The 72,089-nt window shown below is 45.5% G+C and overlaps 1 protein-coding gene across 6 annotated transcripts; it reads left to right on the top strand.

Moving 5' to 3' along the window:
- Positions 1-36,464: 36,464 nt before the first annotated feature.
- On the top strand, positions 36,465-63,526 carry PAQR5 (progestin and adipoQ receptor family member 5). 6 transcript variants are annotated; one of them, XM_077263218.1, is made up of 9 exons: positions 36,465-36,581; positions 37,638-37,749; positions 37,832-37,959; positions 46,313-46,518; positions 47,423-47,549; positions 49,986-50,030; positions 55,326-55,422; positions 59,949-60,093; positions 62,696-63,085. In XM_077263218.1, exons 2-9 carry the CDS (start codon positions 37,699-37,701, stop codon positions 62,935-62,937), a joined length of 1,041 nt encoding a protein of 346 aa, XP_077119333.1. In that variant the 5' UTR covers positions 36,465-36,581; positions 37,638-37,698; the 3' UTR covers positions 62,938-63,085. The 6 variants fall into 6 exon arrangements, with proteins under 6 accessions (XP_077119333.1, XP_077119336.1, XP_077119331.1 ...); XM_077263216.1 differs by having other exon boundaries at positions 36,555-36,585; XM_077263219.1 differs by lacking the exon at positions 36,465-36,581 and adding an exon at positions 36,963-37,112 and having other exon boundaries at positions 62,696-63,526.
- The last annotated feature ends 8,563 nt before the right edge of the window (positions 63,527-72,089 follow it).

The following is a 72,089-nucleotide window of genomic DNA, read 5'->3' as shown; positions in this document are numbered from 1 at the left end:
TTCCATCTTCTTATTCCATGTTCATCAACTGGGAGGATGGATGAGAAGACAACCTGTGCTCCTAGTTCCTTTTACTTTGTCATTTGTTCCTACATGTATTGGTAGACATGGGTCTAGAAGACATGGCTTTAGATGTTGCCTAAAAATCCATAACAAATTCTGACTATATTCTGAATTTCTGTTTTACTTTGCAATGCATGAAATTTTGCTAAACTCCAGTGCAAGGTTCTCATGTTCTACATTACTAATAATCATTATTTCTGCTGCTGTCATTTGGTCTTTAACAAGATGCCCTGTGTCAAGAAAGCAGTCATTCAGATGATTGACCCAGGTGTCCGCTGTTACTGGCACCCTGACAACTGCTATAAAATCAGCAGTGGTCTAAATTATGTATGTAGTGTTTTGACCAGAAGTGCCTGGTTGTCAGAACAGTAATCCCTGTGGACGGATACATGTAATACTATGTGATTGTAAAATATATAGCAGGTTACTTTCTGTTTATATCAATATCCCTGCACAGTATTTTACTGCAGAGCGGCCATTCTTATGTTAGATCTTATGTATATGGGGTTATGTGGTTTCTCTATGGCACTGTCCTATGGAATTCTCCATGTGCTAATGTATGATGCGCCATTCAGTGCCACATTATGACGGTATAATTCTGGACCACTAAGGGTATGTGCATACATTGCAGATTTGCCTGTGGAATTTTCTGTGCAGATTCTTCCTCTCTTGGCAGAAAATGCAGGTGCAGATTTGACTTTTTTGATGCGGATTTTCATCCTTTTTTTCATGCAGTTTTGGATGCGTTTTTGAAAGCTAAATAAAGATCTATTATTGAACAAAAAAAAAATTGTGATGTCATTTCTTGTCCAACCTCTTCATTTACATATTCCATTGAAGAATAATGTTTACACACAGCTAGATAATCTATAGATACAGTGGCGTAACTACAAAGTTATGGGCCCCGATGTGAACTTCCAAATGGGCCCCCCCCCCCCCTGCAGCCCTGCCATACATCTCAATGTAACCCCCATAGAATACAACGCAGCCCCCCTCATAGTATAAGGCAGCCCCTCCATACAGGGGCAGTGAGAAAGACACGAGCAAATGGTGACGAGGGGGCAGGGGAGACAGGCACAAGGGTAACATAGGGGGGCTAGGGAGCAAGGAAGACAGGCACAAGGGGACACATGGGGGCTAGGAGGCAGGGGAGAAGGTTACAAGGGGACTAGTGGGCAAGGGAGACTGACACAAGGGGACAAGGGAGACTGACACAAGGGGACTAGTGGGCAAGGGAGCCTGACACAAGGGGCACACGGGGACAAGTGGGCAAGGGAGACTGACACAAGGGGCGCACGGGGACTAGTGGACAAGGGATATAAGCACAAGGGGACACAGGGACAAGTGGGAAAGGGAGACTAACACACAGGGACTAGTGGGCAAGGGAGACTGACACAAGCACAAGGGGACAAAGGAGACAGGCACATGGGGACACACAGGGACTAATGGGCAAGGGAGACTGGCACACGGGGACAAGGGACACAAGCATAAGGGAGACAGGCTCAAGGGGACACACGGGCCCCTGACCTGCCAGAGCCGCTTGCAGCGGCGACCGCTGCGACTGTGGTAATTATGCCCCTGCCTCACACACACACTACGATATCACACAAACACACACACTACAGATATCACACACACACTACGATATCACACACACACACACTACAGATATCACACACACACACTACAGATATCACACACACACACACACACTACGATATCACACACACACACACTACAGATATCACACACACACACACTACGATATCACACACACACACTACAGATATCACACACACACACACATACTACAGATATCACACACACATACTACAGATATCCCACACACACACACTACGATATCACACACACACACACACTACAGATATCACACACACACACACTACGATATCACACACACACACTACAGATATCACACACACACACACACACTACAGATATCACACACACATACTACAGATATCACACACACATACTACAGATATCACACACACACACACACACACACACACACACCAGCTCATATACACAACTCACAATCTCCTCTCTGGTACAGGGGTGGCTGATGTAAGTCAGCTGCAGCTCCTCAGCTTCTCCTGACTATCGGCTCTGTCCCGCACCTCCCCCCTGCTCTCACCTTCTGTCCCGGGGCTGCAGAGCAGAAGCTGACAGTCTCACCATGCTGACTGGAGCTGCTTCCTGTCTCTCACGTGCTCCGGCTGCCCCCTCCCCCTAGATACACCTCGGACTGTTGCCGTGCAGGAGGAACCTCCTGCACTGCAACATGGTGTTGGGTGCCTCTGACCTGCCGGGCCCAGGGCCGGACTGGCCATCGGGCAGTTCTGGCAAATGCCAGAAGGGCCGGTGGCAGTAGTGGGCCGCTCGAGTGTGCCGCTGTCGGCACACTCTCCCCGCTGTCGGCCCACTCCCGGCCCCGCATTCAACTATACCAGCATCATAGATGCCGGTACAGTTGAATGCAATGATGGAGGAGAGAGCGTCTGCTGACGCTTCCTCTCCCATCATTCCCCGCTCTGCCTGCCGCTGACACTGCGGGTGCGCGATGACGTCATATCATCGCGCACCTGCTGTGTGACCGGGCGGGCAGACTGCGACTGCTGAGACCAGAGCCAGAGCAGCGCGGGGCAGGAGGAAAGGTGAGTAGAGTGTTTTTTGTTTGTTTTTTATCAATGAGTGATGACTGGATTGTAGAGCTATTGGGGGGGGGGGCTGTGCTGCATTATATTCTATGGGCCTGTGCTGCATTATATTCTATGGAGCTGTGCTGCATTCCATTCTATGGGCCTCTGCTGCATTATATTCTATGGGCCTGTGCTGCATTATATTCTATGGGCCTGTGCTGCATTATATTCTATGGGGCTGTGCTGCATTCCATTCTATGGGGCTGTGCTGCATTATATTCTATGGGGCTGTGCTGCATTCCATTCTATGGGCCTGTGCTGCATTCCATTCTATGGGCCTTTGCTGCATTATATTCTATGGGCCTGTGCTGCATTGTTTTCTATGGGCCTGTGCTGCATTCCATTCTATGGGCCTCTGCTGCATTATATTCTATGGGGCTGTGCTGCATTCCATTCTATGGGCCTCTGCTGCATTATATTCTATGGGGCTGGCTGCATTCCATTCTATGGGCCTCTGCTGCATTATATTCTATGGGGCTGGCTGCATTGTATTCTATGGGCCTCTGCTGCATTATATTCTATGGGCCTGTGCTGCATTCCATTCTATGGGCCTCTGCTGCATTATATTCTATGGGGCTGGCTGCATTCCATTCTATGGGCCTCTGCTGCATTATATTCTATGGGGCTGGCTACATTCCATTCTATGGGCCTCTGCTGCATTATATTCTATGGGGCTGGCTGCATTCCATTCTATGGGCCTGTGCTGCATTATATTCTATGGGCCTGTGCTGCATTGTATTCTATGGGCCTGTGCTGCATTCCATTCTATGGGCCTCTGCTGCATTATATTCTATGGGGCTGGCTGCATTCCATTCTATGGGCCTGTGCTGCATTATATTCTATGGGCCTGTGCTGCATTATATTCTATGGGCCTGTGCTGCATTATATTCTATGGGGCTGTGCTGCATTATATTCTATGGGCCTGTGCTGCATTCCATTCTATGGGCCTGTGCTGCATTATATTCTATGGGCCTGTGCTGCATTATATTCTATGGGGCTGTGCTGCATTATATTCTATGGGGCTGTGCTGCATTCCATTCTATGGGCCTGTGCTGCATTATATTCTATGGGCCTGTGCTGCATTGTATTCTATGGGCCTGTGCTGCATTATATTCTATGGGCCTGTGCTGCATTATATTTCTATGGGGCTGTGCTGCATTCCATTCTATGGGCCTGTGCTGCATTATATTGTATGGGGGCTGTGCTGCATTACATTCTGTGGGGCTGTGCTGCATTATATTCTATGGGCCTGTGCTGCATTCCATTCTATGGGCCTGTGCTGCATTATATTCTATGGGGCTGTGCTGTATTATAGTCTATGGGGGCTGGCTGTATTACATTCTATGGGCCTGTGCTGCATTATATTGTATGGGGGCTGTGCTGCATTACATTCTATGGGGGCTGTGCTGCATTACATTCTATGGGGCTGTGCTGTATTACATTCTATGGGGGCTGAGCTGTAATGCTGGATACAGCTGTAATTATATGTTATATAGTCGTGTTACACTCCCCTCACTTCTTGTAGCCTACAAGTGTACAAAGATATTATACAGTCACCATGTGACAAGTGGGCCTGTGTGACTTCAAATGCCAGGGCTGAATTTTAGTCCCAGTCCGGCCCTGCCCGGGCCCCTGACCTGCCGGGTCCAGTCACACTGGCGACCGCGGTAGTTACGCCCCTGTATAGATAGATGATCGATCGATAGGTAGATGATAGATATAGATAGATAGAAGATAGCTCGATAGATGGATAAAACCAAGCCCGATGTTTATTAATAAACATAATAAAAATGTACATAAAGAGTTAAATAAAGACACACACAAAATCTGCGTTGGCCGGGGTCACACTTGCGAGAAACTCGCACGAGTCTCGAACCTCAATACCCGGCACTGATGCCGGCATTCAGACCGGAGCATTCCACTACAGTACACAGAAATACATGCAGCTGCACATTCCGGTCCCGAGTGCCGGTGTATTGATGTTAGAGACTCCTGCGAGTTTCTCACAAGTGTGACCCCGGCCTTAAACGCAAAATCTGTTTAATTTATCAAAAAAAAATTTTAAAATGGTGTGGGCTCCCGCGCAATTTTCTAAGCCAGAAAGGGAAAGCCAGTGACTAAGGGCCGATGTTTATAGCCTGGGAAGGGGTTAAAACCCTTGAATCTTCTCAGGCTATGAATATCAGCCCCCAGCTGTATATTTAGCCTTTACTAGCTAATAAAATAGGGGTACCCCCCCAAAAAAAAACGATGTAGGGTCCCCCTATAATTTATATCCAGAAAAGGCTATGCAGACACCTGCAGGCTGATATTCATAGCCCAGGAAGAGACCATGAATATTGCCCCCCCGGCTACAAATATCAGCTCCCAGCCGCCCCAGAAATGGTGCATCTGTAAGATGCGCCAATTCCAGCACTTAACCCCTCTCTTCCCACTGCCCTGTAGTGGTGGCATATGGGGTAATAAGGGGTTAATATCACCCTTGATTGTAAGCGGACATTAAGCCGGCTTAGTAATGGAGAGGTGTCAATAAGACACCTATCCATTAATAATCCTATAGTTATTAATGAGTATGTGCACACGTTGCAGATTTTGATGCGGATCCGCAGCGTTTTTTACGTGCAATAAAAAATTATGGCAGAATTGCAGCTTTTTTGCCATTCAAAAACACTTGGTTTTTTAATCACGGTTTTCTTTTTTCATTATACTATGAGAGGTGTCATTCAAAATTGCAACTAAGCCTTTGAAAAACAAGCCCTATATTGATGGAAATGTATTTAAAAAGTTAACTCTTGAAATAAATAGAGGAAAAAGCAAAAGTGCAAAAATTAAAATTGACTGCGATGGGAAGGGGACTCTGGTAATAAAAATACCGATACAAAAGTTGTATGACTTGGTGTTTACTGCCACCTAATGTTTGGTTGCTGAAATGCATCTTATTTCTGATTTACTTATTTATCAGTAAATAACTTTATATGAAATCAGCAGCATTCTCTGGGTTCGTTTACACTGGCAGACAGTTTTGCACCAGTTGATTGTCCGCCTGTTTACACTGCCCAATTATCAGGAAACAAGCTTTGCTAGGAACAGTTGTTCCCTATAATTCTGTATTGTAAGTGCACCCTAAGAATACTGTCACACAGTGGCACTTTGATCGCTACGACGGTACGATCCGTGACGTTCCAGCGATATCCATACGATATCGCTGTGTCTGACACGCAGCAGCGATCAGGGACTCTGCTGAGAATCGTACGTCGTAGCAGATCGTTTGGAACTTTCTTTCGTCGCTGGATCTCCCGCTGTCATCGCTGGATCGTTGTGTGTGACAGCGATCCAGCGATGCGTTCGCTTGTAACCAGGGTAAACATCGGGTTACTAAGCGCAGGGCCGCGCTTAGTAACCCGATGTTTACCCTGGTTACCAGCGTAAAAGTAAAAAAAAAAAAAAACGTACATACTCACATTCCGATGTCCTTCAGGTCCCTTGCCGTCTGCTAAGGACAGGCAACAAGCAGACTTCTTTGGGCTAAAGAACACAAGAAATGGACATTAGGCCAGTGGAAATTTGTGCTTTGGTCTGATGAGTCCAAATTTGAGATCTTTGGTTCCAACCACCGTGTCTTTGTGCGACGCAGAAAACGGATGGACTCTACATCCCTGGTTCCCACCGTGAAGCATGAAGGAGGAGGTGTGATGGTGTGGGGGTGCTTTGCTGGTGACACTGTTGGGGATTTATTCAAAATTGAAGGCATACTGAACCAGCATGGCTACCACAGCATCTTGTAGCGGCATGCTATTCCATCCGGTTTGCGTTTAGTTGGACCATCATTTATTTTTCAATAGGACAGTGACCCCAAACACACCTCCAGGCTATTTGACCAAGAAACCAAGAAGGAGAGTGATGGGATGCTACGCCAGATGACCTGGCCTCTACAGTCACCAGACCTGAACCCAATCGAGATGGTTTGGGGTGAGCTGGACCGCAGAGTGAAGGCAAAAGGGCCAACAAGTGCTAAGCATCTATGGGAACTCCTTCAAGATTGTTGGAAGACCATTCCCGGTGACTACCTCTTGAAGCTCATCAAGTGAATGCCCAGAGTGTGCAAAGCAGTCATCAAAGCAAAAGGTGGCTACTTTGAAGAAGCTAGAATATAAGACATAATTTCAGTTGTTTCACACTTTTTTGTTAACTATATAATTCCACATGTGTTAATTCATAGTTTTGATGCCTTCAGTGTGAATGTACAATTTTCATAGTCATGAAAATACAGAAAAATCTTTAAATGAGAAGGTGTGTCCAAACTTTTGGTCTGTACTGTATGTGATGCAGGTGGTCAGGGCACGCTAATGCAGACACCTATGTGGGCCATGACTACGGCCCTGGCTGCTGCTCACAATACATGCTTTATTCATATCCGTGGATTGTCAGTTACTGCAGGGTATGACAGCCGTCCGGAGGCAAAAGAAAGACATGTAATCTGTAACCACACTGACCACGAGGATTACGGACAAAGGACACCCCTATATTCCTTAGTATTCTTGGAGATACCATATCAAAATGTTTTGTGTTTTTTTTGTGCACTTTTTTCTTAGCTGGACAATCTCATAATTTAAACCACAAATTCTCTCCCACTAACAGCAGACTTGTCTCTCATTTCCTGTCTCACAATCCGTGAAATTACCCTCTATGGCTATGTTTCTACGATGAGTATTTGGTGAGATTTTGACACTGTAGATTTCCTGCAGAATTTCATTCTTCAACTTGCCAGATTAGGTTATTTGTGTTTCTTCTTTGGCTTTTGAGGGTTTTTTTGTACATGTTTTTATTGCATTTTTTTTCAGTTTCGCTCTTGCTTCTTTTTGAATATAATTTTTAATTAAAATTACTTTGTTTTGTAAACTTCCTGTTTGCTGTGAACTTTGACAATGTTTTATTGATAATGTTGTGTGCGCATGTGGATTACATCCATTTTTTTGCTGCTGAAATGTAATAAAAACGCATATGAATTTTTTATATGCGAATATTCGGCATCTCATTAAAATGTATGGGGAAATCCTGCAAATAAAACACATATAATTCACAAGATTTCAAAAATTAAACACACCTCAATTTTTGTAGTAAACAAGTCCAAGAACAGTAAAGGATCCAGCTTCCAGAATATGATTTTTTAATTTAATCCATTAAAAAAGTGAAAAAATATACAAACTTTGCAAAAGATTGAAGTGAACAGTTTCTATAAGAACCAACGCATTTCAAACGTTATAACGTTCTTAGTCCTGGGTCGAAATGCGTCGGTTTTTATGAAGGATATTCCGAAACTGAAATCTCTGTTCCCCTGCACTTTACACACTCTCCCCTGCTCCAGGGCTGAATCTCTGGTGTCCCCCATGGTATCTGTTGTCTGCAGCGTTGACTTCACATCGACATCTCAAGCAGAGTCACTGAGCTAAGTTACTGACTGCAGCGCTGTCATCGATGTAATGATGAAGTCAGTAAGGATTTACAGCACTTTTACATGGCGATATTTTGCATCAGTATTTGTTAACAGACTCCAGGAGTGGATCTAAAACACTGAAGAGGTGAAAGTCATTCAGTTATTATTTTTCTCAGTGTTTGCTCCTGTATGTTTTTTTAGCTGACAAATACTGATGTAAAATACTGGCCAAAATACTCACTGTGTGAATGAGGCGAGGAAGCTGCTTGTAATCCTGCTGTAATATAAGTACTTATTCCAATGATGAGTGCACACTTGCTTGTCTTCTCTGCTCCATGATATTCAGCAGAGCAGGAGCAACACCTGGGGCAAATCTGTGGCCGGCAGATGTCCGGCCCTATGACACAGTGACATGTGATGAACCCCGACTCCCAAACAAAATGAATCACAGACGCACACAAAATAAATACACGTAGCATTGTTATTAGGTGTCAAACGTTGTCAATTTTATTTACATTCACATGACACAAAAAATGGCACAACCCCCGACTCACGAAGAGTCACCCTCCAGCACTCAGGAGAGGAAAAACCCCATGGTGGAAACCTCTAGGAAACCATGGCTGGAGGATCGCCCTTCCCTTGGGCTTAGAGAGTTAGTGCCGATATGTAATAGATGTAACCAGATTTAACATTTGTACATTTTACCAGATTTACAGAGAACGACATAACAAATATAGACTATAAATGTGATAAACCGGATGTGGGAGAGATCTGGCTGCGATATCACCACATTGGTTGTTAGACCCAATTTAGTTGATCTAATTACCCAGATGGATGAACCATTTCTTCCTTACAGATCCAGGCCCACCTCTCATAAATTTAGACTTTTGGTTACAGGGATTGTTCATAACCCCTAGGGATAACCCCTAATAGGAGAAATACCCCCTCCCCCTTCTCCCATCCCAATTTATCACCCATTAAAGTCATAGGTGCTTCCATGAACTCCCAAAGGAGAGCAGCTTTTTGTAGAGTGTAACAGAAGGGGATCCTGTGCTGGCGACCCCCTCGGTTCCCTTCCCATGCCCTGGGGTGTCTAAAGCAGACAACCCCATTTCCCTGCTAGAACCTCCAAATTTCACCAAGGTCGGCACATTACGTGGGGTGGTCAAGCTCAACGTCCTCAGGCGCATCAGTAATGGCACTGATCGTGGCAGCGCGGCCTTCTATTATGGAATCTTCCTTATCACACTTGTTTATGACCTCATAACAGTTGTCATGGTTACTGCAGGGGCTATTACTGATGCAGGACCCAAGTATTAACCCTTTCATCATTGGTAATTCACGTCATTATAGAGGCAAATAACTGGACTTGTTACTTGGCGCCTATCATTATGGCTTCCCTTAGGCACCATAAGAAATACAGATTAAACGTGCAAGTGATTCAGGAGTATTTTGCATTTTTTAAATCCAGAGATTGGATTTATAGCTAGCACTTTACACAGAAAAAAATAAGGGGAAATTACTTGTAAAATAATATTATAGGGAATTACATTTCAAGCATTTTCCTAATGTACAGTTCACATAATTACATAGGTTGAAAAAAGACCTAGGACCATCAAGTTCAACCTATCTTCAAAGTTATATATTTTATATTGCTAGATTATTTATAACTCACAATGTCATGTTTTGTTAAAAAAAGCATCCGGACCTTTTTTAAATGTTGTTATAGTAACTGCCATCACTAGCTCTTGTGGTCGGCATTCCAGTCTGACTGCTCTTACTGTAAAGAACCCTTTCCTATTTAGCTGCCATAATTGTCTTTCCTCCACGTGTAACAAACAGGCTCGGACTGGCCCACAGTGTAACTGGGTAATCCCCCGGTGGGCCCCTGTATAGATCTGGGCCCCCAACCCCACTGTATGAGCAGTATTTGGCATAATTCACTTGATTCACGCTGTACAGAAAAAAGCAGCATCTCATCATTCATTAACCAAACTACCCAGTTTATTATTATATAGAGATATAGGTAAATTTGTGAACGAAGGTAGTATAATATTTGCATGCAGCTTAAAAAAATATTTTGCCCAAACCAAAAGCTGCTGGCTATGGATGTGGTGATGGGAACTGTAAATGTGTGATTGGTGAGGACGTGGTGCAGAAGTGGAGTTTTTCCAAGTGAGTGTGGTGGGACTGTGGACGGTTTGAAGGGTGGAGCCTGGGCAGACTCTCAATAGAGCCCCGAAAATGTTGCAGTATGGGGTCCCAATATTCCTAGTGGCAGCCCTGCTGAACACATTGACGTCTGAGAGGCTTTAGGCATTCTGCAGTGACACATCAGCTTTTATTATTTCCCTAACCTTGCTCAGTCAGTTATATGCAAATTATTCACAATTGCTCTGAGTGAAATTCCATTAGTGTTCTCACACATACCCGTTTCACGACCCATTTCATGACCTTTACAGTGCCCACCACACACACTAATAGGCCCCCACAGTATGATTCCCACAGTCCCCCCTCCCACCATCCACAGTATAATTCCATCACAATCCCCCACACACAGTATAATGCCACCCATTATAAAAAACCTTTAAAATTGTCCCCCCCCACATCATGATGACCCCACACAGTATAAAGCCAGTATGAATTCCCCACAGACCTCCACAGAAGCATCCCCCTTGCCTGTGTGTCCTTTCACAGCTCCTGCACCTCAGAATATCACATGACCAAAAGGTTCTTCAGTCTGTACCCAGACAGAATGATGCAGCACGGATCTGGCGGTTCCCTGCTCCACAATCATCCCTATGTCCTGAAGACCACAAATACAGCTGAAATCAGGATATACCCCTGAACTCTGGGGACAGTATCACAAATTCTTGACTGTCCCACAGGATTTTGTGCAATGCAGGTGATCTTAATGCAACAGCGGAGACAACAGGCAGGATCAACGATCTACTACTTTATTCACTTAACAGGGTTAAATGTGGAAAAGATTATTATCACAGATAAATGCTCAAGAACAATTTTCATAGTATCAATTGCAAGCAACAGACTATTATATGCATAGAGATATATTGGTTAGTACATTACGAGAGATGTCTGAGATCAGCTCGGGGTCTACAGTCCAATCTTGGTTGAACCGGAAAGGGGGCAAACGTTGTATTTAGCAGGAACACTCTCTAGGGCACCCTTGCAGCTTTCCAGAACCTGACAAACACCCTAAGGGCTGTCCCACACGTCCAGATAATTCCGGTACCGGAATAAATCGGTACCGGAGTTATCCGTGTCCGTGTGCCTGGGAACTCACGGAGGCCATACGTGCGGCACACGTGTGCCGCCCGTATGGCGAGTGGGTACCACACGGAGCGTGTGGTACCCACTCTGCATGGTGCTGAAGCTGCGATTCATATCATCCCTGCAGCAACGTTTGCTGTAGAGAAAATATGAAGAATAGTGTTTAAAATAAAGATCTATGTGTCCGCCGCCCCCCCACCCCCTGTGCGCCCCCCCGCTGGTCAGAAAATACTTACCCGGGTCCCCCGTCGGCTGTCGCTCCTTCCTGGTCTGGCCGCGGCTTCTCCTGCATGCGGTCACGTGGGCCCGATCATTTACAGTCATGAATATGTGGCTCCACCTCCCATAGGGGCGGAGCCGACTATTCATGATTGTAAATGATCGGCCCCACGTGACCGCATACAGTAGGAGGCGCGGCCAGACCAGGAAGGAGCGAGTAAGTATTTTCTGACCAGCGGGGGGGCGCACAGGGGGTGGGGGGGCGGCGGACACATGGATCTTTATTTTTAACACTATTCTTCATATTTTCTCTATAGCAAACGCTGCTACAGGGAAGATATGAATACCGGCTTCAGCACCATGTGGGGGGGACAGCGCTTACTGTAGCGCTGTCTCCGGCACGCACACGGACCCCAGACGGAGAATGTCCGTGTGAGGTCCGTGTTTTACGCGGACCCATTGACTCTATTGGGTCCGTGTAAAACGTGCGCTCCCACGAACACTGACATGTCTCCGTGTTTGGCACACGGAGACACGGTCCGCAAAAAATCAATGACATCTGAACAGATGCATTGATTTTTATGGGTCTACGTGTGTCAGTGTCTCCGGTACGTGAGGAAACTGTCACCTCACGTACCGGAGCCACTGACGTGTGAAACCGGCCTAATAACACTTTCTAAGGCCCTGTCTCATCTGCAGTCACCCCGTGCCCACACCCAGTACCGTTTTTCTTGCATTTTTTTTTTTTGCAAGGGTTTTGGCATGCTAGATTTGTCTCTTGTGTGTGCTGATAAAGTTTAGTGTTGAAAAAAAGTCCTATTCCATAGAATTAGGTTTTGGCACAAAAAAAACAGCAAAACATGATACTTGTGTTTTTCGTGAGTTTTTTCAGCATTTTATCACAACCCATTCAAGTCAATGGGTGAAAATTACCATTAAAAAATGAAGCAAAAACGCCTAGTGTGAATGTACCCATATGGTCATCAAGTTCAACTGAATGATGGGTACGTTCACACAGTTTTTTTATGTGGATTTTGAAGCAAGTGCCGTTCTAGGTCCACATCAGAGAGTGCGTGCTTGAAGCTTTTCTTTATATATATTCTTTATATACTGTATGGATTTTGGAGAGGGTTTGTTTCAAAATCCACATAGAAATATTGAATATACAGGATATAAGCAGATGCAAAAATTAGGGTATTATTGGCTGATCAGACCAGGTGTGGGGTCACAACCCTGCAGTTATATCTGAGGTCACTACCTGAACAAATCTGAGTGTGCAGAATATATGATCCTATGTATGTTGTGTAATTACATAGTAACATAGTTATTAAGGTTGAAGGAAGACTTTAAGTCCATCTAGTTCAACCCATAGCCTAACCTAACATGCCGATCCAGAGGAAGGCAAAAAAAACCATGTGGTCCAATATTATTATTATTATTAGTCCAATATGTGGGAATACGATCTGGCATATGCACCGTGTTGAGGAATTATTTATCAAGAGCTGTAAGACATTTATGCTGCAGACATTGCATATGGTAATGGAATAGTTAATTGAAGTCACTGTGGCTAAATGAATTAACTGCTGCAAGTGGAATTTTAACCTCAGTTAACTACTTAAAAAAAAAATGTTCTCAGAAGACTTTATGCAAACAGGGCAGCAGCATTTGACCTGCACATAAATACCTACATAATACAGAATAGTCCCGTAGACTTCTATGGTTGCCATATTTAGCCCCACACAACTTGGAGGCTGCACATAGCTGTATTCCTCCTACGTGCACATGTTCATGCATTGGAGCAGTACCCTCTTCAAGTTCAGTGATTAGTCGGGACGCCTTCTTATCTGCATCACTTTATTGGGATTCTTACTTTTTATGCAAAATATTTCTATTAAATGGGGATAAAATAGGGAATAAAATGCTGAAACAAAATGGAGGTGTTGGGGCATGCGGCAGACTGGAAAAAAAGGTGTGCCATAAAAACTATGGGATCTTAACTGAGCGATGTGATCACAAGTTAGAATCATTATTTGCCACTACATGAAAGCAAATCCACACAGGATGTATCAATTGTGGAATTTCCACAGTATCCACAGTATTTCCACAGTGGAAAATGTTGCTCTAATCTGTGATGATTTGGCTGCTGATTTTGCTATGGGAATGCAACAGCTTTACTGAGATCATCCTTTGTATTATAAATGGTGGTAGACACTGTGGATATCCGCAGCAGGCTGTGATAGGCTGCAGGTATCAAATCCACAGCCATGCTTTTTTTCCCGCAACCTGTGGATGAGTTTTTCTATATATGAAAAAATCTATTATGCTAATACTGTAATATGCAGCAGGTATTCAAATGTGTACTCAACCCATATGAAAGTACAATAATTATATTACATATAAATATTATAATAATAATAATGGCCAAGGGCCACCACATGGTGCACAGAGCTGCGCTGTTCTCCTCCGTACACAGTTTACATCTCGCTGCCATTGAAAAGTATAACAACTGATCAGTGGGGGTGTCTGACCCCCAGTGGACTGATATTGATGGCCTAAGGATAAGCCATTAGTAAAAAGTAGTGGACAACCCCTTTAAATAAGCCGCACTCATCCTTAAATATTTTTCCAGGTGCTCTACTATTTAGTCCTCCCACATTGCGCTTATTCTACATCATGAAATCACTTCCATTAGGACTTTTGGACGAGACACCTCTAAGGAGGGATGTGAAGAAGATATGCTTGTCTGTGAAGAACCGCATAACATTGGCTAAAGCAAAGAGGTATGATACATTAGATTTTATTTCTCAACCCTCTTATTTCTGCTGATTTGCATTCCAAGGTCAGGAGGATATGCATCGCTATGGCGCCATGCCACTTCTGATCAGGGTTGTGACCTGACTGTAACATAACTCTAATCAAGATAATATGAGACTCTTTTGAAGTTTCTGTACAACCAAGGTTAAAGGGAACCTGTCACCCCCAAAATCGAAGGTGAGCTAAGCCCACCAGCATCAGGGGCTTATCTACAGCATTCTGGAATGCTGTAGATAAGCCCCCGATGTATCCTGAAAGATGAGAAAAAGAGGTTAGATTATACTCACCCAGGGGCGGTCCCGATGCGATGGGCGTTGCGGTTCAGGGCCTCCTATCTTCTTACAATGACGTCCTCTTCTTGTCTTCACGCTGTGGCTCTGGCGCAGGCGTACTTTGTCTGCCCTGTTGAGGGCAAAGTACTGCAGTGCGATGGCGCCGGGAAAGGTCAGAAAGGCCCAGCACCTGCACACTGCAGTACTTTGCTCTGCCCTCAACAGGGCAGACAAAGTATGCCTGCGCCGGAGCCACGGCGTGAAGACAAGAAGAGGACATCATCTGATGAAGATGGGAGGCCCCGGACCGGACCGCAACACCCATTGGACCTGGATCGCAGCGGGACCGCCCCTGGGTGAGTATAATCTAACCTCTTTTTCTCAACTTTTAGGATACATTGGGGGCTTATCTACAGCATTCCAGAATGCTTTAGATAAGCCCCTGATGCTGGTGGGCTTAGCTCACCTTCGATTTTGGGGGTGACAGGTTCCCTTTAAGAGTAGGTCTATGTAAGAAAAATACTAATGGGTAACAGCATTGTTGTCCCCTTCTTATGACACCATGGATTCCCAGAGTGTGGACCATTGTGGCATGCCCATATCATGCCTTTGTAAAGCAAACTGTGTTCCGTTGTTATTGCCCAGGAAGCTCCATATTTCCCCTATGGTGATACTACAACCCCGGGCAAAAATTATGGAATCACCGGCCTTGGAGGATGTTCATTCAGTTGTTTAATTTTGTAGAAAAAAAAAAGCAGATCACAGACATGGCACATGGATTTATTACTTAGCTGCTCAGGGCCAACAGATGAGGGGGTGGAGGGATGTGTCTGGGGCTGGTTCAATACAAAGGGTCTTGGTCCAGCTGATCGTGAGGGATCCCTTGGTTCAGGGGTTGGAGGCAGGACGTTTTAGGAAGATGGGTTTGGTGTATCCTACTTTAGCGCTGAAACATAAATGCTGGGAGGCAATTAAAAAGATTAGGGGTTTGGAACACTTGACAAATTTTTCCCCAATATGGCAAAACAAGACTCTACCGGAATTTGTTAAAATGGGAGAATTTAAAAATTGGAAGACACTGGGAATACAGTACTTGGTTCAGGTGCAGGACGCACAGGGACTGGTGCCCTTTGGAAAGTTGATGGGAGATTATGGGCTACAGAGTTTAGACATGCATATGTTATGCAGAGTAGGACAATGAATATGGAGATTCACAAGGATATATTGATTGATTATGTCTGCGCAGAGGGGGGAACAAAAGGGGTAGTGTCGGGCATTTATAAGGATCTAATGCATAATAATTATCCTATTAGAGCACAGGGGAAATGGGAGGAGGAATTGGGTAGGATAGAGGAAGATAAATGGGAAGTGATTATGGAATACTAGATGGCAGCCCGATTCTAAAGAATCGGGAGTCTAGAATCCATATATACTTTATTTATTCAAATGTAAGAATAATACAATTAATAAATAATAGTAAGAAAGAACAAAAAATGGCTGCACTCACCAGCTCTTGACAATTCTTGACAGTACGGCACATTTCTGATTGGTCGCTCGCGGCAGGCGGCAACCAATCAGAAAAGTGCCGCGCACCACGAAGGCATATATCTTTGTCCACCCTGAGCGGGTGTAGGACGCTGGTGACGTCACTTATCTCCGGACATTATCTCCGGACAAAGCCACGGAAGTTGGCACAAATTGCCGGAAGTAGTATTCTAGGCAATTATATATTAGATTTTAATGTTATCAGTGTTTACCTTTGAACGCTTATATTGTATTGTCCTGTCACCAGCCATGTGTACGATTATCGGCCGAAAGCCTCTCTGGAACCAATAATCACCCCATGTAAAGGTATCTTTATAAGTTAAAGATTCAGAATACTATGACTTTTATCCTATCCTGAACAGTCAAGTTTTTTATGAACCGTTAAGGTTTTCTGGTTGAAGTAAAAAAAACTCTGAGTGTTTACAGTTTGAAACCATAAAATGTTGAAAAATTATGTCATTCTTGAGTATATCACTCAATGGTGCTCATAAACGTGTCAAATTTGATCTATAATATACTTTAATATACGTTACTTTAATCTTTAATATACTTAAGAACAGGGCCCCAGACATCACACAGGGGGTCTGAAACACCGCACAGTGGTCCAAAATATCGCTGTGCTCTGCCTGGGGCCCCATATGCTGCCTGGGGCCCCTGTGCTCTGCCTGGGGCCCCATATGCTGCCTGGGGCCCCTGTGCTCTGCCTGGGGCCCCATGTTCTGCCTGGGGCCCCTGTGCTCTGCCTGGGGCCACTGTGCTCTGCCTGGGGCCCCATATGCTGCCTGGGGCCCCTGTGCTCTGCCTGGGGCCCCATATGCTGCCTGGGGCCCCTGTGCTCTGCCTGGGGCCCCTGTGCTCTACCTGGGACCACTGTGCTCTACCTGGGACCACTGTGCTCTGCCTGGGACCACTGTGCTCTGCCTGGGGCCCCATATGCTGCCTGGGGCCCCTGTGCTCTGCCTGGGGCCCCTGTTCTCTGCCTGGGGCCCCATGTTCTTCCTGGGGCCACTGTGCTCTGCCTGGGGCCCTATAGGCTGCCTGGGGCCCCTGTGCTCTGCCTGGGGCCCCATATGCTGACTGGGGCCCCTGTGCTCTGCCTGGGGCCACTGTGCTCTGCCTGGGGCCCCATATGCTGCCTGGGGCCCCTGTGCTCTGCCTGGGGCCCCATATGCTGCCTGGGGCCCCTGTGCTCTGCCTGAGGCCCCTGTGCTCTGCCTGGGGCCCCATGTTCTGCCTGGGGCCCCTGTGCTCTGCCTGGGGACACTGTGCTCTGCCTGGGGCCCCATGTTCTGCCTGGGGCCACTGTGCTCTGCCTGGGGCCCCATAAGCTGCCTGGGGCCCCTGTGCTCTGCCTGGGACCACTGTGCTCTGCCTGGGGCCCCATATGCTGCCTGGGGCCCCTGTGCTCTGCCTGGGGCCCCATATGCTGCCTGGGGCCACTGTGCTCTGCCTGGGGCCCCATATGCTGCCTGGGGCCCCTGTGCTCTGCCTGGGGCCCCATATGCTGCCTGGGGCCCCTGTGCTCTGCCTGGGGCCCCTGTGCTCTGCCTGGGGCCCCATGTTCTGCCTGGGGCCCCTGTGCTCTGCCTGGGGCCCCATGTTCTGCCTGGGGCCCCTGTGCTCTGCCTGAGGCCCCTGTGCTCTGCCTGGGGCCCCATATGCTGCCTGGGGCCCCTGTGCTCTGCCTGGGGCCCCATATGCTGCCTGGGGCCCCTGTGCTCTGCCTGGGACCCCTGTGCTCTGCCTGGGGCCCCATATGCTGCCTGGGGCCCCTGTGCTCTGCCTGGGGCCCCTGTGCTCTGCCTGGGGCCCCTGTGCTCTGCCTGGGGCCCCATGTTCTGCCTGGGGCCCCTGTGCTCTGCCTGGGGCCACTGTGCTCTGCCTGGGGCCCCATATGCTGCCTGGGGCCCCTGTGCTCTGCCTGGGTGTAGGACACTTGTGACGTCACTTATCTCCGGACATTAGCTCCGGACATTAGCTCCGGACATTAGCTCCGGACATTAGCTCCGGACAAAGCCACGGAAGTTGGCACAAATTGCAGGAAGTAGTATTCTAGGCAATTATATATTAGATATACCCCAATTATCGCTGAGTGAACCGGGCAGACTCTCGCAGATATATGTACTCCATAGAGTATATAGGACTCCTGAATGGCTGTATAGAGCAGGTCCAAGACAGACTTCTGAGTGTCCTCAGTGCCGAATGGGGCTGGAATTCTCCATATGTTATGGCAGTGTCCAAATCTGGACCCATATTGGACAGCAGTGCTTAATGCCATAGGAGGAGCATATGCTTGTAGGATTGAGAGGCATCCTGTGGTGTGTATACTGGGATATGTGGAGGAGGTCCAGGTACATAATAAATATAAGGTGGCAATAGCTAGATTATTATACATTGTGCAAAAACTGATCACCAGATACTGGATAAATGAAGATCCGCCGAAGTTGAGGGAATTTTTCAGACAGTCTGACTCTATTGTGAATATGGAAAAAAAACATTTACGTTAAGAGAAAAGGCATAAGAGCATTTGAGACACTGTGGAAACCTTCGGTGGAGAGAAGATGACCCTGAACTTAGGTTATATCATGCATTATTCGCTGCTCTTGTATGCAATGGGGGGGGGGAGGGAAAGGGAGGGAATTTCTGAAACTAATGACCATTGTTAATGTTGTTCTCATTGCGATTTTTGTTCTATTGCTTTGTACCTGAATTTGGTTAAATAAAAATGTATCTGATTTTAAAAAAAGTGAACCAGTCAGCAGGATTGTGCACAGTAACCTATAGACACTGTCAGGTTCCCTGGGCCAAGGGCCCACCAGTAATCAATTCCAGGGCCCCACTTTTTGGCTACATGCAAATGTGACATTATCCTCAATCACAAATTTACATAACCATGAACTGGGTAGATTGATAAATGAATAAGATGCTGCCTTTATCTGTACATAGTGATTTAAGTATATAGTGCCAAGTGCTGCTCATATAAGAGGGGGGGTGGCCCACTCATGCATAGGGGCCCACCGGAGGATTCTCCTGTTCTTGTAACGCGCAGTGTGGGAAGACTAAGTGCAACATGAAGGGATGAGGGGAAGGAAGCCCACACCATAGGGAAAGGGTGAGTGGAGACCCCAAGGCAGATCTGACAACACCCTACCTGCCCAACCATCCCTAAATTGGTTCCTCACCAATCGCCGAGCGTCAGCAGACTCAGAGAGGTAACACCAAACGTCCTCAAACAGCTCCAGAGAGGAAGTTAGCCCACTGCTTTAGCTCCAAGCCTTCACAAGTGAAAACTGTGAATTTCACCAGCGATACTCTGCAGTAGACTGGGGATATATAAATCCCACCGATCCAGGTGTGTCAACTAGAGCCGGAGGGAGGTTGCTGCTGGGTCCAAGAGTCAGAAGGATTAATAAGGCGTCTGCAAAGCCAAACGCAGAGACCTTCTGCAGCCAGATGCAGAGCGACAGTCTGTTGCATCTGACACACCCGTGACAGTTCTTCTGTGGGCCAGTCCAAGCCTGAGTTCCTTCCAGACACACGAATACCTGGTTCATCCGAGCGTGCATGTGTTCTCTGAAATAAAGAAACTAAGCTGCAGCCGGACGCCTCTTGTAGCGATTTACAGCCATAATTAAATCTAACTTGCTCAACTTTCTTTTCCTCTGCCTTCTTCAGTGGACTTGAAAGGCTGGAGGACCCTGATATTAGGTCGGTTTCACATGTCAGTGGCTCCGTTACGTGTGGTTACAGTTTCCTCATGTACCGGAGACACTGACACACGTAGACAGTCATTAAAATGAATGTGTCTCTGCACATGTCAGCGTTTTTTCACGGACCATGTGTCCGTGTGCAAAACATGGAGACATGTCAGTGTTCATGGGAGCGCACGGATCACATGGACCCATTAAAGTCAATGGGTGCGTGTAAACACGTACCGCACACGGATGCCGTCCGTGTGCTTTTTTAAAGTCATAGGGTTAAAATTTAAACAAATTGTTTCAATACACGGACAGCCCACGGACGCTAAACACGGACACATGGACATCACACGGATCCCACACGGATGTACCGCGTGAGCGCATGGACACACGGACACGGATAACTCCGGTACTGTGTTCTTCATGACAAAATATTTGGGTTTGGCCAGTTTGTGCTAATATGTATGGTCACTTTAAGATTTTACCTGGTGAAGAGTAATCATTATAATTCCTTTGAGAGATCTAACTAGAGATGCATATTTAACACTCGTTGGTTCCAGATGAATTTGCCCAATTACCGTTTAATATATATTGTTACTCTTTGAAATCTGACCATTGAGTTAACCACTAACTGCAATTAACGCTACTGTTCTAGTCCAATAATGCATTTGGAGCACCCCCAGTAGGGCTATGGGGTACTCGGAGCCGGGCCCTTCGGTTCTCGATGGGGATGTCACTGTGGCTGACCCGGTCCATGGCCCTAGGGACGTCCGTTGATAAATGGGGGAAAGGTCTTTATAGGGATAATGTTCGTGACGCCACCTGTGGTATTCGGTCAGGGTGACCGACGCTGCTTAGGGGTCCGCTGGGGTGATGTGATGGCAGCTAGATGGTATACCTTCCCACAGGTGAAGTGTATCCCCAGGGCTTCCCAGAGTGTAGATGGTGGATGGTGTGAGGCGCAGTGAAGAACGAGCACACAAGGTTGCAGTCTCTTTACCTTTTTACTGAAGGCTTCAGCATCCACAGTCCAGGGTACAGACCACAGGGTAGGCAGAGTCCAGCTGGTTTGAAGGCAAATCCAGAGTCCCCTTTATCCAGGTGGAATTCAATAGCCTTCCCCTAGCGCCTGAGTGTTGTAGTCCCTTCCTGCTGAGCTTCTCGGTAAGGTCCTCACAACTGATGTAGATGTAATGTCTCTTTCTCTCTGTCCCCCTGATGGATAGGATAGGACAAACCCATATGACTGATGGCCTGAGGCTTTTTACAGGGACTCTATCACGCCCCGGCCTCCACAGTTGCCACCGTGCCTCCTGGGCATATGGTCGGGCAGCTAACGTGGAATTAACTGTCCTGCCGGTCTCTGAAGTAAAGCGTAGAGATCCTTACTCCCTCGGTGTTCCGGCTACCGGATTCTGCGCCTCAGAAAGGAGGCAGCCTATTACAGGGCAGAACTCCTTCTGGTTTCCTCTCCTTTTGCTATGACTTTGTTTCTCACTACCTGCAATGCAAATCCCTTCAATTTCTCTTCCTTAGGATGCTGCCGCACGTGGGGCAGGCGCAGCTCCGTGGACCCTCGTCCTCCTCAGACCGCAGTCTGGATCTGACTGGAACTCGCTCCAACCAGCTTCTGTCTGCTGGGGCTGACTGGGTGAAACCCAGCTCGCTTCTCCCTAACTTTCTATCCAAACCACCAGTTTTACCTAACTGTGAGGAGTGCCCTAATAGATAGAAGCATGGCTCCCCCTGACGGCCTGGAATGTGAAGTGTGTTGTGTGGTTTGTGATACCTGGTAAGAAGATCTCCTTTATTGACTTCAGATGTAAGATCACTCCCCCTGGTGGAAGAATAACATTACTGCAACGACCAGGACTCTGGGGCGCTGCACATTTCACATACAGGTAAGTCCATGAAGCAAGAATTTGGGAAATCTTCATTCTGTTTGCCATTGTTTTTCTGAATAGGATGTGTATGCCTGGGGAAGACATGTCAGTCACTGGCAAATCAGTGGTGCCAAACCACAATCTTGAGGTGCCCATACTGTAGATATTTTGTGCTGCAGAAATTTCTGCATGAAACACAGCAGTTTACAGTACCAGCAAACTGAACAATATTTCTAAAATCTTCACACGCACGCTACTTCTAGTTTTCCCTTGCAAATTTAAAGCGGTTTCAAATCTCCAACATGTCCATCCTTTCAGTGCTTTTGCAGTATTTTTCATCCATTCAAATGATTGGGGGAAAAAATGCATAAAAAACTCATGTAAAAAAAAAAAAATGTTACTGAACGTTTTTGGTGCAAAAATTTTTTGTGGAAATGTTCAATGTGTGCACATACCGTAGTGTCTACAGAGACAAGTAAAATGTATTTTTTAATTTCTCATCTCCATTACTGAGATATTAGCTTGTAACTTTTAAGTTATAATTAGTGATTAGCGAATATACTCGTTACTCAAGATTTCCCGAGCACGCTCGGGGGTCCTCCGAGTATTTATTAGTGCTCAGAGATTTAGTTTTCTTGCCACAGCTGAATGATTTACAGCTATAAGCCAGCAAAAGTACATGTGGGGGTTGCCTGGTTGCTGGGGAATCCCCACATGTAATCAAGCTGGCTAACAGATGTAAATCATCCAGCTGCAGCGAAGAAAACTAAATCTCCGAGCACTAAAAAATACTCGGAGGTCACCCGAGCGTGCTCGGGAAACCTCGAGTAATGAGTATATTCGCTCATCACTAGTTATAATTTATGTTCTAGTTCAGGTGGACCTTGCTAGATTTGTCTGATGGTGTGTACTTACTTCTTCCCCTGCAGGATGTTGACTTATCATAAGTAGGCAGCATCATGCATCGGAGAAAAGAACACACCCTCCTCTCTTCACAGATCTCTACAGCTACTATATAGAGATATAGCAGAGCTAATTTATGTATCACCATAAAGAAGAAAGCGGATTGGCACATACCGTCCCGTGCAACAAAATCATTTATTGTGGTATCATCATACCAACAGCAGGCAGATGAAACAGTGGAGCAAATACAGACGACGATCGTTTCACACTTACATTGCACTTCAACAGGTCATATGTAAGACAGAGCTCACAGAATATTTATAAGCTGCCATTGCCCTTGTCCTACCCACCATCAGGAGAAAGCATATCATTAATTGTGAACAAGTGAAAAGCAGATACATGCAATACAAAAAATACTGTTAAAACAAATAAATATAAACAAGTCACAAAAACAGAGCCATGTCGCGGTTGTCATTAAGGCTGCCATCACACTATCAGTATTTGGTCAGTATGTCAGTATTTGTAAGCCAAAACCAGGAGTGGGTGATAAATGCAGAAGTGGTGCATATGTTTCTATTATACTTTTCCTCTAATTGTTCCACTCCTGGTTTTGGCTTACAAATACTGATGTAAAATACTGACCAAATACGGATAGTGTGACGGCAGCCTAAAGCCTGATGGACCTTGAGCACAAATAATCCATCTAGCCGCCTTTCTTAATAATAATTTATTGAGGTCACCTCCTTGCGCAGGCATTTTAATGGCTTCAATCCCTGCCAACCGCAAAACTGTAGGATTGCCTGTATGTTTTTTCCTTATATGTTCAATTAGTCTAGGGACCTCTTTATCTGAGGTGATGGAATTAAAGTGCTCACGGAAACGTACAAATAAGGGACAAATAGTCTTTCCAATATAATGAAAACCGCATGGGCAAAAAACAACGTATACAACATAATTTGTGCGGCATGATATAAAATCTTAGACCTTATGTGAAATACCTCCCATCTCTAAATATTTGGTGGTAAGATGGAAGGAACAGAAAGAACAATTTATTTATGATTGCCTACAGGTATATTTTTTTGCTGCCAGTTATTAGATTCGATTTTAACACGATTCTTTTGTCCTCCGGTATGTAACCAGCGGACCCCCGGACACTGTATCCGCAATTTCTTTTTCTCCCTCTAGCAAATGCCAATTCTCTGACTGTCCATAGGACCAAATCTAAAATTAAAAATTAATATTTTTTCCTTTTTGTTCTGTTGTACCCAGCGTTTCTTTTCATATCAAACAGGAGGACTTTCCTCAACCCTCTTTAACGCGGTGTATCATTAGAAACATTTCCAGATCTCATCTCACAGTGCTGTCAGTGCTCACCCTCTCCCACACTGACTGTCATGAGAAGAGATCTGGTAGGGTTTGTAATAATACATAACTCAGCTCTGCTACAGGCTAACACTCTATTAACTTCTACATAGCCGTTATTCAGCTGGGACCCCCCTGCTGCAAACAGGTAATTAAAGTGGGTTATCTTATGGATCACAGACACGAATTAGCTTGTAGAAGAATGTGGATGGCCACGGTTTTATGGCCCTTGCATCCCTATAACAAAGAACTGCAAACAGACTGCTGTGAGTTCTATTGTTCCCCTTATTATGAATATTATTTTTTTAATGAACAGCAAGGGTCCTACAGTTATGGCAGACATATTTATGACAAAGTGGCGAACGGAACGCATTGACTTACATCATTTGGCTGTCGCCACATCAAGTCCCAAATTGAAATCTGACAGATGGATGACAATATACAGTATATGCCATGTTTCCTATTTTATATTACAGGAGGATTTATGTAAATTAGAAGCTTGGGCTGATAAATTGCAAATAAGCTTTAATGGGGATAAATGTAAGGTCATGCACTTGGGTAGAAGTAATAAGATGTATAACTATGTGCTTAATTGTAAAACACTGGGCAAAACTGTCAATGAAAAAGACCTCGGTGTATGGGTGGACGACAAACTCACATTTAGTGGCCAGTGTCAGGCAGCTGCTACAAAGGCAAATAAAATAATGGGATGCATTAAAAGAGGCATAGATGCCCATGAGGAGAACATAATTTTACCTCTATGCAAGTCACTAGTTCGACCACACTTAAAATACTGTGCACAGTTCTGGTCTCCGGTGTATAAGAAAGACATAGCTGAACTAGAGCGGGTGCAGAGAAGAGCGACCAAGGTTATTAGAGGACCGGGGGGTCTGCAATACCAAGATAGGTTATTACACTTGGGGCTATTTAGTTTGGAAACACGAAGACTAAGGGGTGATCTTATTTTAATGTATAAATATATGAGGGGACAGTACAAAGACCATTCTGATGATCTTTTTAATCATAGACCTGAGACAGGGACAAGGGGGCATCCTCTACGTCTGGAGGAAAGAAGGTTTAAGCATAATAACAGACGCGGATTCTTTACTGTAAGAGCAGTGAGACTATGGAACTCTCTGCCGTATGATGTTGTAATAAGTGATTGATTACTTAAATTTAAGAGGGTACTGGATGCCTTTCTTGAAAAGTATAATGTTACAGGTTATATACACTAGATTCCTTGATAGGGCGTTGATCCAGGGAACTAGTCTGATTGCCGTATGTGGAGTCGGGAAGGAATTTTTTTCCCCAATGTGGAGCTTACTCTGTGCCACATGTTTTTTTTTTACCTTCCTCTAGATCAACATGTTAGTGCATGTTAGGTTAGGCTATGGGTTGAACAAGATGGACTTAAAGTCTTCCTTCAACCTTAATAACTATTTTACTATGTATCGATGGAAATATAAAATCATAATAGGAAATATGGCATTAATATTTCCCTCCTGGGCCCTCCAGGTGCAAAGATATCCTGAAAGTTGCAGATGTCTTAATTTGTGGACTCTAGCCACATCCCATTTTCGGCCTCCATATGAGCTCATCGAAGAGCGTTATGTGGACGTGGTATCCCTGGAGCCATACGCTATCAGTAACAGGTCTCCAATCGACCTTTATAAATGATTGGCGGTGGAAGACGGTAGTTCCTTTTGTGATTGTGGACTTGGGCAGTGACTGTACCAGGGTATGTGTAATTTATATATTGCATGTGTTAGAATTAGATATGTATATACTACACTCACCGGCCACTTTATTAGGTACACCATGCTAGTAACGGGTTGGACCCCCTTTTGCCTTCAGAACTGCCTCAATTCTTCGTGGCATAGATTCAACAAGGTGCTGGAAGCATTCCTCAGAGATTTTGGTCCATATTGACATGATGGCATCACACAGTTGCCGCAGATTTGTCGGCTGCACATCCCAAAGATGCTCCATACAAGGCAGGATGGATCCATGCTTTCATGTTGTTTACGCCAAATTCTGACCCTACCATCCGAATGTCGCAGCAGAAATCGAGACTCATCAGACCAAGCAACGTTTTTCCAATCTTCTACTGTCCAATTTCGATGAGCTTGTACAAATTGTAGCCTCAGTTTCCTGTTCTTAGCTGAAAGGAGTGGTACCCGGTGTGGTCTTCTGCTGCTGTAGCCCATCTGCCTCAAAGTTCGACGCACTGTGCGTTCAGAGATGCTCTTAGGCCTACCTTGGTTGTAACGGGTGGCGATTTGAGTCACTGTTGCCTTTCTATCAGCTCGAACCAGTCTGCCCATTCTCCTCTGACCTCTGGCATCAACAAGGCATTTCCGCCCACAGAACTGCCGCTCACTGGATTTTTTTTCTTTTTCGGACCATTCTCTGTAAACCCTAGAGATGGTTGTGCGTGAAAATCCCAGTAGATCAGCAGTTTCTGAAATACTCAGACCAGCCCTTCTGGCACCAACAACCATGCCACGTTCAAAGGCACTCAAATCACCTTTCTTCCCCATACTGATGCTCGGTTTGAACTGCAGGAGATTGTCTTGACCATGTCTACATGCCTAAATGCACTGAGTTGCCGCCATGTGATTGGCTGATTAGAAATTAAGTGTTAACAAGAAGTTGGACAGGTGTACCTAATAAAGTGGCCAGTGAGTGTATATACAGTGTGAGCTCCCCAATAACCAGCCTAGTAGTGAAAAGAGCCACGACATGTCTATCACTCGTCAGTCAATTGCACAATTGTCCTGGTGATTGGAGGCAGCAGAGTGTTGGTTCTTGAGAAATTGCTACCAGCCGGGAGATCTGGGTGATTCCCTGGCTGTGTTCTTCTGACAAATTGGTGGGAATTCCCTGTTGTTTCCCTGACAGGAGAGGAGAAAGGAAAAAATAAAAACACTGTTTTACTCAGCTTTGTAGCCACTATTCCAGGATGTGGTCCGTTTAACCTGCTCTATCTGGTGAAAAGTCCTCCTTAAGGTCTGTACAAAAAAGTAAGCAGACATTTATAAATAAAAAAAAAAAAAAAATAAAACTTTGTGCTCTGATCCTTGGATAGTCCTATATTAGGTTGGATGTCTCATATTTACTCAAGTGCTTTGACATTTTACAGATATGCAATCATGGGTCAAAATAATAAAGGTCCATTTTACTTTCAGCAGGGTTTTTTAGGATAAGAAAAAAAAAGTTATAAATGTTTCCGTTCTACTTTCTCACAGATTTCATTATCTCCGTTTGCTTTCATTCAAAAGTGACTTTCATTGTTCACTTCCAGAGGATAAATAAAGATCTGTTCTGTGATGGACACACGCTGGTACAGCGCTCCGTACAGTACAGAGCTTTGTAGAAACCGTTGCACCCTTTAAGTCTTAGTGCATGTTTGAACCTGAAAAATCCATAAGATTTCACTAATTTAAATACAATAAGTTAATTCTGTGAATAAAACTGTAAGAAATCTGCCATAGATATGGCATGATGCAGAGGAAAAGCATGCGAACATCCACAACAAATCCACCACATATAAATGTGGCCGTTTGGGTGTGAATCAGCATCCCACGCCAGCAATCATGTGTTTATTCTTAATAAGATAGTAAAATATTTGGTAGAATTAGTGTTGCCAGGTAACTCGTCCACTTCACAGTATTACGTCTGCTGCTGATTCCTGCCTCGACATGTGCAGGACTTTTTCTATGTCTTTTAAAGTGTTAATAAAAGTGTATTGTTCCTGCAAACATGTTGGCTCACAATCCTCGTATACACAAAATACATTTTCTCAGTAAATGCAGAACGGATGTTCCCCATGGTGGGTTGGCATGGAGGACAACAGGTTCCTCAAGATGGGGGAAAAGTATTTTTCTGGTTGCATCATGGTAAATAGGTGTAATAATTATAGGGGATAACTCAGGAGACTCTTTGCGTGGAACAAGATAACTACAGGACACAGTTTTATAAGTGGTAAAGTCTATATTATCACACGGTGATTCAAACAGGTGCAGAGAGAAACTCAAGTCCACAACACTTGGTGCAAATAATAAACGCAGCTTAGCAGTCTATAGGAAACTTCAGAGGAAAATGCAATCAAGCAGAAAGTCTTTGAAGCACAGTTATTCTTGAGGATACTTGACACGAATAAATCCTTGTCTTAGTCCAGACACAAATAGATATGCTTATAAGGCAGTTCAAATCAAATCTTAGCTCAACCAGGGAGGCCTGGCTAATAGTCTCAGGTTATTGCAAAGCAGCAACAGCTTACATGTCCAGCAAATGCAGATGGAAGTAAACACGAGCAGCAGATGAAGGAGGATTACTGGAAACTTGTGTAAGCAGCAGGAACTCAGAGCAGGATCACCACACAGGTTCACAGGAGCAGGTGTATAGCCAGGGAGTAATCAGAGGTCAGGAGCTGGATGCAAGGCAGAATACTCTAGCACAGACTGAAGGCTGGGGTGGAGTTTTATAGCAGGAAGACACAGTGCACATGAGACCAAAGACGCCATCTTGGAAAAGGGCAGTAATGCACAAAAGGTAAAAAATGTTCAGAGTCCTGACATTACTCCCTCCTTAAAAGCGGCCTCAGGACGATCCTGGACCTGGTTTCTCAGGGAATCTCTGATGGAAACGAGAAATCTTCTGTTGGGCATTGATGTTTTCCACAGGTTCCCAAGAGTCTTCCTCTGGAGGTTCTGAAGGAATCCCTGACCACAGCTCAAGAACGTTATAAGAGATCGGCTGATAGATTCCGTAAACCTGCACCCATGTTCAAGGTAGGAGATTCCGTGTGGTTAGCAACTAAGAATCTGAAGTTAAACGTTCCTTCACAAAAACTTGGACAGAAATTCATTGGCCCTTTCAAGATCAACAGTATTGTGAGCTCTGTAGCCTGCCGGCTGAAGCTGCCTAGGACAATGAAGGTAAACCCAGTTTTTCATGCATCTTTACTAAAGCCTGTATCTCCTAATACCTTCCAGGGACGTGTTGTGCCACCTCCGCAGCCTGTGGTGATTGATGGGCAAGAACAATTTGTGGTGGAGGAAATTATTGATTCCAGGATTCGCAGGAATCGGCTCCAATATCTGATAAGATGGCAGGGATATCCCCCAGATCTTGTCTCATCGCAGTCAGCCTTTCCTCCACTGCCGGAACTGGAGAATTAATTGGAGACCTAGGTAAAATACACGGATGATAACCCAGATTGGCAAAGAAAGGTGTAAATTTAGTGGAGGCGCTCTGAGAATTATTATATGAAAATTCGGCTAACGGCAACAACTCCAACCAATCATCCTGGAGATGGCTGACATAGCATCTTAGATATTGTTCCAGCGTCTGGTTGGTACGCTCAGTCTGACCATTTGTCTGGGGATGGTAAGCAGAAGAGAGACAGACATTAATATTGAGTGCAGAGCAAAACCCCTTCCAGAATCTTGAAGTGAACTGCACTCCACGGTCACAGATGATCTCATCCGGAACCCCATGCAACCGAAAGACATTCTGTATAACCAAGTTCACTGTATCTTTAGCTGAGGGGAGGCCGGTGCACGGAACAAAATAAGCAGCTTTAGTCAGGCGATCAACTACCACCATGATTGTATTCATGCCCCCCGATGTAGGCAGCTCCATTGATATAGACCCCCAAGGGCGGGACGGAACAGGTAATGGTTGTAGAAGACCCATAGGTGCCACATGAGGAGTCTTGTAACAGGCACATACCTCGCAAGAGAGAACATAGTCCTTGGTATCCTTCAGGCAAGTTAGCCACCAGAAGAATCGGCTCAGGAACTCTTGTGTCTTCTTGTGCATCACCTTCATAGGCCTCCCTGCACTCCTTCCACAAGTCCTGATCGTGGATAACTCAGATGAAATTGGCATCAGATAGAATGGTCTTGGACGGGGCTCCAGGTACGGAATCCGCAGCATGGATTCGGGATAAAGCATCAGCCTTCCCATTACGAGAATCTGGACAGTACGAGATAACAAAGTTAAATTGATTTAAAAATAAGTTCCAACGAGCTTGACGAGGAGAAAGACATCTAGCGGATCTAAGGAACTCTAGATTGCGATGGTCAGTTAGCACTATGATCTGTTGTGCAGCTCCTTGCAGCCAGCAATTCCTTGTCTCCCACGTCGTAATTCTTCTCTGCTGAAGTTAGTCTACGGGAAAAGAAAGCACAAGGATCAAGGATGTAGCAGACCCTTCTCTCCAGTTCTTTGGGAGAAAATAGCCCCCAAAGCATTATCAGAAGCGTCCACCTCCACAATGAAAGGAAGTGTTGGATCTGGGTGTATCAACAGCGTTGCTGATGTGAAACAGATCTTAAGCCGATCAAAAGCTTCTTGAGCCTGTGATGACCACTTAAAGGGCTTTTCCTTCTTTGTCAAGGAAGTAATGGGACGGACAATATCAGAAAAATTTCGAATGAAGCGTCCGTAGAAATTTACAAAACCAATAAAACGTTGGACCTCCTTAACGTTCTTGGGTACCGGCCAGTCAAGGATAGCCTGAATCTTACCAGATTCCATGTTCAGCCCCTGGGGAGAGATTACATAACCCAAGAACTGTATCTCAGAACGATGGAACTCGCATTTCTCCGGCTTAATATACCGATGGTTCTCTTTCAGACGTCTTAAAACAGTTTTGACATGTTCTTCATGTTCCTGTAGAGAGTCAGAAAAGATTAGTATATCGTCCAAATAGATCACTGCAAACTGGTCCAACAAATCTCTGAAAATGTCATTAGCAAGGTGTTGAAATGTTGCAGGGGCGTTACAAAGCCCGAAGGGCATCACAAGAGATTCAAAGTGTCCATACCGGCATCTGAATGCTGTCTTCCACTAATCCCCTGGACGAATACGCACCAAGTTATAAGCCCCACGAAGATCCAGTTTAGAGAACACCTTAGAATGGCGGACTCTTTCCAGTAATTCGGGAATCAGAGGCAAAGGGTAACGGTTTCGTACGGTTACCGTATTGAGTTCTCGATGGTCAACACAGGGTCTCAGGGTCCCATCCTTCTTCTTTACAAAAAAGATAGGTGCCCCTGCTGGTGAGGAAGAAGGACGTATGAAGCCTTTGGCCAGATTTTCATCAATATACTCCTTTAAGGCTTGAAGCTCAGGTGCCGCCAAAGGGTATACGTTACCAAAAGGAATGGCTGCCCCGGGAAGCAGCTCAATGGGACAGTCGTAATGCCTGTGTGGAGGAAGCTGATCTGCATTCTTCTTGTCACAGATGTCAGAGAACTCTTTATAAGCTGGAGGTAAAGAAAATACCTGTACATGTGGTTCCGTAGCCGTGGACTCAGGGACAGCTTCTGTTAACGCTGAGTTGCTCCTTGTTGGGAAGATAATCTCCTTGTTCTCCCAGTTGATAATTGGGTTCTGAGAACACAATCAAGGAATGCCTAAAATCACAGGAAAATGAGGAGAAGAAATTAGCAAGAAAGAAAGTTGCTCCTGATGATTAGGCTCCAACAAAATTTCAAGGGGTATGGTATCCTGATCCACAGGCCCAGAGATTAAAGGTGACCCATCCACTGTTTCCATGGTAATTGGAGAGGCTCTTTGCTGAATTTTAATACCATGTTCCCTGGCAAATGCGATATCCATGAAATTGCCACCTGCACCAGAGTCAATCATAGCTGCACTGGAAATCCACTGTCCTGAACACAGGATCTTAATAGGGAGAATCAGTAAGAGTTATTTTCCTTCAGCTCCTTGGGGGGTGAAGTCATAGAAAGTGAATGGAATACAGCGTTTAAAGGCAGGCTACATTCAGAGATGTCAGATTCATCGTCACAGTTGTCATACTCCCCTACTGCTGCTAGCACCTTGTTAGGCCGTCTTCGACACTTAGGACAATTGATCAAGAAGTGATCAGACTGGCCGCAGTAGAAACATAGACTTTCACGAAGGCGATGCTCCCGGCGCTCATTGATCTCGCGCCTCTGAACGGAATCAATTTGCATGGGCACCTCCTCCACCTCCCGAGAGGTTTTACCTGCAGGCTCTTTGGAAGGAAGGGAAAAGTTAGAAACACGGTTATATGCAGCAAATTTCTCCTGCCTACGCTCAGTAAGGCGAATGTCTATGCGCACACAATGCTGTATAAATGTCTCTAGCTCTTGTGGTGACTCAGAGCGGGCTAGTTCATCTTTTACAATACTACAAAGACCCCTTTTAAAAATAGGCAATTGTGCATAACTGTCCCAATTGGTATCTACCGTTAATCTCCCGAATTCAGTGGCATACTCAATAACAGACCGTTTAGCCTGGCGTAAAGACAACAAAGCAGATTCAGCGGTTGCACGGCGATTAGGGTCATCAAACATTAATGCCATAGCGGCCAAGAAATTATCCAAGTTATTTAACCGTGGGTCACGAGACTCAATCATCGGATTTGCCCAGGCGAGCGCTCGTGAGGTCAGTAGCATTATTACACACAATACTTTGGATCTATCAGTAGGAAAACGGTCAGCATGCACATCAAAATATAGCATACATTGATTCACAAAGCCACGAAATTTGTCGCGATCACCATAAAATCTGAATGGGGCAACTTAGGTGGGCTAGCTGGTGGCGGTTGCCCAGAGGGTAAAGTCACTTGTGCAGCTATTTGTGTGCTTATGTCCTGAAAAGCCCGTCCATACTGGGACTCTATGCCAGCAAGTTTGTTTTCCTGGGCTGCCATGCGGTTGCTCAAGTCCTGCAAAGTTTGTCCAAACACTTGTTGATTGTGTTCAAAGCTTCCAAACTTCTTTTGCAGACCTTCCACATCTTTCTGCAGTGATCTAATTATGGAAAACACCTGCTCTAATCTGCTTTCTGCAGTCATTGTTCCAGCAGTCTCCTTTTTTTTTTTTTAGGCTAGAGTATCCTGTAATAATTATAGGGGATAACTCAGGAGACTCTTTGCGTGGAACAAGATAACTACAGGACACAGTTTTATAAGTGGTAAAGTCTATATTATCACATGGTGATTCAAACAGGTGCAGAGAGAAACTCAAGTCCACAACACTTGGTGCAAATAATAAACGCAGCTTAGCAGTCTATAGGAAACTTCAGAGGAAAATGCAATCAAGCAGAAAGTCTATGAAGCACAGTTATTCTTGAGGATACTTGACACGAATAAATCCTTGTCTTAGTCCAGACACAGATAGATATGCTTATAAGGCAGTTCAAATCATATCTTAGCTCAACCAGGGAGGCCTGGTTAATAGTCTCAGGTTATTGCAAAGCAGCAACAGCTTACATGCCCAGCAAATGCAGATGGAAGTAAACACGAGCAGCAGATGAAGGAGGATTACTGGAAACTTGTGTATGCAGCAGGAACTCAGAGCAGAGTAGCAGGACCACCACACAGGTTCACAGGAGCAGGTGTATAGCCAGGGAGTAATCAGAGGTCAGGAGCTGGATGCAAGGCAGAATACTCTAGCACAGACTGAAGGCTGGGGTGGAGTTTTATAGCAGGAAGACACAGTGCACATGAGACCAAAGACGCCATCTTGGAAAAGGGCAGTAATGCACAAAAGGTAAAAAATCTTCAGAGTCCTGACAATGGGTTGTAGATCACTTGTCTAACTTATAGTGGTAGACATGCAGGCTTCATCCTTTGTTCTTCTTTATATAACAAGACAGATAAGGAGAGAGAAGACCATTAGCATATGTTCACACGTGGCATTTTTTAAGCATTTTTTTATTTTCCTGGTGCATTATTTTTCTGTAAAAACTCTGCGTTTTATACTATCAGCAAAGTCAATTTATTGAGCTGCTCAGCGTTTAGTTTTTTACACCTTAAGATGTGAATCCTTTCAGCATTTTTGCATCATTTTTCACCAATTCAAATGAATGGAAATAAATGTAAATAAAAATGCTGCAAAAAATGCACCTATTGTACACAGCCAGCAATTTTCCTACCACCAGTCTGGTTTTTGGGGCAGAAAAAATTGCTACAAAAACTCAACGTGTGAACATACCTGTCATGACTCTGTTGTCGGGTGACCCAGGACCAGGGGCTCCTTCCCTGTCCTTAATGCTGGGGGGGGGGGGGCACCCCTAGCTTGCCCTGTTCCCCGGGTTACTTCTGATGGTGAAGACGCCAGGGCCACAGACTTTGCTTTATCTCCTGAATCCACCCTCCATCTGTACCACTCCACCACCCAGGAAAGGGGAGTAGCAGTGCACCTGTAGTACACCAACCAAACAAACAAGGTAACACGAACAGAGGAAACGAAAAATCACATGCATACAAATATAAACTCAAATTTTACAGAGGAAAACACCAGGTAGCGGAGGATGGGGTAAAACCACAATAGGAGAAGAAAGGGAATTATCACACTCAGGAAACCAAGCAACAGTCATAGATAAATCCACCAAACGCCTTTTCTCATAACCACCAACTACTATCCTTATAGCCATGCAGCATAAGTTAGCTCTGACGATGTGTGTCAGTCAGGGCAAAGATTAAATAGGAGATAGGCGTGGTCAACCATGCTCAGCTGAGAGCCCTGGCTCCCATAGGTCTCATCATGGCAGATTAACCCTTGTATTGCCAAAATAAATTTACACTGTTTAAAAAGAAGGTGAAGTGCTTCTCTTCAGCGCAGGAGTAGGAGCCATCAGACGCTGCGGTCTTCAGGCTCCTCTCTGGCGCGCTAACCACGTGATAAGACTCCTACTGCAGGATGTTTCCAGCTGAGGCGAACAATTACAGAAAAATATACAAATAATGCTTTTTGCAATAAACGCTAAAGAGCTATATTCAGTATAACAAGGGATGAAAGAACTGGATCTTGAGTGGAAGTGGAGAGTTTAATTGTCAGACAAAGGAAAAAACCTCACCCATCCTGGAATGAAGAGGCTGCAGTGCTAATGTATCACTCTCATCTACTGCTAAGGTCATAGGACCATAAATTCTCTCATTTAAGAGAATCGGGTCAATTTTGTAATGACACTCAGATCGAACTCTGATCAGAGTTTGATCCGCATGTCAGCATAATGTGATCTGATTCTCTCAGTTGAGAGAAATGGAGCACACTGTGAGGAGAAGATGGAGAACAAGATTTCTCCATCTCCTCCATTGTGTGAGTTCATGGAAATCGGAGTGCACTCAGCTGTCATCCTAGTGCAATGATTTCCACACACCCATAGACTAGAATGGGTGAGTCTTGTCTGATTTACACATCAAATCGGTACACATCATTGGTCTGAATGCTATCGAATAAAAAAATCGGATAACACTTGTCCGCTTAATGCGGTGATGTAAGCAAGCTCTTATAGTGACATTAGGTTATACCCTATTTGGACAGAAGTATTGGGACACACCACTTTTTATTCAGTCCATTTGACAGCCTGTTTAGAGAATGGCTGAATCACACTATGGGGGGCGGAAAAATGCAGCCATCGGGGAAACACCTCGGAACTCCACATAAGTCGGCCTGATGTTACCCCTCTGGCAAATGCCCCACACGCCCCTGCCTATGCCCCTTACTCCCAGTGAATCTTACTCCTATAATATACCAAAACATTTTGGACAATTGTAGCTTCCAACTTCGTGGGAACAGTATTGGGAAATCTCTTTTCTGCTTCAGTATGACTGGCTGGTTGGGGTTGGGGAAGTTTAGTGGGCAAGTATGTGACAGGAGCCCTGACCTCATCCCCATCCAACACCTTTGCAATGAACTAGAATGAAGATTACGAGCCAAGCCCTCTCCTACATCGGTGGACGACCTCACTAATGCTTTTCTGGATGAATTGGCAAAAATTCCCTCAGACACCTCCAAAATCTTGTAGAAATCTTTCCCAGAGAAGTAGATGCTGTTATAACTGCAAAGTGACTGACTCACATATTAATGCCTATGGATATAGATTAAGGGTCATATAAGCTTCCATAGGTGTAATATGTAGGGTCCCAATCCTTTTTTCTCGCTTAGTGCAGGGTTTTCCTATAGAAGACTGACATCAGGACACAAAGCCCCTCTAGATCACTTTGGATGATGACTTTCCCCTCTTCTTTCACAGAAAGATAAGTCTGTGCAGAAATCTTCACTTTCTTTTAGTATATAGAAGTAACTCATTACTTCGCTCTGCTCGAAGTGACACTTTGTCACACGTCCCTGATGTCACCGTAGGCACTGAGGCAGGTTTGGTAGCTGTCTCCCCACAAACCAGTCAGACAAGTCCTAAGTGTTTGGGGCAACAAACAGAATCCAAAGCATTTGAGGAGGAGTGAGAATGCCAGAAGAGGAGGGAAAAGGCAAAGACACTGACAGAACTCCTGACAAAGGGAGTGAGTAATAGTAAATTGCAGAGTCAGAAGATGAAAAAGACTATGTCCTCCTGGTGCGCCCTGAGTGAGTATGTGCTAAGACGCTGTGCAACCTGACATTGAAGAACTGTATATAGTCTTTGAGAGGATGTACACACTTTGCGGGATTGCTGTTATCTGCTACTTGCTGTTTTCATTGCATTATTGTTCCCATGAATATTGCAAAGGCCTACGCCTTCATTCTGCATGGTGAAATCTTAGTTTATTGGGGGGCAGAGGCTGTCAGGAAGCCAAGAATACAGCAGGTATGTGCTGGTACATATGGGTCTAGTTTGGGATCTGCTCTCCAGATTACACTTTAACTAGCCCATCCCCTCTCAGTCAGTTACTTATTAACCCATGAAATGTTCCTCCTGATTTACATCCTCTAAGGACATGACTTTGAATTACAAACAATACCTCCTAGACACACATTAATGTGAAGGGGATGAAGGAACACCTAGATCTGTAGCAATAAAACCTTCAAGAGCGCTGAGCAGGCTCCATTCATAAAGTCAGCAGGCGCCTGGCACTGAGTGCCGAGAGAGATTACAGAAGCATTAGGGTGGTATGCAAGGTAAGAAGCTGTAAGCGTGTGTTCATTTTCTAAGGAAAACTATTTATTAAACCCGCTTAAAAGGGGGGAAAAAACCCTTTCGCTTCTTGGCAACGGAGTACGAATTTATATTCTAGCTCTTGTAAAAGCTTTGTGTAGTAAGTGCCCCCTGGCGTGCCCTGGGCGGTTGCGTCTTGCAGCATCTAATGTACAGAAGAATAAACATGATTCATATCTGAGTGCACAATGTCAGGATGTCTCCTGGCTGCACTTCACACAAATCTTCGCTGCTAAACCTACACATCCTTGTAGGGTGAAAATACTGATCTTCTCAATTTTGCCGCCATTCAATTACCTACAGTAACTGACATCAGCTGTAGCTGTCAGTTTATCCTATTCCAGGGTCACAAGACTGTAACTTTGATAACTGAGCAAACACATAAGGTATATAGTGTTGGGTGTGATAAAGGGAGTAGCAGCCAGGAGGCTACTGGAGTACAGTAAGGAGAGCGGTCTATAACATTTTTGTCATTACTGTGTTACCAGGGCACTAGAAGAACTGAAAAAACACCGAAGACAAGAAAAGGATCATTACAGAGCTCCCGCCATGCTGACCTGGAAGTTACCCAGACTGCTAAATGTCCACCAGGTGCCCAAGGTGAGTTCTGGTAAAATTGGCACAGTAGAACATGTACCTTTTATGTGACAATTGCACAACCTATTCTATGTTTTGACCGCAGGTATTTCATGAAGACGGTATTATTTGTGGATATCGTTCCCCTCCAAGCTCCGCCACTGCTTGTGTCCTAAGTCTCTTTCAAATGACCAATGAGACCCTAAATATTTGGACACATTTTATACCTACTTGGTAAGTTTGTACATTTCATCCACAATTACAGAACATTTATTTTTAGTTAATATCATAATATTCTTCAAACCATTATAACTTCTTAAACTTTCCTGAATGCCCCTAACTATCCTCCATCACTCTTTTTCAGATCCTTCACCTTTCTTCTATGCTCAGTTCTATTCTTTTTGGATATTTATATCTGCTCAATCCAACACTGGAGATCACTTTCTGTACTGACAATTCTTCTTTTCTCTTTGTAAGTGATGTCTAATGATTAGTATTGGAGATTGTTATCCATAGATCAATGAGGACATAAATGAGATAACATTTCTAACATTAATTTTGTGGCCGAAGCCACTAAAATCTGGAAATGTTTTTGATTTGAGGATTAAGGGTCAGTTTACATGGACCAATAGCCAGGCAGACCAATGTAGAGGATGTGCACTTTGTAGTCTGTAATGGATGGCTCAGTGCGCATAGGCTGCCATAGTTCTCGGCAGCGCAAGTCCTGTCTACATATGACGGTGCATCAGCCAAAACGATGACCTTTTGTGCTGAACAAAAGAATGAACAAGTGTTTGGCTTGTTCGTCGGGTGATCGGCAGCCTGCTAGCACTAAATAATAATTGTGAAACAAGTACGTCAAAGAATGCTCATTCGCAATTATCTTTCAGTGAAAATGCACCTTAAAGAGGTTTTACCACTAACAAAAATTAATTTTAATTAACATTTGAATCAATAGATCTTGGAATAATAATAATTTCCACAATTGGATGTGTTTTTAAAAAAAGTTCCTGTCATGAGATTATCTTATAATTGTTTCCCTGCTATGTACTTTGTAATGGTCGTGTCGGACCATACAGGAACACGTTCTGATCATATTACATCTCCTGGGCAGGGGACGATGCAAAAGAGGGTACAGACTTTACACCACGGGATCACAGATGGTTCTTTCTTTGAGGTAAAACATTGATTAAAAACAGGCAGTGAAATGTTTTACCTCACCAAAAGAATCAGCTGTGATCCCGTGCTGTAATGTCTGTATACTCCTTTTCTTCCTCCCCTGTGCAGGAGCTGTGTTATGATCACACCATTTTCCAACATTATCTCAGCACAGGTACATTTGTTTTAACACAACAAACTGTGGAACTTATTTATATTCAAAGATCTATCCATTAAAATGTACCGTACTTTGTTTGTGAGAAAACCCCTTTAAGTTTTTGGAATATCAATGCGTCCTAAATCCTATAACATAGGGTGATTTTTATTTTTTAAAATGGGATCTGAAAAGCCAAGCTAGGGCCACTTTTGGCTTATGGTCTGCAAGGTTACCTATCAGTAAGGAGGGCTTCACACACACACATCTGTAAAACACGGACGGTGCTCAGATAAGAAGACCTGGGCCTGACTGTCATGAATCCCAATGGCTAGGGATAGCACAGGACAAGCAAAGTACAAATATATTACGGACGAGCTCTAGGGTGATGGAACCTGGGCTGACCGCTGCCCTACGCCTGACAAACGCAACTAGAGATAGCCAGGGAGCGTGCCTACGTTGGTTCTAGACGCCACGCACCAGCCTAAGAGCTAACTAGCACTGCAGAGAAAATAAAGACCTCACTTGCCTCCAGAGGAATGAACCCCAAAAGATATAGTTGCCCCCCACATGTATTGACGGTGAAATGAGAGGAAGGCACACACATAGAGATGATATATATAGTTTTAGCAAATTGAGGCCCGCTGTAAACTAGAAAGCAGAACGATACAAAAGGGGACTGAGCGGTCAGCAAAAAACCCTAATCAAAAAAACCATCCTGAGATTACAAGAACCCATGTGCCAACTCATGGCACATGGGGAGAACCTCAGTCCACTAGAGCTACCAGCTAGCATAGAGACATAATAAGCAAGCTGGACAAAAAACCAAACAACTGAAAATCAGCACTTAGCTTATCCTGAAAGATCTGGGAGCAGGTAGGCAGGAACCAAACAGAGCACATCTGAATACATTGATAGCCGGCAAGGGAATGACAGAAAGGCCAGGTAAAATAGGAAACACCCAGCCACTGATGGACAGGTGGAAACCAAAGGCCGCAACCCACCAAAGTCACCCAGTACCAGCAGTAACCACCAGAGGGAGCCCACAAACAGAATCCACAACAGTACCCCCCCCCTTGAGGAGGGGTCACCGAACCCTCACGAGAACCCCCAGGGCGATCAGGGTGAGCTCTATGGAAGGCGCGGACCAAATCAGTCGCATGAACATCGGAGGCGACCACCCAGGAATTATCCTCCTGACCATAACCCTTCCACTTAACCAAATACTGGAGTTTGCGTCTGGAAACACGAGAATCCAAGATCTTCTCAACAACATACTCCAATTCTCCCTCCACCAGCACCGGAGCAGGAGGCTCAACCGAAGGAACAACGGGCACCTCATACCTCCGCAACAACGACCGATGGAACACATTATGAATAGCAAACGATGCTGGGAGATCTAAACGAAAAGATACAGGGTTAAGAATCTCCGAGATCCTATAAGGACCGATGAACCGAGGCTTGAACTTAGGAGAAGAGACCTTCATAGGGACAAAACGAGAAGACAACCACACCAAATCCCCAACAAGAAGTCGGGGACCCACGCGGCGACGGCGATTAGCAAACTGCTGAGTCTTCTCCTGAGATAACTTCAAATTGTCCACCACCTGATTCCAAATCTGATGTAGCCTGTCCACCACCACGTCCACTCCAGGACAATCCGAAGGCTCCACCTGACCAGAGGAAAAACGAGGATGAAACCCCGAATTACAAAAAAAAAGGAGAGACCAACGTGGCAGAACTAGCCCGATTATTAAGAGCAAATTCGGCCAGTGGCAAAAAAGCAACCCAGTCATCTTGATCAGCAGAAACAAAACACCTCAAATAAGTTTCCAAGGTCTGATTAGTTCGCTCCGTCTGGCCATTCGTTTGAGGATGGAATGCAGACGAGAAAGACAAATCAATGCCCATCTTGGCACAAAACGTCCGCCAAAATCTAGACACAAACTGGGATCCCCTGTCAGAAACGATATTCTCCGGAATCCCATGCAAACAAACCACGTTCTGAAAAAATAAAGGGACCAACTCAGAGGAGGAAGGCAACTTAGGCAAGGGCACCAAATGAACCATCTTAGAAAAGCGGTCACACACAACCCAGATAACGGACATTTTCTGTGAAACCGGGAGATCAGAAATAAAATCCATGGAAATGTGCGTCCAAGGCCTCTTCGGGATGGGCAAGGATAACAACAACCCACTGGCCCGAGAACAGCAAGGCTTAGCTCGAGCACACACTTCACAAGACTGCACAAAGGTACGCACATCCCTAGACAAGGAAGGCCACCAAAAAGACCTGGCCACCAAGTCTCTAGTACCAAATATTCCAGGATGACCAGCCAACACAGAAGAATGGACCTCGGAGATGACTCTACTGGTCCAATCATCCGGAACAAACAGTCTTTCTGGTGGACAACGATCCGGTTTATCCACCTGAAACTCCTGCAATGCACGTCGCAAGTCTGGGGATACGGCGGACAATATTACCCCATCCCTAAGGATACCAGTAGGCCCAGAGTCTCCAGGAGAGTCAGGCACAAAACTCCGGGAAAGAGCATCTGCCTTCACATTCTTTGAACCTGGCAGGTATGAAACCACGAAATTGAAACGAGAAAAAAACAACGACCAACGAGCCTGTCTAGGATTCAAACGCCTGGCAGACTCAAGGTAAATGAGATTCTTGTGATCAGTCAAGACCACCACACGATGTTTAGCACCCTCAAGCCAATGACGCCACTCCTCAAATGCCCACTTCATGGCCAAAAGCTCCCGATTACCCACATCATAATTGCGCTCGGCGGGCGAGAATTTTCTAGAGAAGAATGCACATGGCTTCATCACCGAGCCATTAGAACTTCTCTGTGACAAAACCGCCCCCGCTCCAATCTCGGAAGCATCAACCTCAACCTGAAAAGGAAGTGAAACATCTGGTTGATACAACACAGGAGCAGAAGAAAACCGGCGCTTAAGCTCCTGAAAGGCCTCCACGGCCGCAGGAGACCAATCAGCAACATCAGCACCCTTTTTAGTCAAATCAGTCAAAGGTTTAACAATACTGGAAAAATTAGCAATGAACCGACGATAAAAATTAGCAAACCCCAAGAACTTCTGAAGGCTCTTAACAGATGTAGGTTGTGTCCAGTCACAAATCGCCTGAACCTTGACGGGATCCATCTCAATAGTAGAAGGAGAAAAAATGTACCCCAAAAAAGAAATCTTCTGGACTCCGAAGAGACACTTTGAGCCCTTCACAAACAGAGAATTGGCCCGCAGAACCTGAAACACCTTCCTGACCTGTAGAACATGAGACACCCAGTCATCAGAAAACACCAAAATATCATCCAAATACACAATCATAAACTTATCCAGATATTCACGGAAAATATTGTGCATAAAGGACTGAAAGACTGACGGAGCATTGGAGAGTCCAAAAGGCATTACCAAATACTCAAAATGGCCCTCAGGCGTATTAAATGCGGTTTTCCACTCATCACCCTGTTTTATCCGCACCAGATTATACGCACCGCGAAGATCTATCTTAGTGAACCACCTAGCCCCCTTAATGCGAGCAAACAAATCAGTCAATAATGGCAATGGATACTGATACTTGACTGTAATCTTATTCAGAAGGCGATAATCTATACAAGGCCTCAGGGAACCATCTTTTTTTGCCACAAAAAAAAAACCTGCTCCCAGAGGGGACGAAGATGGACGAATATGTCCCTTTTCCAAGGACTCCTTAATATAATTCCGCATAGCAGTATGCTCTGGCAGTGACAGATTAAATAAACGACCCTTAGGGAACTTACTGCCAGGAATCAATTCTATAGCACAGTCACAATCTCTATGCGGAGGGAGCGAATTGAGCTTAGGCTCCTCAAAAACATCCCTATAGTCAGACAAAAACGCAGGGATCTCAGAAGGAGTAGATGAAGCGATTGAAATCGGAGGTGCATCATCATGAACCCCCTGACATCCCCAGCTTAACACAGACATTGTTTTCCAGTCCAGGACAGGATTATGAGTTTGTAACCATGGCAGACCAAGCACTAGTACATCATGTAAATTATAAAGTACAAGGAAGCGAATCACCTCCTGATGAACGGGAGTCATGCGCATGGTCACTTGTGTCCAATACTGCGGTTTATTCATAGCCAATGGTGTAGAGTCAATTCCCTTCAGAGGAATAGGAACTTCCAGAGGTTCCAGACTAAAACCGCAGCGTTTAGCAAATGACCAATCCATAAGACTCAGGGCAGCGCCCGAATCCACATAGGCATCGACGGAAATGGAAGACAGTGAAAAAATCAGAGTCACAGACAAAATGAACTTAGGCTGCAGAGTACCAATGGCAAAAGATTTATCAACCCTTTTTGTGCGTTTAGAGCATGCTGATATAACATGAGCTGAATCACCACAATAGAAACACAATCCATTTTTCCGCCTATAATTTTGCCGTTCACTTCTGGACTGAATTCTATCACATTGCATAGTCTCAGGTGCCTGTTCAGAAGACACCGCCAACTGGTGCACGGGTTTGCGCTCCCGTAAACGCCGATCAATCTGAATGGCCATAGCCATAGACTCATTCAGACCTGTAGGCGTAGGGAACCCCACCATAATATCCTTAATGGCCTCAGAAAGACCATTTCTGAAGTTTGCAGCCAGGGCGCACTCATTCCACTGAGTAAGCACCGACCATTTCCGAAACTTCTGACAATATATTTCCGCTTCATCATGCCCCTGAGAGAGGGCTAATAAAGCCTTTTCAGCCTGAATCTCCAGGTTAGGTTCCTCATAGAGCAATCCCAATGCCAGAAAAAACGCATCCACACTGAGCAATGCAGGATCCCCTGGTGCCAATGCAAATGCCCAATTCTGAGGGTCGCCCCGCAGGAAAGATATTACAATCTTGACCTGTTGAGCAGGGTCTCCAGAGGAGCGAGATTTTAAAGAAAGAAACAATTTACAATTGTTCCTGAAATTCAGGAAGGTAGATCTATCTCCAGAAAAGAACTCTGGAATAGGAATTCTAGGTTCAGACATGGGAGTGTGAACAACAAAATCCTGTATGTTTTGAACTTTTGCCGCGAGATTACTCAGGCTGGAAGCCAAACTCTGGACATCCATGTTAAACAGCTAAGATCAGAGCCATTCAAGGGTTAAGAGGAGGTAAGAAGCAGCTAGACAGCAATTAAGGGCTAGGCAGCAAAACTCTGAAGGGAAAAAAAAAAAAAAATAAATAAATAAATTTCCCTTAAACACTTCTCTTTCTCCTGCTTCAGCCCAAACAATTAACACTTTGTGGGCCGGCTATACTGTCATGAATCCCAATGGCTAGGGATAGCACAGGACAAGCAAAGTACAAATATATTACGGACGAGCTCTAGGGTGATGGAACCTGGGCTGACCGCTGCCCTACGCCTGACAAACGCAACTAGAGATAGCCAGGGAGCGTGCCTACGTTGGTTCTAGACGCCACGCACCAGCCTAAGAGCTAACTAGCACTGCAGAGAAAATAAAGACCTCACTTGCCTCCAGAGGAATGAACCCCAAAAGATATAGTTGCCCCCCACATGTATTGACGGTGAAATGAGAGGAAGGCACACACATAGAGATGATATATATAGTTTTAGCAAATTGAGGCCCGCTGTAAACTAGAAAGCAGAACGATACAAAAGGGGACTGAGCGGTCAGCAAAAAACCCTAATCAAAAAAACCATCCTGAGATTACAAGAACCCATGTGCCAACTCATGGCACATGGGGAGAACCTCAGTCCACTAGAGCTACCAGCTAGCATAGAGACATAATAAGCAAGCTGGACAAAAAACCAAACAACTGAAAATCAGCACTTAGCTTATCCTGAAAGATCTGGGAGCAGGTAGGCAGGAACCAAACAGAGCACATCTGAATACATTGATAGCCGGCAAGGGAATGACAGAAAGGCCAGGTAAAATAGGAAACACCCAGCCACTGATGGACAGGTGGAAACCAAAGGCCGCAACCCACCAAAGTCACCCAGTACCAGCAGTAACCACCAGAGGGAGCCCACAAACAGAATCCACAACACTGACTGTCTGGTCTCCTGACCTGAGCTAACTGCTTCATAGGTATATATGAGGCAGTTAGCACGGGTCAGGAGACCAGGTGGTTGGGTCAGGTCATCACATCTGGGATCGGCCAGCCTCATGCAAACATAACTACTTGGCCTCACCAGAAAAAGGAAATAGAGATCTCTGTAATCTATTGTACAGGGACTTTTTAAATCAAGCTTGAACAAAAAAAAAAGTTGCATGCTTGTGTAACTGAGGCTACAAGTGCACAAAGGGTGGGCTGACTCCCAGCTAGTACACCTATCATCCATAATATTCCCAGCCAGTGCACTGATCCTCCTCCTAGTGCCATGCTGTAGTCTTGATTGACATATGTTCAGCACTATCACGCTAAGTAGTGCTAAACAGACAGCAGTGACAGTTGAGGGAGTAACTGGTGCATTTGCTGAGTATCGGCCCCCATTATCCACATAAAGATTCAAATTTGATTTTGAAAATCCATTTTCAACCAGTAAGGTGTGCTGGAACTGTATGACCCCACTCAGCAACTTAACTAGGTTGGTGACACTAGAGCTGCTGATAGGTTCCCTTTTAAGATTGCCTCAGTACTAATGCTGGCAATGGACGTGTACAGAGGCATAACTTTAAACTAATGGGCCCCAAGAAAAAAAAAACAACAAAGTTTTGGGGCCCAGAAACCTTTGTGTCATTTGTAGTAATGGTCTCTTCATATTGGGTAAATGGACCATTTGGTACACAACACTCTCCAGTGCCCAGATCTGATTGCAACCTCTGAAACCGTTTTGGAAATTACCTTATTTCTTGTCCTGTTTGCTGTGATTAACATTCCTTAATAGAATCCTTTTTACATCTCAATTTAACCATATACTTACCCAGCTTTGGGCATTCTTGCTTCTTGAAGTCTCTTTTCTAGTTTTCTGATTTTTCTGATCTTAGCAGCCACAATCCTTGCAGGTAGCCACATACATCTAAAGTAAAGAATAGACTGTCAAGGTGTTCTAATATTGGTATGAGCAGGCTTTTATGCTTTGTTTGTAGACAGGCAGATTATATATTAAAATGATTAATAAAGACCCTAAAATCAGTAGATGCATCACAATAGTACCATAGACCACAGGTTTACTCAGAGCATACTGCATACTATATAGCTGTCATTGATCCCTGACTTACAGAAGGCTAAGAAGAGTGTTTTTGTCCCGACAGGTACTTCCTATGGCGAACGCTGGCACTTCTTCTCTCTCCTGGTTTCTTACATGATCCATATTTGTGGCCATTGTGTGTCTACCTCCTCTCCTGTTGCATCTACCCACTGATGTCCACCTGTGCTCATACATTCAGTGTCATGTCCACCCAAGCCCGGCACATTTGCTTTTTCCTGGACTATGGAGCATTGAGCTTGTACAGCCTTGGTATGAAAATAGTTCACATATTTCATATTCTATATAAGAAGTGGCTTTAATATGCACTTCGGTTACCACCTTTCCCATGACCATTACTGAAAAGTTCCAGGAGCCGCCAACTTTCAGTCACAGAGGTGTGCCGGAGCAGCTTCAGTCACCACGGTGAGCGACGACTGTAAGCATGTCCCACCACTTTAATTGATGGCCAGCTCTGCAGTGCATCTGTGCAGAGCGAGCTGTCAATCAAAGTGGTGGGGTGTGCTTACAGCAGGGGAGTGCTTCACAATATTGTGAGGGGTGACTTCAGTTCTACAGTATCTTTGTCTGTGTAGATGTGGTCAAGTTGCATTAATTTAATATTTAATGAGACCCACGTATCAAATCTGTCTCTTAATATATTACTACCTTGTCTACAATTGAAATTTCTGCAAAAATCTGTGCTCTTATTGGTGATTGTGGGCAAAATTACTTTTTCTGTGAGCCAGGTTTGCTTTAGCATGATTTTATGTCTTCATCTAGCCACTTAGGTCTTAATTTGCTGTTAAGACCCAATGCACAATGGAGAAAAGTCATCTGAACCGTCTGTTTTTAGCTGGAGGGGTCAACCGTTCCATGTGTATGGGGGTCTTCTGACTCTTTCTGAAGGCAGGGGAAAAGAAAGATTGGTCTTGTTTAATTTCAGTGTCCGATCCATCTTGTTTTCCTGGAATTACACCTGATATCAAAGGTGTCTAAGAGACAACGGGGTCTTCCTGTTTCCTGGAGATGGCCAAAATGAGGTGTATGAGCACTTTAACTTGTAAAAAACAGTATTTCCATTCCATCACCTGTTGTCAATTTCTTTGCTGGCTTATTGCTCCGGGGCTCTAAGTTCAGTTCTCCTTGTGAGCTATGTTTTTGTTTCTAATTTCAGGGTCAGCCATTGCCTACTCTGCATATATCTTCCCAGATCGATGGGTGAACAGCACCTTCCACCTTTGGTTTGTATCTTGGGCTGTTCTCAACACTGTCATCAGCACTGGAATGTCCTGCTATTCCAGGTATGTCTACACCAAGGATAAAGTATATATGCTGCACCTACTGTAAAGTCCACTCTGGACAGGATGGGGACCACCTTATAATGACTGTAAAGCCTTCATGCACCACAGAGCGCCTCTATGATATACTGTCGAATGCAAATTAGAATATTTCAGATATTCAGACCCACGTTTGGTACTAATTCTATAGTGTAGCTTGTGGCATATGCAGCTCATGTTACATAGCATATACGGCTATGTGGGTCGTTCATTAACTGCTGAATGAATGGTGGTTTTCTGCAGATTTGAGCAATGCCCCGTCACTGTTTTATGGAGTCAAAGGGCATGTTTATACCATGGTTTTTTTTCCTGGTGTTTTATCAGTGGGTCTCCTCTGATATTCTACCAGATGAGGCAATCCAAAAAATTCTGAAGACAATTTTAATAATAATTTTTATGGTTAAAACAACTTGCTGTTCATATTTTCAGGCTTTTGAGTGTTTTTTTTTTTTAAATGATTCAGACTTTCAAAAGCGCCAAGCATTGAAAAAAAATGATCATGTCCAGCCTTAAGGCTTTTTTCTAGGAAGATGCTACGATAGAAGGTAAAGCAAAAAAAATGTCAGAAAAGATCAGAAAAGCACTAATATAAAGATGTTAACCAAAAACGATGGAGTATAAAAATGTTAACAAAGCAAGCACTTCAGGAAACAACCAAAAAACACGATTAAAGAGAACAAAACGCTAGAAAAACGTCAAAGAAAAGGAGTTATTTCTGAAGCGTCTTCCGCTTCAAAAACAGACTTTTTTGACTGCTGAAAAAATCTCAGTGTGAACACACCAAAAGGGTTTATACTCCGATGGTCACTGGTTGACCCTTGTCTCCTGCACGCTGTTGATGCCACCCATTTTCTGTGATCATTCAGGGTTTATAAACATTAAGACTACAAAAGACACAATATATACTGTAAATGTAGTTTTTACAAAAAACATTTGTAAGAAAGAACAACAATAAATGTAAATCAGCAGCACAGTAAGAAATGATATGGCAAGATCTCTTAGAATAAATCAGCAATCAAAACAGCTAATCCAGGTATAATTAAACAAATGCCCTACAGAAAAAAAAACCATAGCATTGATGAAAAATCATATCCACCATTTTACTGAGTAATATCTGTAATCTATTCCTTTGGATATTGAATAAGACTCTAGCCTTTGGCTTAGCTGTAGGGACGCATGTTGGAGGTTCTAGGCGCAATGGTGGCACCAGCAAGTTGCCCTTCCTTTCTAGAGTATATTAAAATGGGAAGAGAACAGCAAACTAAGAAGGAAAGCCTTACATCCTGGGCAGTAGAAAATGGGGGTGATTTAAAAGGTTAAATTGTCCAGAATTTAGTAGGATTTGTGCCAAAAAACTATTGTGTGTGCCACATTTATTAATTATTTTAGGTCTAGATGGTATGACTTAGGGTAAAAAGGACATGGCTTAGTGGGAAGAGTCATGGCTTAAAATATGACACCAATAAAATATGACACCACGCACCAATTAAATTTGGCCATTCTTAAGGCCGGGGTAAGACGGACGTAGATTTTCTCATCCGAGAGAATTTGCCCTATGATGAAAATGACACTATGATCAAACTCTGATCAGATTGTCCGCATACTGTGATCCGATTCTCTCAGATGAGGCATTCGGATCACAATGTACGCCTCGTAGATGGAGAACAAAATTTCTCCATCTTCTCCATTCTGTCAGTGCGCAGAAATCAGACTGTACTCAGATGTCATCCTAATGCAGTCCGATGATTTCTGCATACTCATTGACTCGCAAGACCGAGTGCGATCTGGTAGATAAATCTCAGCATGTCCAAGTTTGAGCTTTTATTTTTTTTCTCCTTGGACCGGATCAGTCCAATGAAAAAAAACAAACTGATATGTGCGCGACCCCATAGAATAACATTGGATGGAAAATATGGTGGTGTGAGTGAGCCCTTAGACTGTCTAGTTAAGTTTAGACTGTCTACTAATGAGACTGGATTAGTAAATCCAATGTTTTCCGAGGGTCCATATTTTCCAAAATCTGACCACACTGCTAACATAATTTATGACGTAGTCTGAGGTCGGCAGTGCCAGGGTGCAAGTTACTCTTTATTATAGCTCCGTACCAGCTTTTCCCTGAGCAGCTTCATAGTCTGCGACAAACCGGCTGTGGATACAATGGTTAATGCCTAGTGACTCGCAGTTGTCAGGCAGTATGTCCTAGCAACAAGCCTGTCTCACATCACTCAGGGCTTCTGACAAATTGAGAGAAAAAAAGAAGGTAAACCTGTGGACGGTTACGATGAGCTCTGACACCAGACCGTTTACCATTGGGTGTGTATTATTTGCTGTCATTTACCATGTCCAGTCCCTGAACCAGTGCGAGGCCTTGGACACTTACTATTCACCTATCACCAACAGGCTGGGTTTTCCTTTTCTGCATTATAACCTGCACCTGATAGAAAGGTAAATATGGGACTTGTAGTGTTATCTCCACACCCTGACGATCTATGTGTAATGTCTGAGGATACCAATCTGGGGCAAATCTATCAAGGTGCAGTGTTTCCAGCTGATGACGAGTCCAGCACTCCCACACTTCATATTGTCCATTATATGGAATAGGAATGGATTAAAGGGCACCTGTCATATTTACATGGATTTCTGGTTTCCATGCAAAGAAATCTTTTCCAAAGCAGGTATCATTAATCCAATATTTACTGTGTAAGTCTACATCACACTATCAGGATTTGGTCAGTATTTTACATCAGTATTTGTAAGCCAAAACCAGGAGTGGATGATAAATACAGAAGTGGTGCATATGTTTCTATACTTTTCCTCTAATTGTTCCACTCCTGGTTTTGGCTTACAAATACTGATGTAAAATACTGACCAAATACTGCTAATGTGACGGCAGCCTAAATCTGAAGCCACTGACACACCCATCTACAGTTTAGGCCCAAAGCTTTAAAACATATATTCTACTTCGCCCTTCTACAAACAATATTTACGTTTTGTATTTTTTTAGACTATAAGGCCAGTCTCACACGTCCAGATAATTCCGGTACCGGAAAAAATCTGTACCGGAGTTATCCATGTCCGTGTGTCCGTGAGCTCACGTAGGCCATCCGTGTGGCACACGTGCGGCAGCCGTGTGCCGCCTGGGTACCACACGGACCATGCAGGAGAGACAGCGCTAAAGTTTAGCGCTGTCCCCTGCATCGTGCTGAAGCCGTGATTCATATCTTCTGTGCAGCAACGTTTGCTGTAAAGAAGATATGAATAATCCATTTTTTTAGTGGTATTTCGTGTTTAAAATAAAGCTCCATGTCCCCACCCCCTGTGCGGTCCCCCGCTGTTCTGAAAATACGCACCCGCCTCCCTCGCAGTGTCCTGTCCTGGCCACAGCTTCTACTGTATGCGGTCACGTGGGGCCGCTCATTTACAGTAATGAATATGCGGCTCCACCCCTATGGGAGGTGGAGCCGCATATTCATGACTGTAATCGGCGGCCCCACGTGACCGCATACAGTAGAAGGTGCGGCCAGGACAGGAAGCAGCGACAGCCAACGAGGGAGCCGGGTTAGTATTTTCAGAACAGCGGGGGGGCGCACAGGGGGTGGGGACATGGAGCTTTATTTTAAACACGAAATACCACTAAAAAAATGGATTATTCATATCTTCTTTACAGCAAACGCTGCTGCACAGAAGATATGAATCGCGGCTTCAGCACCATGTGGGGGGGACAGCGCTTACTGGAGCGCTGTCTCCTGCACGGCACACGGAGAACGTCCGTGTGCACTACGTGTTTTACACGGACCCATTGACTTTAATGGGTCCGTGTAATACGTGCACTCCCACGAACATTGACATGTCTCCGTGTTTGGCACACGGAGACAGGATCCGCAAAAAATCAATGACATCTGCACAGATGCATTGATTTTAATGTGTCTACGTGTGTCAGTGGCTCCGGTACGTGAGGAAACTGTCACCTCACGTACCGGAGCCACTGACGTGTGAAACCGGCCTAAGACACACTTTCTAGCAAGACATTTTTTAATAAAAAGTGCGCACGTCTTAGGGTATGTGCACAAGCTGCGGATTACTCTGTGGATCTTTCCAGACTGATTGTGGTAAATCCGCAGGTAAACCGCACTGTGGATTTCCTGCAGAATTACTGCGGATTTACCGCAATTTTTGTGCGGATTCCACCTGCGGCTTTACACCTGCGGATTCCTATTATGGAGCAGGTGTAAAGCAGTGCGGAATCCGTACAAAGAATTGACATGCTGCGGAATAAACAACGCAGCGTTTCCACATGTTTTTTTATGCAGCATGTGCACCATAGGTTTACATGGTACTGTAAACTCATGAAAAACTGCTGCGAATCCACAGCAAAATCCGCAACGTGTGAACATACCCTCATAGTCCAGAGACAGCTTTCTCTGATCGAGGAGATCTCTGAGACTGTGTCCTTCTCAATCACTGACAGAACTGTTCTCACCTCTTTCTCAACACTTCCATTTGATTAATGCATGGATGAGAAAAAGCTGCTAGGACCATCACATACACCTGTGTGTATGTAGCAGAGCTGTGTGTGTGTATGTAGCAGAACTGTGTGTGTGTGTGTGTGTGTGTGTGTGTGTGTGTGTGTGTATGTAGCAGAGCAGTGTGTATATGTAGGAGAGCTTTGTGTGTTTGTAATAGAGCCGTGTGTGTATATATAATAGAGCACTTTGTGTGTGTGTGTGTGTATAGCAGAGCTCTATGTGAAGCAAAGTTCTGTGTGTTTTTGGCAAAGCTGTATGCATATGTGCAGCACATCTGTGTGCATATGTACAACCAAGCTGTGTATGCATGCAGCAGAGCTGTGTGCACATGTAGCAGACCTGTATATGTGTGTGTATACACAGTGATCAGCATAAATGAGTACACTCCAGCAGATTTGTCAGAAAACCTTTAGTTTGCTTTCAGAATCCATACTTTCTATGGGATACCATACTACAAAACACTCCCACAAATGTGGGCCATTGATTGTAAGCAAGATTTGTTATTTTGCAACCCAAAACACATGTCTGTTGCATGTCTGAAGAAAAACAGGGTGATCGTGATTCAGCGGCCAAGTGTCTCCTGATCTGAGCCCAACCGAAAATCTATGGTGAATTCTGGAGAGACTGGTTGAGCATCACTCTCCATCCAGGATCCAGTCTCTAAAAGAGGTCGTTCATGAAGAGTGGAAAAAAAGATAGATGTAGCAATATGGATCGCCCCCAAGGGCTAGGGGGTACTCGGTAGCGGGTCCTTCGGTTCTCAAGGGGGATGTCACTGTGGCTGATCCGGTCCGTGGCCCTCGGGACGTCTGTTTTAAAAGGGGAAAGGTCTTTAAAGGGATAATGTTCGTGACGCCACCTGTGGTATTCGGTCAGGGTGACAGACGCTGCTTAGGGGTCCGCTGGGGTTATGTTATGGCAGCTAGATGGTATACCTTCCCACAGGTGAAGTGTATCCCCAGGGCTTCCCTGTGTGTAGATGGTGGATGGTGTGAGGCGCAGTGAAGAACGAGGACACAAGGTTGCAGTCTCTTTACCTTTACTGAAGGCCTCAGCATCCACAGTCCAGGGTACAGATCACAGGGCAGGCAGAGTCCTGCCGGTTTGGAGGCAAGTCCAGAGTCCCCTTATCCAGGTGGAAATCAGTAGCCTTCCTCTAGCGCCTGGGTGTTGTAGTACCTTACTGCTTAGCCTCTCATAAGGTCCTCACAACTGTTGTAGATGTTCTAGATGTTATGTCTCTCTCTCTGTCCCCCAGATGGATAGGAACAAACCCGTATGACTGATGGCCTGAGGCTTTTTACAGGGACTCTAGCACGCCCCGGCCCCCACAAGTTGCCACCGTGTCTCCGGGGTATAGGGCGGATCAGTAACTTGAAATTAGCTATCCTGCCGGTCTCTGGAGCAAGGCATAAAGGACTGTTGCTCCCTCGGTGTTCTGGCTACCGGATCCTGCGCCTCAGAAGGAGGCAGCCTGTGCAGGGCAGAACTCCTTCTGGTTTCCTCTCCTTTTGCTATGAATTCGTTTCTCACCCTCTACAATACAGTTCGCTGTTCGTGTCTCTTTCTTGGGAGCTGCCGCACGTGGGGCAGGCGCAGCTCCGTGGCCTTCTGTCTAGGCCTCTGACAGGATTCCACCCCTGTCAGGGACCAACTACCTGAGCGGAGCTCAGAAAGCAGCTCACTGGGTGAAGCCCAGCCAGCTTCTGCCTAACTTCCTATCCAGACCACCAGTTTTACCTAATTGTCAAGAGTGCTCTAATAAATAGGAGCATAGCTCCCCCGGTGGACTGGAGTATGAATTGTGTTGCATGTTTGTGATACCTGGTAAAGAGATCTCCTTTATTGCCTCCAAACGTAACATCACTCCCCCTAGAGGAGAATGATATTACTACAACGACCAGGACCCTGGGGCACTGCAAATATGTCGCCAGCTTGTTCATTCCATGCCTAGAAGACTTGATGTTGTCCTTAAACATCATGAAGGTCATACAAAATACTAGATGTAATCATTTTTGATGTGGGGTGTGTTCATTTTTGCATCAACTAATTTGAGTAAAACTGATCATTCTGAAAAGAAAATTATATTAACCTTATCCTCATGATATGTGTTAAAAAATGTTCTATGAAGCGCAGTCTTGTCAAATATTTTGAAATTATTCTTGCGTGTAGTGAGATATTGAATAAGATTTTACTTTTCAAAGGGGGTGTACTCATTTATGTATGCTGAGCACTGAGTGTGTATACAGTATATATGTAGATCTGTCCCTCTCTATATATACTATCAGAGCTAAGTGTGCGAGTCCGGTGCATGCAGCAATGCTGTGTATAGGTGTGCGCTGCAGGAAGTGTAAATATGCGTGCTGTACTATATGGGCGTGTGCACACATTGCGTTTTTGTCGTGATTTTTCTGCACAATTTTGGCACAACCTGAAGTATTTCCTAATACCAGCAATGTGAATGAGATTCCTGAACCCTTATGCACGTTACTTATTTTTTCCTTGCAGATTTGCAGCAGATATAAATCTGCAGCATGTCAATTTGTTCAGCGCCTTTGTTGCAGATTTCCGCCATGCTATTGAATGGGAAAAACGCATCAAAAAACACATGTATTTTAGGCTGCGTTTTTCCTGCCAACGCGTGCAGATTTTTTTTGGCTGTGAATGCTGAATGTCCGCACAAACCCTATATGTGTATAATACACACTGCAGAGAAACAATAACCAGAGATCTGTTTCCTCCCTATTCTACCCCAGTGCATTATATAATGAGCGTTATTATCCCCTCTTTTTATACCAACAGTAAAGTTTTAATAAGTAGAAAATATGTTTTTCCTGTTGTCTACTATATAAACCTTGTGGTGCCTCCTATAGTCCAAAAAAACCCATGGTATTTATAGAGTTTACAAAAGCAGACAAACAAGGTCCAAGCATAATGAGGACAATCCCTCTACTACATCTGACCGTCATCTAGACAAATAGTCTCCGCCATATCTCATTGACAGGTGGGCTTTACGGTGATAAATCTCACAATGTGGTGCATGTCCAGTAATTGGGGTCAATCCTATAAATGAAATTATTAACAAATTAATTCTTTTCCTCACTAATATGAAAATCAGCCGTGTATCCGATCATTCTGTGTGATGATGGGGGTGTAGGTTTGCACATATTTCATGTATGGCACCAGGTTAACTGTCCAATAATTCTCTCTGCAGGTTTCCAGAGGAGGGGCGTCCGCGGCTCAGCAAGGTGCTGCGGGTAACGGCCTTTGCATACCCGTACCTGTTTGACAGCATTCCATTGTATTATCGGGTGAGGCTTGGATCATAGGAGCGGATTGGGAGGGGAAGTTATGATATTTCTGTCATTTCATAGGTAGCAAATATTCACAAAAAAAGCAAGTGACATATAAATACACACTGTATTACTATGGGTAAGTTCAAAAATGCTGAAAGAAGTGACATGCTCTATTGTCCAAAAAAAAAACACGAAAAGCACAAAATACTGATGATAAAAAAAATCAATGTGTATGCATGAGGTTTCTAATATTGTAAAGCACAGCTGAAAATTTGTATTAAAATAAGCTGAAAAAACGCCTAGTGGGAAGTTGGCCTTATTCATTGAATGCAGGTTTTTTTTTATCCAGCCCCATTATCAAAGGTTTATGTGATCCTGCCCCTCGTCATGCCGTCTGCCTCACCTAACATTCCTGACAGAATGGCTGGTGGGGCAGAGCTCCCTGATACCAGAGAGGTCCTGTATTAGGATTTGCCAGCGTAACAAGTCCATTCACAAAATGTCTTTGTAGCGCCCCCACTGCCGCAGGGCCGAGGGGTACCCGGTACCGGGCCTCTGAGTCTCTGCTCTGGGGTTGTCACGGTGGCTAGACCCGGTCCGTGACCCTGCTGAGGGGCGTACAATGAAAGGTGGGGGTGATATGGTGATGATGTTATGATGTGGTGCAGGTCGCAGTAAATAACGAGGACACCAGGTTGCAGTCTCTTTTCCTCTTTACTGAAGGCTTCGAGTTAGCCAATCCAGAGCACTGTTAACCGGGCTGTCTGAGACCGGCCGGTCCAAAGGCACATCCAGAGTTCCCTTGACAGGTGAGAATCAGCGTCTACCTTCTAGCGCCTATGTGTTGTAGTCCTTCCCTGCTGAGCACCCCGGGATAGTTCTCACAACTGATTCTGTCTCCCTCTGATGTTCGTTCTCTCTCCGTCCCCCAGGTGATATGGTAGGACGCACCCGTATGACGGGGTAGGCCTGGAGTTCTTCCGGGACTCTAGAGTCGCCCCTCTCCCACAGCTGCCTCCGTTGTCTGCTTAGGTGATATGTGTGAGACAGCCAACCTATAATTGGCTGCCCTGCCGTGGTTTGAAGTAATACTTAAAGTCTCTTACTTTCTCGGCGTTCCGGCCACCGACTGTTTGCGCCTCAGAAGGATGTTGCCTCGGTCTTACAGCACAACTCCTTCTGGTCCTATTGCCTCTTTGCTGTATTCCTGCTTTTCTCACTCGGCACCATAAACTTCGCTTCTTTTCCTTTCTTAGGAGTCTGCCAGGATCCCATCCCTGACAGGTCCTCTCTCTAGCTCTTCCCAGTTACTTCTCTCCCTGTCTTCCTGTCCAACCCCCAGTTTTACCAGAGTGTGAGGAGTGGCCTACTAGATAGAACCACTCCCCCTGGTGGCCGGAGTGTAAAGTGTAATGTGAGTGTTACCTGGTCAGAGAAACTCCTTTAGTGCAATCAGACGTAACATCACCCCCCTTAGTGGCAGAGCGACGTTACTGCAACGACCAGGACTCTGGGGCGCTGCATCTTCCCTTCTGAATATTCCACGATCACCTGTGAATTATTGACAAGTGGAAGGAAGCACAGCAATTCAGCCACAAAGTGGAGCCCATGTAAACTTACAGATCTCCAAACCTCCTCTAGCATTAATATCAGCACAAAAACTGCACCATTGATGGGACCTTCATGGCATGTGTTTTTATAGTTGAGCAGTTGCATGCAGGTCTTACATCACCAAGCACAATGCCAAGCGTCAGATAGAGTGGTGTAAAACCACTGGACTCTGGAGGAGGCAACATGTTCTGTGACCTGAGCAATCATGGCTCACTATCTGGCATCTGATGAACGAGTCTGGGTCTGTCGAATCTCAGGAGAACGTTACCTGCCTGACTGCACTGTGCCATTTGTGAACTTTGGTGGAGAGGGGATTATACTATGGGCTTGTTTTTCAGAGTTTGCTCTAGATCCCTTAGTTCCAGTAAAGGGAATTCTTAATGCTTCAGCATACAAGACATTTTTTGCCAATTGTATGCCTCCAACTTTGTGAGAAGTACAAAGCAAGTTCCATAATGGTATGGTTGGGCAATTTTGGTGTAAGAAGTGGACTGCCTGCAAACAGCCCTGACCTGGTCACCATCCCAACAGTTTTGGAATGATACAGAATGAAAATCGCGAGCCAGGCTCAGTCATGAAACATCAGTATCTGATCTCACAAATAATCTTCTAAATCAATAAGCAAAAATTCCCACAGACACCTCCAAGATCTTGTAGAAAGTCTTCCCAAAAGGGTGGAAGTTGTTATAAGTGCAAAGGGGAAAACCAACTGCATATTAATGACTATGGATTTAGAAGTTAGTTCATAAAAGCCCCTGTGGGTTTAATGTGTAGGTGTCCCAATACTTTTTTTTCTTTTTATAGTATTACGGTACTTCTATTAAAGGAAGGAGGGAAATGCATCTTCTACTCCCGTCTGATATAATTCATTTTTTGGTTCAAAATGGATTCAGATAAAGAAAAAATCCACACTGATAAGGAGACTTTACACTTGAGATAGTCAGCCTAATGAGTGGTCGCTCCCGACACCAAAATAACATGTTAATCTGAACCTGTATGTTTATTTCAGTGGACAGAGGAAATGGAAGGATTAGGTATCTTACATTTCCAAAATGTTCAAATGTTAGAGTAAAATCCGATTTACAAGACAGAAATCCAAGGCTGAATCCCTCAGTACTTCAGCAGATTCATGCAAGGAATAGCCCCATTGTTATTTCATGGAGTTACAGTAATCATCAGCATTTCCTTATGTATCCAATGATATGTGTGGAAACTTTCTGACTCGTGTGAATGAGGTTTCAGAAACCCTTTTCATGTGATAGTGGATTCCATGCAGTTTAGCGATTGAATTAATGCCAAAATCTACCTAGAGTCCAACACATGAAAGGGGACCCAATGCTTCTTTCTCTGACATTTGTTGCCGGTACAGTATGGAGGACCCCATACATATCGGATTGTTCCCCAGACCAGCTTTATCTTGTGTGCCCGTGCACACATTGCATGTACAATTATTAAGGAACTTGATGGTGGCCCGATTCTAATGCATCGGATATTCTAGAATATGTATGTAGTATATAGCACAGCCCACGTAGTATATAGCACAGTCCACGTAGTATATTGCACAGCCACGTAGTATATAGCACAGCCCACGCAGTATATAGCACAGCCCACGTAGTATATAGCACAGCGACGTACTATATAACACAGCCCACGCAGTATATAACACAGCCCACGTAGTGTATAACACAGCCCACGTAGTATATAGCAATGTGGGCACCATATCACTGTTAAAAAAAACAATTAAAATAAAAAATAGTTATATACTTACCTTCCGGTGGCCCCCGGATCCAGGCCAGGCCTCTACCGATGCTCGTCGCGACGCTCCATTCCCAGTAATGCCTTGAAACAATAACACGTGATGATGTAGCAGTCTCGCGAGACCGCTACGTCATGTCTGGTCATTGCCGCAATGCATTCTTGGGACCGGAGCGTCGCGAGGACCGGGAAAGGCTGGCGCGGAAGGTGAGAATATAATGTTTGTTTTTTATTATTATTATTATTATTTTTAACATTATATGTTTTTACTATTGATGCTGCATAGGCAGCATCAATAGTAAAAAGTTAGGCACACTTACACGGTTAATGGCAGCGTTAACGGACTGCGTTACACCGCGTTATGCGGCGGTGTAGCGCAGTCCTAAAACGCTATGTGGGTGCTGACTGGAGGGGAGTATGGAGGGGGCACTGACTGGATGGAAGTAGGGAGGGGCCAATCAGCGACCGAGATTTCCCTTACAGACAAACAGACGGAAGTAGCCCTTAGACAAATATATATATATATATATATATATATATATATATATATATATATACATTTGTACAAAATAGGTTTCTGACATTTAAAAACTATATATCAGTGACCGATATAGCCACCCTTCTTTTCACTAAAGTTGATGATGAACTTTTAGGGCAGCACCAATCACAGTTTTACAGACACTACTCAGAGCGGTGGCAATTTTCCTTCACAATAAAACTCCAGTGTAAAAAGGTCAACAAAGTTCTCAACAGGGTTTAAGTCAGGTGAGGAAGGGGCCATGTCATTATTCTTTCATCTTCAAGGCCTTCACTGGTAACCGAGCAGTGAAGACTTCGATGCTGTGATGGAGCATCGTCTGGCATAAAAATAGTGGTTTTCTTGAAACATGCAGACTTTTCCCTGTACCACTGTCTGAAAAAAGGTTCTCCGAAAGATTGGCAAGTTTGGGAGTTGATTTTGAGTCTATCTTCAACCCAAAAAGGTCCAACTCGTTAACCTTTAATACCAGCCCATAGCAGTACTTGAAGTTGGAAAGTCTGTATAGAAATGATGATATGGTCAAAATACTCACTTGCCCAATAATTGTGCACACAGTCTATGAGTTTCTTGCACATCCTTTTGAAAACAGTCTTATGTTTATGTTCACTTATGTCTCTTGTCTGTTTGCATGCAGTTATTCTTGTGCTCGGGTCAGGACTGCACGCACAATGCCGCGCTCACCATGCACATCTGGCACTCCATCCTCGCCTGGCTCACCGGTTTTCTGTTTGCTACACATCTCCCAGAGAGGCTTGCCCCAGGACGATTTGATTATGTGGGTAAGTCATTAACTTGTGTGAACAGGCGCACTCTGGTTTGGTGACCATATCATGGACTTTCCTACAAGCTTGCGATCGTCCTCACGTTATAGGATTGTTCTTTCTTTGTCTGTGAAATGGCAACGTTATGTGAGGTTAGGTCCCTCCTGGGTCTACTTACAGCAACCCATAATGGAAAGTTGGCCATGCAAGTTACATACTTGTTGGCTTATTCAGTCCTTAGCTATTTTTCTTGATTGCACCATGGACATGCATGCTCTGCCAAGAAAAAGCATGTATTTTTCAATTTCACGCCTTCATTTTTCTCTCCTCTTGTTCCAAGGAACATAACATAGCCGTATGAGGCTTCTTGTTTGGAGGACGAGTTGTATTTTGCAGACTTTGTCAAAAATATGTTGAAAAGTCGAAAAAAAAATCTCAAAGTTGAATGAAATTATGAAAAAAAAGACAATTCTGTCATTGCTTTTTTGGGTTTTGAGTTTGCGGAGTAAACATGTTTCTTAAAGGGCCACTGTCACCCCCTCCAGCCATTATAAACTAAAAGAGCCACCTTGTGCAGCAGTAATGCTGCAGTCTAACAAGGTGGCTCTTTTAGTTTTTGATTCCGTTATTCCCTCAATAAAGCGTTTTAAAATTTGCCCTAACTACCTGTCTGTAGACCTGGAGGCGGTCCGAAGCCTCCTCTGTGAATCTCCCAATGGCCGTCACTCTTCTCTTCTGGGGATGTGGTCGCCGCCCCCTGAGCGTTGTTTCTTCTTAAATCTGGCGCCTGCGCTGTGCGTGCCTGCCTGGGACAGGCGCAGTCTTCATTGTCCGTCATAGGTCAGATGCACAGTGCGGGGCTGGGGTTCCTGGGCATGCGCACTGTGCTGTTCAGACGCTCCCCCGGTCCCCCGCCTTCCAGCGTTGCCGTAATATACAGGTTTCCTTGCCAGCGTTTGGAATGAAGCAGCCGCAAATAACAACGCTGGAAGGCGGGGGAGCTGGGGGAGCGTCTGAGCTGGGGGAGCGTCTGAACAGCGCAGTGCGCATGCCCAGGAACCCCAGCCCCGCACTGTGCATAATGAATAACACAGTGCGGGGCGGGGATTCAGCAACAGGGTGGTCGCACTGCCCGCACAGGCGCAGTCAGGCACCCTGCATCTGACCTATGACGGACAATGAAGACTGCGCCTGTCCCAGGCAGGCACGCACAGCGCAGGCGCCGGATTTAAGAAGAAACAGCGCGAAGGGGGCGGCGACCACATCCCCAGAAGAGAAGAGTGACGGCCGTTGGGAGATTCACAGAGGAGGCTTCGGACCGCCTCCAGGTCTACAGACAGGTAGTTAGGGCAAATTTTAAAACGCTTTATTGAGGGAATAACGGAATCAAAAACTAAAAGAGCCACCTTGTTAGACTGCAGCATTACTGCTGCACAAGGTGGCTCTTTTAGTTTATAACGGCTGGAGGGGGTGACAGTGGCCCTTTAAGTTCAGTCTGGTTATGCAGATGCCAAACTTATATCATCTTTTTATATTTTACTGGTCTTAAAAACAAAACTACAGAACTTCTGAAAAAGAGAAACTTAGTGAAACAAACAATTTTTTTTTTTTTTTTTTTTTTTTAAACCTTTCTCAAATTGTAGTATTACCTAGATGGTGGCGATTGGTTTCCTTGCTGCCATAGTAATGTGCACATGTAACAGTTATTTAAATGCTGTTGTCAGGAATTGACAGCAGCATCTAAATGGTTAAACAGCAGTGATCAGCGCTAGCTCTGGTCGCTGCTGTTAGATGCAGGTGCCAATTACATAGCACGGCTGGCACATGCTCTGTGTGAATCGGGTTCAGCTCCTGAGCCTGCTTCATACACGAACACCCGATATATGACGTTTACTTATTCCACGTGATGGAAAGTGTGAAAGACATACAGCTCACAGATGCCATTAGTGTGCAGTCTTCTTGTTTTTTTCCTGAATCATTCACTTGACTGGGCGAGTTTTGTCTGCACCAAATGCACTGGTTTTTTTTTTTATTTGCAGACCATTAGTCATCAACAGAGATGAGCGATACCAAACTTAAAAGTTCGAGGGTCCGTACCCGGTGTTAAACTCTGAACACGAACTTCTCCCAGAAGTCGAGAGAGAGAATTTTCCAGCTCCAAAGTCCAGGTCCCCATTGTTTTCAGTTTGGGTTAGGTTCAAGTTTGGGTACAGTAGTGGTATCCAAAATGAACTTTGGAGTGAAGGTTGGGTACCAGAACCTGAGCTTCTACGAGTCTGCTCATTCCTACTCATCAAGTGAAAAGGTTAATGAAAAAGCTGAGTGCGCATGGCGGACAAACAATGCAGTGTGAACAAGCCCTTATAGTATATATTAGGATTCATGTACATATTCTGCCCCATTTATATAGGATATAAAGAAAAAAGTCACTGCCCCTTAAGTCCAGAGTCTTCATATGAGAGTACTTAGCACATTAATATTATTTTCCTGATGAACACCTTCAAAGAAAATTCTTGGCTGTCCATAGCTATACAATGTTAGTGCAATAACACATCATGAGATCAGGTTTTCAATTAACCCGCAACACCCTTTCTAAAACCCCTCTGTTCTTCAATCCCAGGTCACAGTCACCAGCTCTTTCATGTATTTGGCATCATGGGAACCTATTTTCAGATGGAAGCGTTGATTATGGATATGAATCTAAGGAAGAAATGGCTCCTGGACCATAGCTTTATGCCATCACCATCTGGCACTTTGGGAGTCTGGGGCTCAGCCATGTTGACTTCTCTGCTGCTTATTGCTGTTTATTCGTGGGCTCTGTACTGGAAGCCGAAGGAACAAGAAAATAGAAAAAACAATTGAGGTGCTTTGGATACGCTATCTGATCTGAGCCCGACGCGATGGACGGTGCAATAGTTGTTTTTGGAAAAAGTTTTTGATGGCAAAGTTTGTTGGTCCAGGATGTTGTATGCTTTATAAAAAAGAGCAAGAAACTAAACACTCCACTCAGTTGAAGAGTCAGTCAATGTCCTATGCATTTGATGTGCCACTGAGTCCCAAGGATTGCACTACCTTTTACCCTGGCACCATGTTTATCCCTTGCACTCCATGGACAATACAGGTCTGCAGAGCACTGAAAGAACTATACAAAGGGGTCATCGCTACATGATTTCCTGGCATATTGTCAGGATGAAGGACTGGATGTGAATTATATTTTTCTTATCTATGAAAATCCATATTCAAATATTTCTATGAACTCTCGTTGCCTTAGAAAACCTACTGCAGAGACGGTGAATGGAAAGATGCCAGATGATAACTGTGCCATCAAAGCATTAGAGAAATTAGTGACGGTCTACCAAATGTAGGCAGCAGTTTCTTAGGTAGAACAGTAAGTAACGGAGGCCTCACTAGTCAGACTTCCTTACACGTATCCTTGGCTATCTTCTGGCATGCCATAAGGTGCCCTTGCACTAGGCCAATGGGTTCCTCTCCCTATTTCACAATCCTATGCATACTCTGTTCAGTTAATATGCGTTTTCAATGAGAACAATGGAGTAAGCTGCAGCCAGATGTCTGCGATGACTGCTTATCTCCCACAGGCCCAGAAATGGATCTTCTGTACCAATGTATTATTACATACATACGTGTGCTTACATTCAACATAGGAACAACTCGGAAAATAACATTGAAATGTTTGGTAAAGCCGCAGTCGGAGATGTTGTGGTGCACCACTGAAATGAATGAAGACTGCTGCAAAGAAAAAACACCAAAGTTAAAGGGGTGTCCTATTATGGGTGTTTATGGCATATCCTGTATGATCGATGTGACACTTCTACCTCTAAGACCTGCGCCTATCTTGGGAAGGGCACACCGTCTCGCGCTGCTGGGAATGGAGAGGTGGCCATGCCAATACAACTCTCTTTTCTCTTCTGTTGGAGTTCCAAGGAAAGCTGAGCATGCTTGCTGAGTGATTTTTGGAAGCCAAATAGGTGAAGTCCACATATATGGGATGTTTATGGCATATGATGTAGATATTCCATAAATGTCCAATATAGGAATACCCTTTAAACCGATTTGTCACCAGATTATATGATGCAAACTGCATACAATAATGAATCTTTAACCTGATTAAGCTGGTGTATTTACTGTGAAAATCAGTCGGATTGTCTGTATGATCCCTTCAGAAAGTTTAAAAGGGACTTTGTCAGCACAGAACGACTGTTCAAACTAAGTACACAAGCTTGGTCCACAATGGGATGGCCAAACATTTAGGCGCACCTTCCCAACTGCTTGTTTTCCCTCTACCTCTGCCTTTCTCCAGCTCTATACAGCCAGAGCTCTCAATCAAAAAAGAGGGGTGGAGATGGAGGTAAAAGAAGTCGGTGGGAAGGTGCACTAAAATGTTTGGCCACACCAACGGTGCACTGAGCGCCTGAACTTGGTTTGAATAGTCATTCTGTGCTGACAGGGTCCCTTTAAACTTCACCGGCCATGCCAAATTGACAGCTCCTCAGTGACCCTCCTTCCTGCTGCTGCTTTCACACTGCTCAGTACAAGCTGCAGCTGTCAATCAGGTCAGTGCACCAACTATATCAGGACAAAGAGGTCCATTAGATAATTTTTGCTATTTGTATTGTAAAATCTGGTGACAAATCTTCTTAAAGTTCCTTTACTGTCTTCTTACAGGAAATAAGTGATGGTGTCTGTTACCTGTCAGATGATAATTATAGGAAGACTGTACCCGTTTACTTACATCCATGGCTCTGTGGTCAGATTTATTGATCCCAGATATAGTATGACATGTAAATGAAGGAAATCTACATCCGTTTTATATTAAAGATGTCTAATATATTAACATTATATATTTATTACATGGAAAACCATGGATTTATTTTATCATTGTCAAAAATAACCCTTTGTGTTTCTTCTTCGTAGAGCGAAACGATTTATGTGCAATGATTGTAACTTGTTTCAAGGAGAAAAAGAAATAAAAATAAAAAAAATCTCTTATTTTACATTACATGGAGAATTGTATTTTAATTATTTAGATGCAATTTTGGAGAACGTATCCTGTTTTGCTCCATTACTAGGTATCATTTGGCAAAAGAAAAATAAAGTAATGGAATAATCTTTAGTTTGAGGTTATAATAACTGCAGTGAGACATCGAACCAGTGCGAAGCATGCTGGCATGGACATTAAACAATACTGAATTGTATTTCTTTGTTTCTTCTCCCTCTTCCATTTCCAAAGTGCCTTATTGTTCTGCAGCACAACGGCCATTCCTATGTTTAATTGCAATGTATTATGCATAATGTACAATGTGATGGTGTAATGTACAAGCCTGTAGATCTTTCATCACCAGGAAAAACAAAAATGAAATCTGTATGATGTAAAGCAAGATATACTGTATGTATCAGAGTGAGCTAGTGAGAAACGGTTCCCTATAGAACAAAGCAGAAGCAACACTCAGGCCCTGACGCTATAGGGGCCCAACAGCCGTTCTGTCAAATAAGAGGAACTGGTATTATTGATATGGTCAATGGGTGGTCCTGTTACAGGTAATGCATCGGGCTCAGGTCAGTATAAAGAGTATTCCTTTTTAGATAAATTATTACCTATGCACTGGATAGATTAATAGATCAGGTCAACGTTGGCAGAAGGAGGTAACATGACCCACCATTCCTCCTGAAACGCAAGACTGCAGCCAAGAGGAATTGAACGGAGAGGCGCCAAATGAAATTTACGGCTCCGTTCAGTCTGTGGCACTGAAGAAGGTAACCGAGCACCATGTACAGAATAGGTGATAAATGTGTGGGAACCCCACTGTTGGCACTTAACGAGCACTAGAACAGCAGCCTTGATCTTCATCTTCTCCTCAGTGTGGCCAAGACTGAATAAAGCTGCAAGGTTACACATGCTCTGCACCATTAAAGGGTCATCTCATCATTTAGTTTCGGCATCGCATCGTTTCCCTGCCTCGGCTCCCATCCTCCTGTTTACCTGGGTAAGGGAGCGACGCTCCTGATTGATTCACAGTTTCAACGAGGAGCATTGAGGCACCACTGACTCAAACTGTGCACTCTCCGGTGCTGCAGACACAACAAGGATACTGAAGCTGGCCGTACCCTGTGAGACCGGCCACCACTAATCTAGAAGACCGGCCACCACTGATCTAGGAGATTGGCTACCACTGATCTAGGAGACCGGCCACCACTGATCTAGCAGACCCACCACCACTGATCTAGGGAACCAGCCACCACTGATCTAGGAGACCGGACAACACTAATCTGGGAGATCGGCTACCACTGATCTAGAAGACCCACTACCACTGATCTAGGAGACCGGCCACCACTGATCTAGGAGACCGACCACCACTGATCTAGGAGAGAGGCCACCACTGATCTAGGAGACCGACTACCACTGATCTAGGAGACCAGACACCACTGATCTAGGAGACCGGCTACCACTGATCTAGGAGACCCTACACCACTGATCTAGAAGACCGGCCACCACTGATCTCAAAGACCGGCCACCACTGATCTAGGAGACCCTATACCACTGATCTCGAAGACCGGCCACCACTGATCTCGAAGACCGGCCACCACTGATCTAGGAGACCGGCCACCACAGATCTAGGACACCGGACATCACTTATCTAGGAGACCGGACACCACAGATCTAGGAGACCGGCTACTACTGATCTATGAGACCGGCCACCACTGATCTAGGAGACCGGCCACCACTGACCTCGAAGACCGACCACCACTGATCTCGAAGACCGGCCACCACTGATCTAGGAGACCGGCCACCACTGATCTAGGAGACCGGCCACCACTGATCAAGTGGACCGGCTACCACTGATCTAGGAGACCGGCCACCCCTGATCTAGGAGACCGGCCACCACAGATCTAGGAGACCGGCCACCACAGATCTAGGACACCGGACACCACTTATCTAGAAGACAGGCCACCACTGATCTAGGAGATCGGCCACCACTCATCTAGGAGACCGGCCAACACTGATCTAGGAGACCGGTTACTACTGATCTATGAGACCGGCCACCACTGATCTAGGAGACCGGCTACCACTGATCTAGGAGACCGGCCACCCCTGATCTAGGAGACCGGCCACCCCTGATCTAGGAGACCGGCCTCCACTGATCTAGGAGACCGGCTACCACTGATCTAGGAGACCGGCCACTCCTGATCTAGGAGACCGGCCACCCCTGATCTAGGAGACTGGCCACCACTGATCTAGGAGACCGGCCACCACTGATCTAGGAGACCAGCTACCACTGATCTAGGAGACCGGCCACCACTGATCTAGTAGACCGGCCACCACAGATCTAGGAGACCGGCCCCCACAGATCTAGGAGACCGGACACCACTTATCTAGAAGACAGGCTACCACTGATCTAGGAGACCGGCCACCACAGATCTAGGAGACCGGCTACTACTGATCTATGAGACCGGCCACCACTGACCTAGGAGACCGGCTACCACTGATCTAGGAGACCGGCCACCCCTGATCTAGGAGATCGGCCACCACTCATCTTCTAGGAGACCGGCCAACACTGATCTAGGAGACCGGCTACTACTGATCTATGAGACCGGCCACCACTGATCTAGGAGACCGGCTACCACTGATCTAGGAGACCGGCCACCCCTGATCTAGGAGACCGGCCACCCCTGATCTAGGAGACCGGCCTCCACTGATCGAGGAGACCGGCCTCCACTGATCTAGGAGACCGGCTACCACTGATCTAGGAGACCGGCCACCACAGATCTAGGAGACCGGCCCCCACAGATCTAGGAGACCGGACACCACTTATCTAGAAGACAGGCTACCACTGATCTAGGAGACCGGCCACCACAGATCTAGGAGACCGGCTACTACTGATCTATGAGACCGGCCACCACTGACCTAGGAGACCGGCTACCACTGATCTAGGAGACCGGCCACCCCTGATCTAGGAGATCGGCCACCACTCATCTAGGAGACCGGCCAACACTGATCTAGGAGACCGGCTACTACTGATCTATGAGACCGGCCACCACTGATCTAGGAGACCGGCTACCACTGATCTAGGAGACCGGCCACCCCTGATCTAGGAGACCGGCCACCCCTGATCTAGGAGACCGGCCTCCACTGATCTAGGAGACCGGCCTCCACTGATCTAGGAGACCGGCTACCACTGATCTAGGAGACCGGCCACTCCTGATCTAGGAGACCAGCCACCCCTGATCTAGGAGACCGGCCACCACTGATCTAGGAGACCGGCCACCACTGATCTAGAAGACCGGCTTCCACTGATCTAGGAGACCGGCCACCCCTGATCTAGGAGACTGGCCAACACTGATCTAGGAGACCGGTCACCACTGATCTAGGAGACTGGCCACCACTGATCTAGGAGACCGGCCACCACTGATCTAGTAGACCGGCAACCACTGATCTAGGAGACCGGCCACCCCTGATCTAGGAGATCGGCCACCACTCATCTTCTAGGAGACCGGCCAACACTGATCTAGGAGACCGGCTACTACTGATCTATGAGACCGGCCACCACTGATCTAGGAGACCGGCTACCACTGATCTAGGAGACCGGCCACCCCTGATCTAGGAGACCGGCCACCCCTGATCTAGGAGACCGGCCTCCACTGATCGAGGAGACCGGCCTCCACTGATCTAGGAGACCGGCTACCACTGATCTAGGAGACCGGCCACCACAGATCTAGGAGACCGGCCCCCACAGATCTAGGAGACCGGACACCACTTATCTAGAAGACAGGCTACCACTGATCTAGGAGACCGGCCACCACAGATCTAGGAGACCGGCTACTACTGATCTATGAGACCGGCCACCACTGACCTAGGAGACCGGCTACCACTGATCTAGGAGACCGGCCACCCCTGATCTAGGAGATCGGCCACCACTCATCTAGGAGACCGGCCAACACTGATCTAGGAGACCGGCTACTACTGATCTATGAGACCGGCCACCACTGATCTAGGAGACCGGCTACCACTGATCTAGGAGACCGGCCACCCCTGATCTAGGAGACCGGCCACCCCTGATCTAGGAGACCGGCCTCCACTGATCTAGGAGACCGGCTACCACTGATCTAGGAGACCGGCCACTCCTGATCTAGGAGACCAGCCACCCCTGATCTAGGAGACCGGCCACCACTGATCTAGGAGACCGGCCACCACTGATCTAGAAGACCGGCTTCCACTGATCTAGGAGACCGGCCACCCCTGATCTAGGAGACTGGCCAACACTGATCTAGGAGACCGGTCACCACTGATCTAGGAGACCAGCCACCACAGATCTAGGAGACCGGCCACCACAGATCTAGGAGACCGGCCACCACTGATCTAGTAGACCGGCAACCACAGATCTAGGAGACCGGCAACCACAGATCTAGGAGACCGGACACCACTTATCTAGAAGACAGGCCACCACTGATCTAGGAGACCGGCCACCACTGATCTAGGAGACCGGCTACTACTGATCTATGAGACCGGCCACCACTGAACTAGGAGACCGGCTACCACTGATCTAGGAGACCGGCCACCCCTGATCTAGGAGACCGGCCACCACAGATCTAGGAGACCGGCCACCACTGATCTAGTAGACCGGCTACCATTGATCTAGGAGACTGGCCACCCCTGATCTGGGAGACCGGCTACCACTGATCTAGGAGACCGGCCACCACAGATCTAGGAGACCGGACACCACTTATCTAGAAGACAGGCCACCACTGATCTAGGAGACCAGCCACCACTGATCTAGGAGACCGGCTACTACTGATTTATGAGACCGGCCACCCCTGATCTAGGAGACAGGCCGCCACTGATCTAGGAGACCGGCCACCACTGAGCTAGTAGACCAGCTACCACTGATCTAGGAGACCGGCCACCCCTGATCTAGGAGACCGGCCACCACTGATCTAGGAGACCGGCCACCACAGATCTAGGAGACCGGACACCACTTATCTAGAAGACAGGCCACCACTGATCTAGGAGACCGGCCACCACTGATCTAGGAGACTGGCCACCACTGGTCTAGGAGACCGGCCACCACTGATCTAAGAGACCAGCCACCATTGATATGCAGCGCCCCAGAGTCCTGGTTGCTGCAGTAATGTTATTCCTCCACCAGGGGGAGTGATATTACGTCTGGAGGCAATAAAGGAGATCTCCTGTCCAGGTATCACAAACACACCACACACTCCAGTCCACCAGGGGGAGCAAAGGTTCTATCTATTAGGCCACTCCTCACAGGTAAAACTGGTGGGTTGGTTAGAGAGTTAGAGAGTTCCTGGCTGGAGACCGAGAGAGAAAGGTCTCCAGGCCGAGCTGTCAGGAGTGATCTCCAGCAGATCCAGACTATGGTCTGAGGAGGACGAGGGTACACGGAGCTGTGCCTGCACCCCATGCGGCAGCATCCTAAGAAAGAGACATTGAAAGGAAGCGTGTTCTAGTGAGTGAGAAACGAAGGCATAGCAACAAGTGGATACCAGAGAGGATAGTAGACGTGAGGAGCTGCATCCATCTGGTGCGCGTTCCAGTAGCCAGGATACCGAGGGAGTAAAGTGCTCTACGCCATTGCTTCAGAGACTGGCAGGACAGTCAATTCCAAGTTGGCTGCCTGACCTAAAATACCTAAGAAGACAGGTGGCAACTTGTGGGGGTCGGGGCATCTCTAGGGTCCCTATAAACAAGCCTCAGGCCATCAGTCATACGGGTTTTGTTCTATCCGACCACGGGGAACAGAGAGAGGAGTAATAACAGTGAGGACTTCATTAGAGCTTAAAGGGAACCTGTCACCACGTTTTTGGAAGATGGGATAAAAATAGCGTTAAATAGGGGCAGAGGTGGGCGTTACATTAGTGTGTGTGTTATGCGTTTATTACCCACCTAAGTTGCCGAAATAACTTTGCAAAGTCTCCGTTTTCGCCTGTCAATCAGGCTGGTCAGGTCGCATGGGCGTTGTCTTCCCCCACATTTGGCGTAGTTTTCCGTTGGTGGCGTAGTGGTGTGCGCATGCCCAAAGTCCGGAATCCTCTTCCAGGGGATTTAAAATAGCGCGGTGTTCGTTATTGCATTGGTGATCGGTGGGCGCGGCCATCTTCCTTTGGCCGCGCGTGCGCAGAAGCGGCGCTCTGCTGGCCGCGGCTTCAGGAAAATGGCCGCCGCGATATCCATCTGCGCACGCGCGGCATCCCGCGGCCATTTTCCTGAAGCCGCGGCCAGCAGAGCGCCGCTTCTGCGCACGCGCGGCCAAAGGAAGATGGCCGCGCCCACCGATCACCAATGCAATAACGAACACCGCGCTATTTTAAATCCCCTGGAAGAGGATTCCGGACTTTGGGCATGCGCACACCACTACGCCACCAACGGAAAACTACGCCAAATCTGGGTGAAGACACCACGCCCATGTGACCTGACCAGCCTGATTGACAGGCGAAAACGGAGACTTTGCAAAGTTATTTCGGCAACTTAGGTGGGTAATAAACGCATAACACACACACTAATGTAACGCCCACCTCTGCCCCTATTTAACGCTATTTTTATCCCATCTTCCAAAAACGTGGTGACAGGTTCCCTTTAAGCAAGTGTAGGGGACAGGGACCTGGTGAGCTGTGCAGACGGGTGGAACCATTGTTGCCGGGAGTCGGGGTTCCGGGGGACGGATTTGAGGGGCGCATGGGAAGCCAGGCTCATGTGACAGGAGGCAGAGTGACGCAGGGAGAGGAGAGGATAAAAAGCAAAACGCGCGAAAGCAGAGACAGAGAAGCGCGGGAAATCTCTGAGGAGAGGAAACTGCAGCGCAGTTGTTGTGTGTGTGCAGGCCGCAGTGAGACTTGCTGGAAGCAGGGGGAGAACATGCAACAGACACTGCGGGCAATTACCAGAGCCCCCAAAAAGAGGCGCACTCGTCGTCAGCGACCCCCCAGGCAGAGGGGTAGCGCTGATCAGCTCAGGGACAATATTACCGTGCTCCCCGGGA

This window comes from Ranitomeya variabilis, chromosome 5, assembly GCF_051348905.1.
Source record: "Ranitomeya variabilis isolate aRanVar5 chromosome 5, aRanVar5.hap1, whole genome shotgun sequence".
NCBI lineage: Eukaryota > Metazoa > Chordata > Amphibia > Anura > Dendrobatidae > Ranitomeya > Ranitomeya variabilis.
Note: the sequence above shows the minus strand (reverse complement) of the source record. Positions and strands in the feature narration are given on the sequence as shown.

What these genes read in the sequence shown, in the direction of transcription:
- PAQR5 (XM_077263216.1), top strand. Translation starts at nt 36,560, where the DNA reads ATGTCCTCCTGGTGCGCCCTGAGTGA. An exon ending in ATTGAGCTTGTACAGCCTTG is followed by an intron (nt 46,519 to 47,422) that starts GTATGAAAATAG and finishes TTCTAATTTCAG; the next exon opens with GGTCAGCCATTGCCTACTCT. An exon ending in GCATTCCATTGTATTATCGG is followed by an intron (nt 55,423 to 59,948) that starts GTGAGGCTTGGA and finishes GTTTGCATGCAG; the next exon opens with TTATTCTTGTGCTCGGGTCA.